The following is a 72089-nucleotide window of genomic DNA, read 5'->3' on the forward strand; positions in this document are numbered from 1 at the left end:
ATGAGATTAACAAGGCTTAAACTTGTGCAAATTACAAGCAATCAGTGCCCATGTGTAGTTGTTTATTTTTCAAATCGATGGTATAAAAATTGAAAGATTTACTCAGAAATATAGAGCAACCAGTTCTAACAATTACTCTCTAGAGTTGCAGAGCTAAATATGTTACTCAGAGTATTATTATATAATGTTTTTCAACTCCTTATTTGTCAATATAATTCTGAATTTGGATTGTCTGCATCTGACCTTTTTTAGTGAGGCCTAGCCTTTGTCACTATTGACACATGCCTACTCTTCATTGAGGTGCTGACTCTGGATCATCATCCTTTATTCATACATGACAGAAAAACAGTCAACAGTTCAATTAGTGTGCTATTTGTCACCTTCCTTTCTTCCTACTTTTAAGTAGCATTTTGTGCAATTATTTAAGTCACATGAATAGACAGGAAACTAAATAATACATAGATGTGATCACAGGCAGCCTCTAAATTATCCACAGTGATTCTGCCAAAAAACCTAGGACAATCTACAGGTTTCAGTAGAGATTTTTTTTTCCAGTTCTGCATTGTAAACGTTGATTTTTAGAAAATAAAAATGAAATCAATTGTAAAGAAGGAGCCGTGTGTTTTAAAATTAATGAAACACTTGAAGCCCATTCATTAAGTATGAGGACCAATGGTTCCACAATAAAGATGCTATCTCAGTACCTTCCTGCTGCAATAACACAATACATTGGACTGGGTAACTTATAAAACCAGAAGTAAATTTCTTACAGTTTTAGAGACTGAGAAGTCCAAGATCAAGGCATTGATGGTCTCCATGTCTGGTGAAGGCCTGGTCTCTGCTTCCAAGACGGCACCTTGTTGCTGCCTTCTCTAGAGAGGACAAATACAGTGTCTTCTAATGGTGGAAGGGCTAAAAAGCTTTGTTAGTTCCATTGAGTTCTTTTATAAGGTCGCTAATTGCTCTCTTATTTGCCTCCCAAAATCTTGAATTTTTACTTCTACCATTCTGGGGTGTTTAAATTCCAACATATAAATTCTGGAGGGACACAATTACTAAAGCCACAGGCATCAAATGCAAAGACCAGAGGCAATATTGTACTATTTCTAATGCCTAGAAAAATCTGTATTTTAGTGTTCAGGTAGAAAACAGAAATGTGCTGGGAAAAATGGCCTCTTGTTTTACAGAAGGCAGCCCAGCTCTTCAGAGGAAAGAACACAGCTTACCCTTCCCAAATATAGGCCTAGATTTGACAAATAAGATAGGTTAAACACATTTAAAAATTTGAGACCAAAATAAGAATGTTTTTTAAAAAGAACAGCTCCTTTTAGTGTAATGAATGAGACATTTTATGACTGGAAAAGGGGTTTCACTTGACTCGATTATTCTTGGTTCATACACTATAGTATCAAATGCAATTAGGAAAAAACAAATACACTGGATTACACAGTGATTTCTATCGAGAGTTTTGTCTGATGACAGAGAAACATTTACAAAGGGGTAAATGTTATGTATCTTCTCATTATATTTGCAATAGAAGCTGGAGAGCAAACCTGGTTTTCAAGAGTGATCTGGTCCTTCATGAGAAAATCCTGTTCAATTACCAAAGGGGAGACAAAAATTAAAACGTAAAAATTTTGAAAATTTGTGTCAGATTTATTTGGTATCTTTGTAATGTTCTCAATTTATTTTCTGGGGAGTTTCTGGTCTTGCTTATCAATTATATTAGGATCAATTTCACAAGTTAGAAAATCCAATCCTTTCTTTTTATAGTCAGTAATTCTGACTGATTCAATAACTTCTTACAGGCAACCTCAAATTTCTAACCATTTCTTTTGGCTGAAAAAATAAGCAATTAACCGTTCACACATAAAACACAGTGTGGGGAAACCAAGTCCATTTCAACTTTGTCACTAGATTGAAGCATGTCTATAGGGAGCCTTCCTGAATCACCTTTCTTGAGCTCTGATTACCTGGGGGAAAGGGAAGAATTTTGAAATTAGGTATGCATTAATTTTATGAAATACTTGGCTAAGAACCATTTTTGAAACATACATGTAATTTGAAAGCCTAAAAAAGCAGTGATTTATAAACACAAAATTTAGCAAGCACATCAAAATAAACCATAAGGTATGCATTTAACACCATGATGCTTCTGACATATAAAATATTAATGTCAGTACTAATGTCCTTGTTATATGATAATAGTTTTTTTTCTCTTGGTCCTAAAACAGTGAACCACCCTACCTTACAAATTTTGACAAACTAAAATCTCTTAAATATTTTATCTTAAGAATGAAATATTTTATCTTAAATGTTTATCGGAAGAGTAATACCTTTAAAAGACTCGAGGTTCCATCTGAACTTTCGATTTTTTATGCTTTTCACCTTTTTGTCTTCAATGGAGAAGAAAGATTACTTGGATGTGCATTCTTGTTTCGAGAAGTAAAAATAAACCACAGAAGCCCTGTGTGTCCCCGCCCACAGTGTGTGTGCCAGTGAACTAATTTTTCATAATGGAAGTCATTCCTATCATCAATGGAAAACAAATAGATCATCTCAATGAAGGAAGCCATTAATTTCCCTCAAGTGTCCTGCGCTTTAGATTTGAATTAACCAGGAATCCAGGGAACATTCTTATGTTACAGTAATTCAAGCAAGACTTAACAAGGTTGTTAAGTGGACAGAGTAATCCATCTGATAGGACAAGAATCAGAATACAGATGTGAAGAAGAGAACCTGAGGAAAAAGGGGTGCAGCATACGCCCCTGGAAGCAAACTTGGACTGGCAGCCATCTCCACCTTTGGGTTCTTCTAGTACCAGCTAGCTGACACTGACAGCCTCTTCCTTAAACTCTGATTTCAAAGCAACATTCTGAAGCAAAGCACAGTCTACTTTTTTACAGCCTTATTTAAGGATCAGATGAGAATGCACAAAAATTACCTTCAAAAACAACCATTTACTACCAAACTCCTAAGCTGCATATTCTACACAGCATTTCTCACTGCTTGTAAGACAAGAAGAGGACAGGGATTCCTTTTCGGGCACCTGCCACTCCTCTGAATTTGGACACTAATTGACTCCCTTCACTCACCTCAATGTAGTTACTAAAGGTGAACAATGCAGCAACTTGTACAGAGAATTAAGTCATAATTATTACCCTTTCTTGATCCAGTTTTTCTAGTTCCCTCTGTTCCCTTTCTAAAATGTAGGTTACTCTGCCTTTTTTTCTTCTCTCTGCCTTCATTCTTTCACTTGCTGTTTCCACATTTTTTTCTTCTTCCTTTTGTTCTTCAATTTCTTTCTGATCTAGATCTAATAGAACAGAAAATAAAGAATTGCTGCCTGTATCACATTGTTCAAATGAATGCAGGACCATTCTGCAGGAGTCCTTGCCAAGATCCGGAGAGACTCTGCTGGGCTTTTGGTTGACATGTGACCTGCTTCAAGTTGCTCTTCCCTGTTCATTGACTTCAGGCCCCCAATCCCACTCCTTGCCACTGCATTCCACTTCACTTGGCTGAGATGAATACAAGTCACCCTCATCATGGCCGACTCCAACTGACATATCCTCCCTCCATGTCACAGGTTCTTGTCCTTTACACAGATCTCCTTTCTCTTCTTGAAAGCAAAGCCTACATTTCAACCTCTGCCTTTCATTATAATACCTCTCCTATCTGTATGACCCTGACTGAGCCACTGATCCCTATTTCTATACAGATCAGTTTTATAATTCTTACTCCCATAAAGATGCTCAACTCTGTTCTACTCTGAAAAACAGAACAGACATCAAACCCCTGCACTCCCCCAGCCATTCTAGCCATCTCACTGTTCATTTCCCACTTCCTCCAAATGGACAGCAGCCCTTCCTGGGGTTTTCACTATTATTCAGATAAGGATCCTTTCCATATCTTTTCCTCTATTCCTGCTCTCTTCACCTACCCTTGCATCCACAGTTCTGATAGTTTTCTACTATACACATGTGAAATCCCCACAATACCAGCTTCATCATGGGTGTGATCATTCTAGTTTTTTGTTTTGTTTTGTTTTTTTGTTTTTTGTTTTTTTTTTTTTTGTCATGCTCTTTCCATACTCCATCTGCCCAGCAACCAGCGCTGGCACATTCATATTCCCTGTATTTCAGCTGCAACAGGGGTCTTCCACACCATCTCCCTGAAATACTTAAACAGCCCAGTCAGGACTCTCCTTGAAGTCAGTCTGTACCTTCTAGTAACTTGTGATCATTTCTACCAGGCATTTCCTGAGGCATTTCCTGTGTATCTGCTGTGCAGTGTCTCTGCTCTGGTAGAATTCAACACCATGGTAGTATGGGCTCCAATAATCTGCCTTTATCTTTCCATATCGATTTCCTGTAACACCACCAGCTTTGTACTAGAAATATTTCATCTCTCTCAACCCACTCACTGGGGCCTGGCCATGGCTGTGTCTTCCTTGCTTGTCATTTGCCTTTACTGTATCCTCAGCCTGTATTAATCCCATGCTGTCATAAAGCCTGATATGACCTAACTGAAATGATAAAACCTAACTGAAATGTCATCTCCTCCTTATTTCTGAAGGGACAAGTAACCAAACCAGTCCAGCACCTTACTTGCACGATATCTTGCACCTGCTTCTTGAAAACCTACAGATACTTGTTTCGTCCACTTCTATTTTATCCAGGGAATGCCCATGTTTTAATAAATTGTCTCTTCCCTTTGCATCTTGGCACAGATCTCTGCATCTCACATGTTTAATTACATCTCATGCTCAGAAACAATTTTACTGACCTTTCTCTTCAAGTTCTGACACGTAACTTATTTTTTTATAAAGCTAGCAATGCTAATAACAAGAAAAATTCATAGGCTTACAGGAGGATTCTGCACCCTTTTGCTCTTCCTTATTTTAAAGTCATCAGCAGGGAGTTAGTTAGTTTCACGAATAAGAGAGAAGCAACACAATTTTTTCTCTCATTACCACCCATCTCGTCTCAATACTTCTGATGAAATTAAAATACAAAAAGGGACAATTTCTGCAGACAGAAATGCAACTTCCTCCTTGTTTAAAGAAGAAACAAAAGTTACTCTAAAGTGAGATTGCTTTCTTATGTGGAATAGTATTCTCAAAATAGCAATGTTGTTTAAGCACATTTATATTGAGAAATAAATAGGAAGAACAAACTACTTTTCTACTCTGGTGTGTATTTTGCACCTGTATGGTGGAATACAGAAATGTCTTTGGACACAAAGGCAAAGAAATAAAGTATGTTTATTGGGTACCTCATAGCAGAGACAACAAATTTCAGCCTTTTCCATATCATCTGTGCCCATGCAGAGGTGAAATGATGAATATAAAAATTTCTCAATAACAACTATGTTACTCGCTATGCTGCTTAAAAATTTTAAGGCAAATATTATAATGTACATTCTCTCTGAGAGGTAGAACACCTTGTTACTCAGTTGATTTCGTTTATTCTATCATGTTATTTTTATTCCCTTGCTTAGGCCTGTGAAAAATGGCTGCCTGTCAGAAACTCCCTCTTGTGGCCATGTCACCTATGCATCAGCTGCAACCGGTTTCTTCTGCAGTCCTGGGTAATGGCTTGCTGACCATCTGCCTCAATGTCTAGAAATCAGGAAGACAAAGGCTTGGTTTGGTTCACTGTTGTATGTTCAGCCCCAAGGAAAGTGCCCAGCAGACAGAGGCTCTAGATCAAGTCTCACTGAGTGCTTTCCAAAGCAGATTTACTCGGGAATCAGCAAAACACAATTTCTCAAAATCCCTTGCCTATTTAAGTAATTCTATGTGTTCCTCAGTGCCATGAATACACCCAAAAAACTGCTAACCAGACGTTTTGGTAATGTTTTGAAGAAGATGTATTTTCAATATTTGTGGGGAACAAAGAGGTGGCTTAACTTGAGAAATTATCTTTCATATTTGAGGATTAAACACTTTGATCCCAAAAGAAAGGATCCTGGATGTTTGCTCAGCCCTGGAACAAAAGTGCAAAGCTCCAACATCTCTCTTCCCATCTCCCTCCATCTCCAGCAAGGAAAGTTGGTAATCTTAAAGAAGGCTGGAATAAGAAAGTGGGACAGACAAGAGAAGTCTGATGGCCAGTTTTTGTATAGTGCTAAGTTAAACCAGTGTTACAGCTTTTCCAAAAATTGAAATACGAAATCTATTTCCCCAATTCCTTATTTTTTTTTACTTTTTTTAAATATTATACTTAAATTCTACAGTACATGTGCATAATGTGCAGGTTTGTTACATATGTATACATGTGCCATGTTGGTGTGTTGCACCCATTAACTCATCATTTACATTAGGTATGTCTACTAATGCTATCCCTCCCCGCTCCCCACACCCCAAGACAGGACCTGCTGTGTGATAGTCCCCTTCCTGTGTCAAACTGTTCTCGTTGTTCAAGTCACACCTACGAGTGAGAACATGTGGTGTTTGGTTTTTTGTCCTTGTGATAGTTTGCTGAGAATGATGGTTTCCAGTTTCATCCATATCCCCACAAAGACATGAACTCATCTTTTTCTATGGTTGCATAGTATTCCGTGGTGTATATATGCCACATTTCCTTAATCCAGTCTATCATTGATGGACATCTGGGTTGGTTCTAAGTCTTTGCTATTGTGAATAGTGCCGCAATAAACATACGTGTGCATATGTCTTCATAGCAGCATGATTTATAATCCTTTGCGTATATACCCAGTAATAGGGATGGCTGGGTCAAATGATATTTCTAGTTCTAGATCCTTGAGGAATTGCCACACAGTCTTCCACAATGGTTGAACTAATTTACTGTCCCACCAACAGTGTAAAATTGTTCCTATTTCTCCACATCCTCTCTAGCACCAGTTGTTTCCTGACTTTTTAATGATCACCATTCTAACTGGTGTGAGATGGTATCTCATTGTGGTTTTGCTTTGCATTTCTCTGATGGCCAGTGATGATGAGCATTTTTTTCATATATCTGATTGTTGCATAAATGTCTTCTTTTGAGAAGTTTCTGTTCATATCCTTCACCCACTTTTGGATGGGGTTGCTTGTTTTTTTTCTTGTAAATTTGTTTGGGTTCTTTGTAAATTCTGGATATTAGCCCTTTGTCAGATGAATAGATTTCAAACATTTTCTCCCATTCTGTAGGTTGCCTGTTCACTCTGATGGTAGTTTCTTTTGCTGTGAAGAAGCTCTTTAGTTTAATTAGACACCATTTGTCAATTTTGGCTTTTGTTGCCATTGCTTTTGGTGTTTTAGGCATGAAGTCCTTGCTCATGCCTATGTCCTGAATGGTATTGCCTAGGTTTTCTTCCAGGGTTTTTATGATTTTAGGTCTAACATTTAAGTCTTTAATCCATCTTAAATTAATTTTTGTATAAGGGGTAAGGAAGGAATCCAGTTTCAGCTTTCTACATATGGCTAGCCAGTTTTCCCAGCACCATTTATTAAATAGGGAATCTTTTCCCCACTTCTTGTTTTTGTCAGATTTGTAAAAAATCAGATGGTTGTAGATGTGTGGTATCATTTCTCAGGGCTCTGTTCTGTTCCATTCATCTATATCTCTGTTTTGGTACCAGTACCATGCTGTTTTGGTTACTGTGGCCTTGTGGTATAGTTTGAAGTCAGGTAGCGTGATGCCTCCAGCTTTGTTCTTTTGGCTTAGGATTGACTTGGCAATGCGGGCTCTTTTTTGGTTCCATATGAACTTTAAAGTTTTTTTTTCCAATTCTGTGAAGAAAGTCCTTGGTAGCTCGATGGGGATGGCACTGAATCTATAAATTACCTTGGGCAGTATGGCCATTTTCACGGTATTGATTCTTCCTACCCATGAGCATGGAATGTTCTTCCATTTGTTTGTATCCTCTTTTATTTCATTGAACAGTGGTTTGTAGTTCTCCTTGAAGAGGTCCTTCACATCCCTTGTAAGTTGGATTCCCAGGTATTTTCTTCTCTTTGAAGCAATTGTGAATGGGAGTTCACTCATGATTTGGCTCTCTGTTTGTTATTGGTGTCTAATAATGCTTGTGATTTTTCCACATTGATTTTGTATCCTGAGACTTTGCTGAACTTGGTGATCAGCTTAAGGAGTGTGAGATGGTATCTCATTGTGGTTTTGATTTGCATTTCTCTGATGGCCAGTGATGATGAGCATTTTTTCATGTGTTTTTTGGCTGCATAAATGTCTTCTTTTGAGAAGTGTCTGTTCATGTCCTTCGCCCACTTTTTGATGGGGTTGTTTGCTTTTTTCTTGTAAATTTGTTTGAGTTCATTGTAGATTTTGGATATTAGCCCTTTGTCAGATGAGTAGGTTGCGAACATTTTCTCCCATTTTGTAGGTTGCCTGTTCACTCTGATGGTCGTTTCTTTTGCTGTGCAGAATCTCTTTAGTTTAATTAGATCCCATTTGTCAATTTTGGCTTTTGTTGCCGTTGCTTTTGGTGTTTTAGACATGAAGTCCTTGCCCATGCCTATGTCCTGATTGGTAATGCCTAGGTTTTCTTCTAGGGTTTCTATGGATTTAGGTCTAAGGTTTAAGTCTTTAATCCATCTTGAATTGATTTTTGTATAAGGTGTAAGGAAGGGATCCAGTTTCAGCTTTCTACATATGGCTAGCCAGTTTTCCCAGCACCATTTATTAAATAGGGAATCCTTTCCCCATTGCTTGTTTTTCTCAGGTTTGTCAAAGATCAGATAGTTGTAGATATGCAGTGCTATTTCTGAGGGCTGTTTTCTGTTCCATTGATCTATATCTCTGTTTTGGTAACAGTACCATGCTCTTTTGGTTACTGTAGCCTTGTAGTATAGTTTGAAGTCAGGTAGTGTGATGCCTCCAGCTTTGTTCTTTTGGCTTAGGATTGACTTGGCGATGCAGGCTCTTTTTTGGTTCCATATGAACTTTAAAGTAGTTTTTTCCAATTCTGTGAAGAAAAGCATTGGTAGCTTGATAGGGATGGCATTGAATCTCTAAATTACCTTGGGCAGTATGGCCATTTTCAGGATATTGATTCTTCCTACCCATGAGCATGAAATGTTCTTCCTTTTGTTTGTATCCTCTTTTATTTCATTGAGCAGTGGTTTGTAGTTCTCCTTGAAGAGGTCCTTCACATCCCTTGTAAGTTGGATTCCTAGGTATTTTCTTCTCTTTGAAGCAATTGTGAATGGGAGTTCACTCATGATTTGGCTCTCTGTTTGTCTGTTGTTGGTGTATAAGAATGCTTGTGACTTTTGTACATTGATTTTGTATCCTGAGACTTTGCTGAAGTTGCTTATCAGCTTAAGGAGATTTTGGGCTGAGACAGTGGGGTTTTCTAGATATACAATCATGTAGTCTACAGACAGGGACAATTTGACATCCTCTTTTCCTAATTGAATACCCTTTATTTCCTTTTTTTTTTTTTTTTTTTTTTTGAGATGGAATCTTACCCTGTAGCCCAGGCTGGAGTGCAGTGGTGTGATCCTGGCTCACTGCAAGCTCCACCTCACAGGTTCATGCCATTCTCCTGACTCAGCCTCCAGAGAAGCTGGGACTACAGGTGCCTGCCACCATGCCCGGCTAATATTTTGTATTTTTAGTAGAGATGGGGTTTCACTGTGTTAGCCAGGATAATCTCAATCTCCTGACTCATGATCTGCCCACCTCAGAAGAAATACATTCTCTAAAATCACTCATTTTAAATCTGATAAGTTAATGATGTATTTATGAGCTTAGCTCAAACTCTGAAATTTGTCATGCTGAGATTTTTAAAAGTAAACAGACACAACCATAAAAAGTTTCATGATAGGAAAATGAGGTGATGCAGCTGTACTTGTAGTTTTATCACAGAATAAAAATGTTCCAATTTGTAGCTGCTTTTTTTTAATACCAATAGATATGTTTCACCAAAACTAATTTTTCTACAACTTCAACTTATAAAAACTGATACTTATGTTGAAACTTACCTTTAAAAGGTGAGTCAAATTAGTCATTGTCCTTAAAATTTAGCTTGTTGACAACTGAAAATTCACTTTTGTCTTGAAGTTCCCTCTGTCTGTGGTAAAGGCTAGATTGGAAAAATAAAATTCATGAATATGAAGTTCTAATAATGGAAAACCCAAGAGCATCAGGTGGCAAAAATCCTTCTGTTACTCAAGAAAATGCTCTGAAAAATTTCTTTTCTCTTTTTTTTGTAAAGATTACTCCACCTCACCACCATCATGAGGCACTGTTCTCAGCAATTAATACCTGCTTACTCAGTTACTCACTGTAACTATGTTATACTGTGAAGTGGGTACTACAGTTGTTAAGGAAGAATAATGTTGGACTCTGAATGCTACTCCTAGGAGTTTACTTTTTCAATAATGATAAAACATTTCCAAAACAATTTCTGCATATAATCAGCATGAGCCAGATGAGGAGGCATTAGCAAAAAATTGAGTGAACAGAGTGCCCTACTTAGCATATGTGTGTGTCTTATCCTTCCTTTTCGCTTATCACAAGTACAAAAAAAAAAATAACCTGGCCATGTGTGGTGGATCATGCCTGTAATCCTAGCACTTTAGAAGGCTGAGGCTTGCAGATTACTTGGTCAGGAGCTTGAGACCATCCTGGCCAACATGGTGAAAACCCGTCTCTACTAAAAATATAAAAATTAGGTGGAGCCAAGATGGCCAAATAGGAACAGTTCCAGTCTACAGCTCCCAGCAAGAGCGATGCAGAAGATGGCTGATTTCTGCATTTCCAACTGAGGTACCGGGTTCATCTCACTGTGGAGTGTTGGAAGGTGGGTGCAGGACAGTGGATGCAGCATAGTGAGCATGACCCAAAGCAGGGTGTGGCATCACCTCACCTGGGAAGTGCAAAGGGTCAGGGAATTCCCTCCCTAGTCAAAGAAAGGGGTGACAGATGGCACCTGGAAAATCAGGTCACTCCCACCCTAATACTGCACTTTTCCAATGGTCTTAGCAAATGGCATACCAGAAGATTATATCCTGTGCCTGGCTCAGAGGGTCTTATGCCCAAGGAGCCTCACTCATTGCTAGCACAGCAGTCTGAGATTAAACTCCAAGGGGGCAGCGAGGCTGGGGAAGGGACACCCATGATTGCTGAGGCTTGAGTAGGTAAATAAAGAGGCTGGGAACCTCGAACTGGGTGGAGCCCACCGCAACTCAAGGAGGCCTGCTTGCCTGTGTAGACTCCATCTCTGTGGGCAAGGCATAACCAAACAAAAGGCAGCAGAAATCTCTGCTGACTTAAATGTCCCTATCTGACAGCTTGAAGAGAGTAGTGGTTCTCCCAGCATGCAGCTGGAGATCTGAGAATGGAAAGACTGCATCTTCAAGTGGGTCCCTGACCCCCAAGTAGCCTAACTGGGCGACATCCCCCACTGGGGGCTGACTGACACCTCATACAGCAGGGTACTCCTCTGAAACAAAACTTCCAGAGGAACGATCAGGCAGCAATATTTGCTCTTCACCAATATCCGCTGTTCTGCAGCCTCTGCTGCTGATATTCAGGCCAACAGGGTCTGGAGTGGTCATCCAGCAAATTCCAACTGACCTGCAGCTGAGGGTCCTGACTGTTAGAAGGGAAACTAACAAACAGAAAGGACATCCACACCAAAACCCCATCTGTATGTCACCATCATCAAAGACCAAAGGTAGACAAAACCACAAAGATGGGGGAAAAAACAGAGCAGAAAAACTGGAAACTCTAAAAATCAGAGCACCTCTCCTCCTCCAAAGGAATGCAGCTCCTCACCAGCAATGGAACAAAGCTGAATGGAGAATGACTTTGGCCAATTGAGACAAGAAGTCTTCAGACAATCAAACTACTCCAAGCTAAATGAGAAAGTTCAAACCCATGGCAAAGAAGTTAAAATCCTTAACAAAAAAATTAGACGAATGGCTAACTAGAATAACCAATGCAGAGAAGTCCTTCAAGGACCTGATGGAACTGAAAACCAAGGCAAGAGAACTATGTGATGAATGCACAAGCCTCAGTAGCAGATCAGTTGGAATTTGCTGGATGACCACTGCTGTATGAGATACAGCTACTACTGGATCTGCACTGAATCTGCTACTGGATCAACTGGAAGAAAGGGTCTCAGTGATGGAAGATGAAATGAATGAAGTGGAGAAGAGAAGTTTAGAGAAAAAGGAATAAAAAGAAACAAAGAAAGCCTCCAAGAAATATGGGAATATGTGAAAAGACCAAATCTACATCTGATTTGTGTACCTGAAAGTGACGGGGAGAATGGAACCAAGTTGGAAAACACTCTGCAGGATATTATCCAGGAGAACTTCCCCAATCTAGCAAGGCAGGCCAATATTCAAATTCAGGAAATACAGAGAACACCACAAAGATACTCCTCAAGAAGAGCAACTCCAAGACACATAATTGGCAGATTCACCAAAGTTGAAAACAAGGAAAAAATGTTAAGGACAGTCAGAGAGAAAGGTTGGGTTACCCACAAAGGGAAGCCCAACACACTAACAGCTGATCTCTCAGCATAAACTCTACAAGCCAGAAGAGAGTGGGGGCCAATATTCAACATTCTTAAAGAAATGAATTTTCAACCCAGAATTTCATATCCAGCCAAACGAAGCTTCATAAGTGAAGGAGAAATAAAATCCTTTACAAAGAAGCAAATGCTGAGAGATTTTGTCACCACCAGGCCTGCCCCAAAACAGCTCTTGAAGGAAGCACTAAACATGGAAAGGAACAACCAGTACCAGCCACTGCAAAAACATACCAAATTGTAAAGACCATTGAGGCTAGAAAGAAACTGCATCAACTAACAAGAAAAATAATCAGCTAATATCATAATGAAAGGATCAAATTCACACAAAACAAAACAAAAGCCAAAATGGACAAATGGGATCTAAAGAAACTAAAGAGCTTCTGCACAGCAAAAGAAACTACCATCAGAGTGAGCAGGCAACCTACAGAATGGGAGAAAATTTTTGCAATCTACTTATCTGACAAAGGGCTAATATCCAGAAGCCACAATGAACTCCAACAAATTTACAAGGAAAAAAAAAAAAAAAACCCATCAAAAAGTGGACTAAGGATATGAAGAGACACTTCTTAAAAGAAGACATTTATGCAGCCAAAAGACACATGAAAAAATGCTCATCATCACTAGCCATCAGAGAAATGTAAATCAAAACCTCAATGAGATACCATCTCACACTAGTTAGAATGGCAATCATTAAAAATCAGGAAACAACAGATGCTGGAGAGGATGTGGAGAAATAGGAACACTTTTACACTGTTGGTGGGACTGTGAACTAGTTCAACCATTGTGAATGTCAGTGTGGCAAGTCCTCAGGGATCTAGAACTAGAAATACCATTTGACCCAGCCATCCCTATTACTGGGTATATACACAAAAGATTACAAAACATGCTGCTATAAAGACACATGCACACGTATGTTTATTGTGGCACTGTTCACAATAGCAAAGACTTGGAACCAACCCAAGTGTCCAACAGTGATAGACTAGATCAAGAAAATGTAGCACATATACAACATGGAATACTATGCAGCCATAAAAAAATGTTGAATTCATGTCCTTTGTAGGGACATGCATGAAGCTGGAAACCATCATTCTCAGCAAACTATCACAAGGAGAAATACCCAAACACCACATATTCTCACTCATAGGTGGGAACTGAACGATGAGAACACAGGGACACAGGAAGAGGAAAATGACACACATTAAGAAATACACCTCCCTAGCTACAAGTTTCATTTGAATAACTTGATTTCCATAAATAATGCCAATGCACTTACACCAGTTAAAATGTACCAATATCTGGATCTCTGACTCATTGAAAAATTACTGAGCCAAGTAAAAACTCCAACAAATATATTTCTCTACATACAATTTAGCCCGGAATAACTTGAATTCTATCAATAATGCCAGCCCACATACACCACTTAAAGTCTGCTAATGTCTAGATTTCACATTGTCTGCCTGGTCCCAAGAATGTGCCTAACTAGCATAGCTTTTCCTTCATATATTAAATAACTTTTTTTTTTTTTGTATTGAGCAGCAATCTTTTAATCTCAGGGAGAAAGCAAAGTCTGTCTCTGTAGGGGTTTTGCTTTGTGGATTACTCTCTAGCATTAAGAAGAGAACCTGTACGTCAGGTGCTTATTTGTTTGGATTCTTTTAAAACAAGAAAGAGCATAAATATATTGAATCCTGGATGTCTACTTTAAAATCATCTATCAAATATCTTTCTTAAACAGTAGAGAGTACTTGACGGTTATTTCTGTTTAACAGCTTCTGCAAAAGAAGAATTATCTAGCCCCAACTATAATTCTTGAAAACCTGGTATTTGCTTGGCTTCTTTATTACAAGATTCTAGCAACTTTTGTATCATAAGACACATTCATTTTCTTAATCCAGTCTATCATTGTTGGACATTTGGGTTGGTTCCAAGTCTTTGCTATTGTGAATAATGCCGCAATAAACATACGTGTACATGTGTCTTTATAGCAGCATGATTTATAGTCCTTTGGGTATATACCCAGTAATGGGATGGCTGGGTCAAATGGTATTTCCAGTTCTAGATCCCTGAGGAATCGCCACACTGACTTCCACAATGGTTGAACTAGTTTACAGTCCCACCAACAGTGTAAAAGTGTTCCTATTTCTCCACATCCTTTCCAGCACCTGTTGTTTCCTGACTTTTTAATGATTGCCATTCTAACTGGTGTGAGATGGTATCTCATTGTGGTTTAGATTTGCATTTCTCTGATGGCCAGTGATGATGAGCATTTTTTCATGTGTTTTTTGGCTGCATATGGCACATATACACCATGGAATACTATGCAGCCATAAAAAATGATGAGTTCATGTCCTTTGTAGGGACATGGATGAAATTGGAAATCATCATTCTCAGTAAACTATCACAAGAACAAAAAACCAAACACTGCATATTCTCACTCATAGGTGGGAATTGAACAATGAGATCACATGGACACACGAAGGGGAATATCACACTCTGGGGGCTGTTGAGGGGTGGGGCGAGTGGGGAGGGATAGCATTGGGAGATATACCTAACGCTAGATGACGAGTTAGTGGGTGCAGCGCACCAGCATGGCACATGTATACGTATGTAACTAACCTGCACAATGTGCACATGTACCCTAAAACTTAAAGTATAATAATAAAAAAAGAAAAATGTTCACACACACACACACACACACAAAAAGACACATTCAGTATCTGTCTTATAAAAACGTTAGGCATAATGTGTATGCATAATGTGGTGTGCCAATATACATATGTTGATGTGTATTGTGTATGCCTTCCAGCTGTAGTGAAATTTAGCTCTTCACCAATCATCAGTGACTGAATTTTCTTTCTTGGGACCCCAGAAACTTAGACTGTCTACAGTTTCATTTGCTATATTAGCGTTGCACAGAAATTATAAAAATGTAATGAGAAAGAAAAGGGGAGAAATATAAACTCTATGGTTTAGCTTCTAATCATAAATCAACATAATTGACTTCACCCCATTTATCTCAACTTGAACAACCAAATTTTTCAAAAGCTTCTTAACATCTCTGATTTATAAAAAACACAGATTGGGTTAAGAAACCTTGAAAATATAATATCAGAAAGTTCTACATGTACGCCTTTCTTTACAATTTTCAGAAGATATAGTCCAACGCTATCAATTTTTTATAGGCACCTGAGACTCTAGATATTAAAATACTTAGATTTTAGAATATTTATCTTCATTTGTAGCATCTAACCACTAGATGCTAAAAGCAACCTTAAGAATTCCACTCCCAGTCATGAATCAGGCTTAGAGTAAAATCTATTGATCTATAGAAAACCCTAGAAAATCACAAGGAATGTGTGTCAGCTCCATGAGCTCATCAATAATTGTTCCCCTTCCACACTATGCTTCAGCCACGGTGATCTTGCCATTTTTCCTAACACGATAAGCAGGCTTATGCCAGGAGTCTTTACACTTTTTGATCCTACTGCATAATTACAGGCTTATTCTCTTGTTCTTTCATTTAGGTATTGACAGTCTCCATGTAAGCAAATTATTTTATAAGTTTTTTATATACAACCAAAACGTACTTGGTAATATAGAATCCTGCCTAATGTATTTTATATGGAATTGATAACCTCACTTAAGAACAAAGCAAAAGCAAAACAAAGCCGACTTTATACTATTACCACCTAATATTCAGGAATCCAAATTAGTAGATTGACTTATTTTACTCAACGTTAGTAACAGGTAAAATTATAAATCTTCTAAATATAAATAAACTCATGTGAAAATACAATTATCGCTTCATAAATAACAAGTAATTAAAAAAATTGTCTAGACCTTGGAAACCAATAATTATTTATATCAACCAATCAAAGAGTTAATCAAGAAAGACAAGTTGAAACCGCTGGGAAATTTTTTGCGGTCTTTGCATTCAACCATCCAGGCACAGATGACGTTTCAAAAGTTAAATTCCACATTCGCAAAGTGAGGCTGGGATTTCTGATCTAGGAAGGTGTGAAGAATAATGTCTGTGCTAATTTATTGAGTTTGTTCTACCCTTTAGGGGTTACATAAATTATTGATGAGGCACACTTATCTCTGTTTTGTCTGATGCAGAACTGATTTATAGTTAAAAATGTTAAGCACAGGTAACTAACATTTAAGTCCTGGGAGCAAAGGATACCGTTGATGTATAAAATAGACAACGTGTAAAATAAAGTAAAAGATGAATAGATCTTTATTTCAAAAAAAATCTTGACTTTCAAAAGTATTAAAATAACCTGAGGTATTTAAAAACTTAGTTACATAAACATAACAGAAGATATTTTCAAAAATGCGCAAAACTCTAAGCATTAATTCAGAAAATTAGCTATAATTTTAATGTGAGAAGAAAGTGAAGGCTAACGCAGAATTTTAAGCTATCTCCCTACATGATAAAGGGGAGTGTTAATACAGACCCAATTTTAAAAATTGATATTTTTATATTACACTCTGTCAAAACGCTGTTGGAATTCCAGCTAAGCCTTAAACAACAAAGGGCACATCTTGAATAAATAAAGAATACCTGACTATCAGAGTTAACATGTTATAATATTTTAAATATAGCATTCTAAAAAATAAAAGCACAAAAAATCCCACAAATTTATGGCTAATGTGAAGTAAAAACACAAACTGAAACTGTCCTAAACTTTTTAGACAAAAACTTTAAACCTGCAGTTTTAAGTATGAACAAATAAAAAATGACAGATGAAAGATAAAAGATCAACATGGGAATATCAGTGAGATTGGAACAGGAATTAAAAGAAATTAAAGAATGTGTAAGCAGAAACTCAGTTGTATGTAAGAAAACCAATCACCCCTTATTCAGCCTGTGACCCAGGAAATAATCAGCTATATGTATGTTATGACCCTAAGTGCTTACCCTGTGAATTCTGGTTTGAGGTACATATTAAATCAGAGGGAGAAAAAGAAGGAGAGTTTATAGGTCAACATGAAGAAGCCCCTCCCTCCTATAAAGGGCCTATTCTCTTGTACTTTGATGCCTGCCAGGCTGGGGATGATCATAATCTTAAAACAAAACAAAACAAAACAGAAACAGAAGCAGTCCGCGGTGGTTTGACACAAGAAAGGTTTAACAGCAGCAGTCTCAAATATCTAGATGGAGACCACAAATCGGATACCCAGACTGTAACATTCAGTGATCTATACTAACACAGCTCCTTAAAGCCAGAGCTACCTTTTTGGTCTAAAGGATGCACAGCACTATTACAAGTTGATAGACAAGGAGCTGGCTCTGGAATTCTGCTACTAACTGTCAAAAAGGCTAGAAGTAAGCATTTTGATCAGTCAATGCCTGAGCTTTCCCCATCAACCAAAAATGTGTTTGTTCAACTAGCTGAAAACATAGCTGGCGGCTGAGGAATTTCCTCATGCTATGTAAGTGTAGGAACTAATACGGGGGACCAGTGGCCATGGGGGGGCAAAGGAATTAATGCCACAAGATAACTTCACTTCGCCAAACCCTACCAATAAAGCCAGCAGTCTCAGCCAGTGTTTGCTTGTTGCAAATCTCCATAATTGGAAAGTCTTGTATTGCCTGATGGGAAAAGGCAGAATGCTTAAAAGGTAACTTAACTCTTTGTTCAGGGCTCAGTCCTTCAGAGGTTAATCTGAGTGGGCCGGTGCATCTACATAATAAGTATCCTCCTCAACCCCATCGGTCCCTCTGACTCCTTAAAAAAGTCCTTCCAGAAGACAAATTAAAAAAGAAAACCTGAAAAATCTAGAGATAAGAAGCACAATTACTTGGATTAAAAAAAAACTATTAAATAACTTTAACAACAGATTGAGCTTCAGTAAATCTGAAGACATAAAAATTGAAACAGCCTAAAATGAGAGCAAATATCTTTGTGTCTTGTCAATGAAAATACTTTAAAATTTCCTATTCTGGAGTGTTCTGAAGAAGAAATAAGAAACCACTTGAAAAGAAAGGTTGGTGGAAATTTTACAGAAGTGCTGATTTTTCACCAACTGTTTCCTGTTCTACTTTCCAGCCCCTTTGTATCTCCATCTTATAAATTGGGCAAATAATATTTTTCTTTCAGAATAGTGTTAAAAACTCAGGTGAAATGGCTATTGAAGAGCTAATACTGGAAGACCAGGTTAGAGTAAGAAAAGAGTTATTGGTCCTTCAAACTTCAGAGGGATATGACACATGTACTGTAAAACAGGAGCTAATCTTATTCTAAAGAGTTCTTAGCTTTGGCACTAACACTATTGCTCATGGCCTTATAAATGTTTGTTATCAAATCTATCTAATTAAACCCTGTATGTGGTGTCTTTGAGTAATCATCTTGATTTTTTTCTTGACCTATTTTCTCTTAAAAGGTTTTTTTTAACTCAGAAAGGGCAACATCATTAATCAGTAGAGAAATACAAATCAGAATCACAATGAGATACCACCTCAGGCCTGTCAGAATGGTGACTATTAAAACGTCAAGAAATAACAGATGCTGGAAAGTCTGTGGAGAGACAGGAAGACTTCTAAACTGTTGGTGGGAAAGTAAATTAGTGTCCACACTGTGGAAGACAGCGTGGTAATTTGTTCAAGGATCTAGAAACAACATTGACCGAGCAATGTCATTACTGGCTATCTACCCCCAAAATACAAATGTTTCATATTTGAAAGATACCTGCACGTGTATGTTTATTGCAGTACAATTAACAGCAGCAAACACATAGAATCAACTCAAATGCCGACTTTACTCAGAGAACATTATCAACTAGATACATAAAATGTAGTACATATACACAATGAAATACTTTGCAGCTTCAAAAAGCAATTAGATCATGTCTCTTGCAAGGACATGGATAAAGATGGAACCATCATCCTCAGCAAAGTAACACAGGAACAGAAAACCAAACACTACATTTCCTCACTCATGAGTCAGAGCTGAACACTGAGAACACCTGACACAGAAAAAGAAACCACACTGGGGGTGGAGCCAAGATTGTGAATAGGAACAGCTCCAGCCTGCAGCTCCCAGTGTGAGTGAAGCAGAAGATGGGTGATTTCTACATTTCCAACCGAGGTACTGGGTTCATCTCACTGGGGAGTGTCGGAAAGTGGGTGAAGCAAGAGTAAACACATTCAGAAGCTAGCGGAAGGCAATAAATAACTAAGATCAGAGCAGAACTGAAGGAAATAGAGACACAAAAACCCTTCAAAAAATCAATGAATCCAGGAGCTGGTTTTTTGAAAACATCAACAAAATTGATAGACATCTTGCAAGACTAATAAAGAAGAAAAGAGAAAAGAATCAAACAGATGCAATAAAAAATGAAAAAGGGGATATCACTACGATCCAACAGAAATACAAACTACCATCAGAGAATACTGTAAACACCTCTATGCAAATCAACTAGAAAATCTAGAAGAAATAGATAAATTCCTTGACACATACCCCCTCCCAAGACTAAACCAGGAAGAAGTTGAATCTCTGAAGAGACCAATAAGAGGCTCTGAAATTCAGGCAATAATTAATAGCTTACCAAACAAAAAAAGTCCAGAACAAGATGGATTCACAGCCAAATTCTACCAGAGGTACAAGGAAGAGATGGTACCTTTCCTTCCGAAAGTATTCCAATCAATGGAAAAAGAGGGAATCCTCCCTAACTCATTTTATGAGGCCAGCATCATCCTGATACCAAAGCCTGGCAGAGACACAACAAAAAAAGAGAATTTTAGACCAATAACCCTGATGAACATCGATGCAAAAATCCTCAATAAAATATTGGCAAACCAAATCCAGCAGCACATCAAAAAGTGTATCCACCATGATCAAGTGGGCTTCATCTCTGGAATGCAAGGCTGGTTCAACATACACAAATCAATAAACATAATCCAGCATATAAAGAGAACCAATAACAAAAACCATATGATTATCTCAATAGATGCAAAAAAGGCCTTTCACAAAATTCAACAATGCTTCATGCTAAAAATTCTCAATAAATTAGGTATTGATGGGAATATCTCAAAATAATAAGAGCTATCTATGACAAACCCACAGCCAATATCATACTAAATGGGCAAAAACTGGAAGCATTCCCTTTGAAAACTGGCACAAGACAGGGATACCCCCTCTCACCACTCCTATTCAATATAGTGTTGGAAGTTCTGGCCAGGGCAATCAGGCAGAAGGAAAAAATGGTATTTAATTAGGAAAAGTGGAAGTCAAATTGTCCCTGTTTGCAAATGACATGATTGCATATCTAGAAAACCCCATTGTCTCAGCCCAAAATCTCCTTAAGCTGATAGACTTCAGCAGAGTCTCAGGATTCAAAATCAATGTGCAAAAATCACAAGCATTCTTAGACACCAATAACAGACAAATAGAGAGCCAAATCATGAGTGAACTCCCATTCACAATGGCTTCCAAGAGAATAAAATACCTAGGAATCCAACTTACAAGGGACGTGAAGGACCTCTTCAAGGAGAACCACAAACCACTGCTTAATGAATTAAAAGAGGATACAAACAAATGGAAGAACATTCCATGCTCATAGGTAGGAAGAATCAATATCGTGAAAATGGCCATACTGCCCAAGGTAATTTATAGATTCAATGCCATCCCCATCAAGCTACCAATGACTTTCTTCACAGAATTGGAAAAAACTACTTTAAAGTTCATATGGGACCCAAAAAGAGCCCGCATTTCCAAGTCAATCCTAAGCCAAAAGAACAAAGCTGGAGGCATCACGCTACCTGACTTCAAACTATACTACAAGGCTACAGTAACCAAAACAACATGGTACTGGTACCAAAACAGAGATATAGACCAATGGAACAGAACAGAGCCCTCAGAAATAATGCCACATATCTACAACCATCTGATATTTGACAAACCTGACAAAAACAAGAAATGGGGAAAGGATTCCCTATTTAATAAATGGTGCTGGGAAAACTGGCTAGCCATATGCAGAAAGCTGAAACTGGATCTCTTCCTTACACCTTATACAAAAATTAATTCTAGATGGATTAAAGACTTAAATGTTAGACCTAAAACCATAAAAACCCTAGAAGAAAATGTAGGCAATACCATTCAGGACATAGGCATGGGCAAGAACTTCATGTCTAAAACACCAAAAGCAATGGCAACAAAAGCCAAAATTGACAAATGGGATCTAATTTAACTAGAGAGCATCTGCACAGCAAAAGAAACTACCGTCAGAGAGAACAGGCAACCTACAGAATGGGAGAAAATTTTTGCAATCTACTTATCTGACAAAGGGCTAATATCCAGAAGCCACAATGAAATCCAACATATTTACAAGAAAAAAAGAAACAACCTCATCAAAACGTGGACGAAGGATACGAACAGACACTTCTTAAAAGAAGACATTTATGCAGCCAAAAGACACATGAAAAAATACTCATCATCACTGGCCATCAGAGAAATGTAAATCAAAACCACAATGAGATACCATCTCACACCTGCTAGAATGGCAATCATTAAAAGTCAGGAAACAACAGGTGCTGGAGAGGATATGGAGAAATAGGAACACTTTTACACTGTTGGTGGGACTGTGAACTAGTTCAACCATTGTGAATGTCAGTGTGGCAAGTCCTCAGGGATCTAGAACTAGAAATACCATTTGACCCAGCCATCCCTATTACTGGGTATACACACAAAAGATTACAAAACATGCTGCTATAAAGACACATGTACACGTATGTTTATTGCGGCACTATTCACAATAGCAAAGACTTGGAACCAACCCAAATGTCCAACAATGATAGACTGGATCAAGAAAATGTGGCACATATACACCATGGAATACTATGCAGCCATACAACATGTTGAATTCATGTCCTTTGTAGGGCCATGCATGAAGCTGGAAACCATCATTCTCAGCAAACTATCGCAAGGACAAAAACCCAAACACCGCATGTTCTCACTCACAGGTGGGAATTGACCAATGAGAATACACAGACACAGGAAGAGGAACATCACACACTGGGGCCTGTTGTTGGGTGGGGAGAGAGGGGAGGGATAACATTAGGAGATATACCTAATGTTAAATGATGAGTTAATGAGTGCAGCACACCAACATGGCACATGTATACATATGTAACTAACCTGCACATTTTGCACATGTACCCTAAACCTTCAAGTATAATAAAAAAAGAAAAAATAAATAAATAAAAATACAAAAATTAGTCAAGCATGGTGGTGTGTGTGTAGTCCCAGCTATTCAGGAGGCTGAGGCAGGAGAATTCCTTCATCCCAGGAGGCACTGGCTGCGGTAAGGTGAGACTGCACCCCAGCCTGGGTGACAGAGCAAGACTCTGTCTCAAAAAAAGATAAAAACTTTGGAAATATGACTGGTGTTGATGGAAACAGAGTATGAGTGAGGCTGATATGGGGAAACAGGAGGATTTATTTAGGTGCACCAGCTCAGTGAGCTTATATCCAAAAAGGCTGAGTATTGAATAAAGACTGAGCAGGGTTTTTATGAGCAAACTTACAGAAGCAGACCTAAAGCAACTAATTATACAATGAACAGTTATGTAATTTACAGCATAATTGTTGACTTGCATAACTTCTTGCCTTGCATAGCTGGGTTTTGCAGCTAGGTTGAAAGAGAAACAGGAACATACAGATTTTACGAAATACAAGCATTGGTAAACATAGTCATAATTAATGCTTCAGAGAAGGAGAGACAGTAAAGTAATTTGCTTTCCTTTTGAACTTTGCTTCAGTGTAGGGTATTTGTGACCCATTCCCTTGGCCTCAACTTTTTAGACAGTGTTATTTTATAACTGTCTTGGAGTGAGATAGCTACACAGAGAAAAACATGTTTTCTTTTCATTTGAACCCTTGTCTTGCCAAATTTTTCTGTTTTTTTAAAAAATCATTTTATAGGATAAATTTAATCGAAGGCATTAGTATCATTTTATTCTTTATGGGAAAGCATGTTTTCTTCTTTTGGCACAGGTTGACATTTAGTTAGAGCTATTAACTGAGTAGCAGTGGGCCTGGCTATGTTGTTTTGGGGCTATGTAGTATGAGTAGAGGGTGGGCATCATTTTTTGGGTGCTTTTTTATATCAAGGTTATGTGGGGAAAGTGTTAGCTTTCCTGTTTCTTTTGGCTTTTGACTTCCCTGCCTTTTGGTGTTCCAGATAATGCACTATTGCCACTTTTTCTGGAGCATATACAGCTGCTAAGAGCTGTAGGATTTTTTCTGTCCACTTTATTTATTTGCCTCCAGTTGTTAAGAAATTTTCTTTTTATATATAGTTCTATGAACATGTAGTGTGGTAAAAGCATATTTAGAATGTGTTTAAATATTGACCTTTTTTTCTTTTGCAGCAAAAGGGCTCTTGTTCGGTCTATTAATTTTGCCTTTTGGTCTCATGTTCCAGTAGGCAAAGATTGAGCTTCTATCATTGAGTTTAATGTTACCACTGCATACTCGGCTTGTTGGATTTTTTTCTAGCTCAAAACTCTTTCAGTTATGAAGTATTCAACATCTGGGTTTTTGAGGGATTGATCTGTAAGATCTCCTGGTTCAGCAAATACGTGATCCACTGTTTAGACACAGTTATGGAGGGGAGCATCAAATTTGACTGGGAGCAGGGTGGTTGGGCTTAAGTTGTTTGCTGTATTTTAAGTAATGTAAGGGTTTTCATATAGAAGTCCTTGGTACTGCGTTATTCTCAGATTTGACAACTAATGATGGCTTATTTGTTCATCAAAGTTTTGACTGAGTGTGGCACATGGACTGTTAGCTGCTGTCTCAAAGTAAGTGTGTTATCCTCTTGCATTAGCAAGGCAGTGGTGGCTAATGCCTTAAGGCAAGGAGGCCATCCTAGTGCCACAGAGTCTAATTGTTTAGATTAGTATTTGACTGGACAATGCTATAATTTTATAATTTCAGTTAAGAACCACATAGCCATTTCTTTTCATTTATGCAGGTACAGAAAGAAAGGCTAAGTTACATTTGGCAGACCAAAGGCTGGGACTTGAGTTAAGGGTTTTTTTGATTTTTTTAAATGATATTTGCTGTTTAGTTTGCCAGAGGAGGGTTTCGTTTTTACCCCTTTTGTAATATTATATAATGGCTTAGCCATCAGTGAAAAATTTATGATTTAGATATGGTGGAATTTTTCTTCTTTTAAGAATTTTTTAATGTAATGCCTAGTGGTTTGTGTCAGGAGTGTACAAACGGCCTGTTTCTGCTTATGGCCAAGCTGGCATTCCACATGGCTTACTATGAAACCTACATATTTGACATTTTTAAGAATAATTGGTCCTTTTTTAAAAGATAATTTTAGCCTGTTTTTCATAGGAGATGGAGGAGGTCTTGAGTTTTTTGATAACAGTCCTCCTGGGTTGGGGCTGCTAGAGGAAGGTCATCCACATACTGCAACAAGGCACAGTTAACATTTGGCAGGTTGTAGGCTTCAAGGTCAGTGCTTCCCTAAAGACTGTAGGAGAGTCTTTGAACTTGCGGGAGCCTGGCCCAGGTGAGTTGAACAACTTATTTGTTTTATTGAAATGCAAATATAGGGTGACTAACTGGGGCTAAGCAGATATAAAAGAATACATTCTTTAAATTTAGGACTGCAAATCAGGTAGCACTTGCTGGAATGAGATTTATTAAAATACACATGTTCCAAAAGTGGAGTGTTTTAGAGCAATTGACATCGAACTAAGACTTCATGTTGGTAAGGCCAGTTTAAATATTTACAGATACCTGGAATAGCTTCTCAGGGGACTGGGTACTGATGAACCCAAGTCGGAGTTTCTTTTGGTTTTAACATGACTACCACCTGTGCATGATGTACAGCTAATCCAAGTGGGTTGCCTTTAACCCATACTCCAGAAATGTTATTAACTAAGTGAAATAATTTTTTTTTATCCCACCTGCAATTCTAATTTGCTGCTTGCACTTTCTTTGTATAAAGTTTCCATTCCTTAGCCTGCAGGATGATAAGGGTTAGCACCATGCTTTTTTGGAGAGTCAGAAAAAAAGTTGTTGTTTTTTTTTTTTTTTGCAGCTGAAATGTAATTGGTGCTTTCAGTTTTTGGAGTAATTTTTTTTTTTCTTAACAAGGGAACTGGACAATTCAGGAGGTATAGGAATTTATGTTGAACTTCCCATCCTTTGATGACACACCTCCTTACCAGAACAGCTTTTTTCTCTGAGATTCCTGTGGCTTTTATAATAGTTTTATAGCTTCAGATAGTGGCCCTATGGGTTGAGTCAGTACTGAATGTGTAGCCCTGGTGTTTACATAAAGTCCATCAGCTGGCCTTCAACTTTTAATGTGACCATGGGCCAATGGAGTTGTAATAAGAAAAAGCCTGGTCTGTCCTAGTACCCATATCCTTTAGTGCCAGCCAGCCTGTTTAGATTCGTATTTGGTTTTCCCACAGTGAGGCAGCCCTTAGCTGGACTCTTTTATACCACAGTCTTGATTATACTTTTTATTACCTTCTGGACATTTATTCTTTCAGTATTTTTCTTTTCCATCACACACATTGTTTTCTCTCTAGCCTCGGCTGGCTTTTAAATTTTTGACTAAATTGACATCTTTCACATGCACGTGCACATCCACATTCTTGTATATTGCTAGTCATTTTTTTAATGAGAGCTGCTGCTAAGAGATTGGCCTTTTTTAAACCTCTGATTTGCTTTTTTTTTTTTTCTTTGCTTCCTGGTGATGGTTAACCTACATTTTGGTGGCCATTTCTGTAAGCTGGGTTGTATTCGTGCCTGCAAAACCATGTACTTTTTGCAGCTGGTGCATTGGCTTCTAGCCCTTGATGGGATGCCTGAGTTATCCTCTGGCACTCCTCCATGTTAAACAATGTTAAGATAAGTTATCTTCAATTTAGCCAGGTTGGATTGTGTGTTAGAAAGGTGGACTGTGTTAGATTTATGAGAGCTTGGGGCTTTTCCTTGTAGGAGTTAGTGTGTTGATTTACATTTAGGAGATTAGTGGTTGAAAAGGGCTGATAGAGGAAGGTTTGCTGCCCCCCACACCAGGATGTGGCACTGGTCATTATAACAGATGAGTCCTTGCATTTCCCTGAGAGGTATTTACATAGCTTGACCATGATCAGATTTGAGGCAGCCTGGTTCACTATCCTGAATTCCATCACTGGCCTCTCAAGGCTCCAATTCTTCCCTCTGGGGTGAAACCTGGGGTGTACTGGCAATGGAACCTAGCTCCTGGGGGGCTGTTTGCCTCAGCAAAGGGAGGTAGGCTATGAAAAATGGAGGAGAATTTTTTTTTCCTTTTGTAGTTTTTTAAAACTGGGTTTCCTTTCTGTCCTTGGGACTTTCCTTTTAACTCAGTGTTTGCTGGTGAAGCTGCTTCTATTTTCACTTTTGGCTCGGCCTGCGCTACAAGTGTTTTGCAATAAGCTGTGAAGCAGGGCTGGATTCATGTTGTTCTTGTTTGTATTATATTTAATTATGAGTTAATATAAGAAAATTGGTCTGGGTACCCTGGCTATACTCAGACCCCTGTCATTACCTCAAACTCATGACCAATTCTTTCTATGTGTATAGTTTTTTGGGTCACCTATTTAATACCAAAAGGGGGCCATTTTAGTTTACAGAGAGCTTTTTACCTTTGCAGGGTTAGCTTAATTTTATAGTTTCCTGTAAACCCTTTCTTAAAGTTTTTTTTAGCATATATTTGAATGATGTATGTTGTGACAACTCTCTTCCCATTTCTTTTCAGTTATGATGCAGTGTACTCGTGCTCACTTTTTACCTTTGTTTCCAGCCAGTTAGACCATCTCCTATTATGGGGGTTTTTAGATACTACTTAGCTTTGGAGAGTTTCTTAAGCCCAACACAATTGCTGAAGTTGTGGGGTAGCTTCTTTTAGCCATATGTGGATCACCACTAGTCTTGATCAGCCCCACACTTGGCTTGGAACACATTCTTCACTAAGAGACTTGTGGTTCCTCACTTTATGGCCGATTAGCCTAGTTAGGCCTCACCACTCACACATCATCCTTCTACCAGTTCTCATGTTCCTGGTTGGGGTGGCGAGTCACTTTCACCACCTCCAGTTTCCTTCTGAGCTGATTTAGTGAGCCACTGTCACATGCTGTGTTGGTTGAGGTGTAAGTTTCTTCTGAATTGGTGAACCACTCTTGCGGCCTGCAGCACCTCTGGGTTGGATTACCGGTTATAACCTAGGAGGTGATTAGGCTCCCTTTTGGTCCTTGTGGGATGTGTCCTGCCTTGGGTCCCAATACCTTACTGTGGTTTCTGAAGTGAGCTGTTCCTGGAATCGTCCTATAACCCATTAGGTACCATTGCACTGCTTGGTAGGGGCACGAGGTCACAAAATGGCTGATCTCCCCTCCAGGCTGAAGTTCTCCCAGTGGTGCTCCTTGGGTCACAGGACTCCTGAGACCCAGGGCTTAAGCCCCAGGGGCAAAGGAGACAGGAAACCTGTCATCTCCACTCCTGGCTGACTGGCCAATAATGCTGTGGGAAGCAGAGGACCACAGAGATTCATATGGGGAAATAGGAGGATGTATTTAGGTGCCCTGGCTCAGCAGACTTATATCCAAAAATGCTGAGCATTGAACAAAGACTGAGGGGGATATTTGTAAGCCAAATTACAAAAGCAGAACTACAGAAGCTAATTTGACAATGACAGGTTACATAATTTATAGCATAACTGTTGAGTTAGCATAACTTTAGCCTTGCATAGCTTGTAGCCTTGTAGCTGCATTGAAAAGACAAAAAAAAAACAGTAAGCTTCAAATCTTACTAAATACAAGCATTGGGAAACATAGTCATAATTAATGTTTCAGAGAAGAAGAGACGTTATAGATATTTATTTTTCTTTTCTTTTCAGTGCAGACACTGAAGCTTGAGCCTGGAATTGTGGAGCCAGTTCTCTCTGCTGTGGGGCCCATGTATGGGTAGAAGTCTCCTCATGACTCAAATCACAGCCTTGGTAACCCACTAGTCCAGTTCCTAAAAACACCCACTCCTTAGTGTTTCAAGAATCATGCTCTAGAGTCCACTGCCACATTTGAATTTATTGCAATGTTATGGAAATGAGAATTTTATCTAGGCCTGGCACTGTGGCTTACACCTGTCATCTCAGCACTTTTGGAGGCAGAGCTGGGCAGATTAACTGAGGTCAGGAGCTTGAGACTAGCCTGGCCAACATAGTGTAGTACCATTTCTACTAAATATACAAAAATTAGCCGAGTGTTGTGGCCTACTCCAGTCATCCAGGCTACCTGGGAGGCTGAGGCAGGAGAAACACTTGAACTCAGGAGGCAGAGGTTGCAATGAGTGGAGATCATGTCTCTGCACTCCAGTCTGGGTGACAGAGTAAGACTCTGCCCTCACTCACCAAAAAACAAAAACATAAACAAAAACAAAAAACAAAAATGTATCTGTTTATATTTCAATGCCAAAATATTTTAAATGACTTTTTAATGATGTGTATAATTTTTCCAAGTTTAGAAATAACCTCCATTTGTTTGCTTTCACATATTTTGTACATTTGTTTTTATCTTAATAAACTGAGTCTATTGACAGAACTATGAAGATGCTTATTTATACCATATCTCATGTTCTACATGTCCAGTTTAGCAAATATGCATTATCCACTTATTTGCTAAAAGCCATCCTTTTTTCTCTTCATAATTTAGATGATTCTCAAATATCACACATCATTTTGCAATCTGATTCTAACTTCTATACTGCCAAATGGTCTGCAAAATTAACCTAAAAAAAAAAAAAAACGAACAAAATAAGTGAAGGCTGACAGAGTAAGTAACGTGATTCAGCTGAAGCTAATCAATCAGAAAGTTGTACTTACCGAAACTTTTGGTCTGGAGGGTTGGAGAGGCTGTGCCTTGACTCAGTGGGTGACTGCTGGGGCATTCTGTCAGAACAAGGACTGGGGAACCCACATGTAATCTGTCCAGACCTAAGGTTCAGAAGGAACCAAGGCAAGAATATTACCAGGTGCATGAAGATACCAAGCGGTTTCTAAAGAGCTCTATTAGTTCAAAAATAAATTGTTATCCTTGCAAATAGCAAATTATGATGCATAAGATCCACAAAACTAATGATTCAAACACCTAAGTTAATTGCACTGGCAATAATAAAATGCATGAAAGTAACAGGCAGCAAAGGAAAGACAGCTCTTAGTATCTAAACACCTCTGTGTGTAAAGGAGACACTAGACCTTGCCAGTCTGTCCTGCTGACTCTCACAGCAACCCTCTATCATGGGTGGAGAGATGGAGGGTAGCTACCCAACTCCAGAGCAGCACACAACGCTTTGTCCAGGTGGCTAACCTTCCAGATACATTTCACTTTAAGGTTCCTTTTTGCTTTCGGAAAAGGGGTAGAGAAGACTTGTCTGGAGGAAATGCCACTGTGTAGCCTCAACACTGCACTGCCCATGAGTGCTTCCAGGTGCCATTCCTTTAATCTTTAAGTTTTTTCACTTGAGGCTGCTCAGAGACAACTCTGTCCTCTGCAAATATATGGCTTTCTAGAGAACTGGAAGTAATGTTTTTGAAAGCTTTCAGCAAGTGCAGAGATGGTGAGCTCTTTGCTGGTAGTGGGCTTTTGGTATGATGTTAACGACTCTCAGATAGCAACTTCTGAAAGCCTTTTCCAAGGGTCTGTCCTCTTACTTAAGCTCTTTGCCTCTTGCTTAAGCTCTTTGACCCTTGCTTAGTATTAACTACAAACTCAAGGTCAGAATTGGAAGGACTACCCTCCACAGCTCCATTTGGAAAATTTGGGATCCTTGATGTTACCATACCTCTTTTCTGTTTAAGAGAATCGTTCAAGAAATCCTGATGTATAGCACCATTGCAAGGCACCATATTGCCACTTATTAATCCACTGACAGAATGATGGATCAGATGCTGCTTTGGATTACAGTACACTTTATTCTCTAGGGCTGCAGAGTACAAAATGCTAATTTCAAAAGTGAGTGGACACAGAAGAGAAGAAAATTCATGTAATTGAGAATATTACTGTTTTGAAAAGTTGAAGAGAGCAATAATAAGGACAAACTTCCACATTAAACAGTTTCTGATGCCATGGTAGTGATAACCACTAATATTTATTGAGGGCTTATTGTACCAGCTACAGCTTCATGTGTCTTTTGTAACACGGTACAACTTCAGAATCCATTATGCACAATTTCCACATCCCCACAGCTCTGAAAATTGAAAATTTATTCATAACTTAGGGGCATAGCCTAGCCAGACATGAACTCATTTGGTTAAATACTATGACCTGAAATGACGTGAACCCATTTATTATCTTTATTTGCCCCGGCATGAATATTCATACAGTTGACTGGAAAATAACTAATGCATTTCACTACAGCAGGTCCTACAGAATTCACATGCTGTGGATTTCGTGTGCTGTGAAATCCACAGCATACGGCATGAGTTTCAGACAAAAAGTAAGAACCTGCATTCACAAAAACACTGTGGTCAAGGAATTCTCACAGCTTCCGTTTTATAGATGGGAGACTAAAGCTTATTGACCCTGGGTCACACCGTTAGCAGGTTCAAGAGCTACTGCACTTTCCTAAGGCAAAGCCAGTGCCTGTGTCTCACTGTCCTGAAATGCCTTCCAATGAAGCTGTGAGAAAGAAGCTTGCCCTCCTCATTGCATGCAAGTGCAAAAGTTCTATTCCCATTCAACTATTTTTATTAACATGAGACTATGGTTTCAGCTGTGAGAAGTTTCACAAACAGAACTGAAAGGAAAATGAGACCAGAAAGGAGAAGAAATGTGTAAAGAGTTAAAAATAAGTCAAGTGCTGGTAGAAGAGAGCAAGGAACTTATGAGGAAAAAGTGCAAAGGGGAACGAGGAAGGCTCAGAACAAGTTTGAGAAACCAGTTAACTGGTAACACAAACACACTTTCTTTGAGCTTGAAAGCAACTGAAGAAGAAAGCATCTAAGCTTCAATATCCTTATTATGAAGTAGGAAGGGGCACAGATGTATCCACAGTGAACACACAATAATAAAATCATACCAATCATACCAATCACCACTTATTGAGTGTTTTCTTATGTCCCAGGCACTGCGTTGTAACCCATCTCCTTTCATCACTTTCATCATGGCTCAATAGGCATTATTTTCCCCATTAAAAATGAGGAAACTGAGGCCCAATGAAGTTAAGGTAACATGTCCAAGATTAAACAACTAACTTCAAAACAGGGATCCAAAAGAACAGTTGTCTGATTCTGAGAGCAATGTTCTCTTTGCTAAACCGCCTTGCTCCTCCCGTGTGTGCATATATCTATCAAGGAATCCATAAAATTACTGAACTGCTGTTAACATTGAGGTAACAAATAGAAAAGAAATTTCTAAGATAAACCTGGAGACTTCTATGTCACCACCACGCCTTTCCCATTTGAGACACAAGGCTCTCCCAAGCCATGAGGCACCTATGAAACAAGTGACTTTTGCTGATGATCCAGATGGTATTACCAAAGTGGATAGGGAGTTTTACTTCTAAGATGACACATGTTTCTGTGGCTTTTCCTCTAACATAACAATTACTTAATATTCAATAAATTAGGGTCATTACATTTTCACAAGCATCAGAAGCTTTACACACAGAAAAATATTCATAGATTTAAAATGTCTCTAACCTGTCTGAGTTTGCTTCAGTTGCAATACAAAATCGGTCACCTGAATACTTAACTTTTTACGGAAGTTTGTAATCTAGTATCTGGGCCTTCAGCCACCCAGAATGCTCATTCTGAAAAGATTCAGAATCAGAAAAGAAATTATTGCAAAACAAATCACGGCTTGCTTCACAAGGAGACGTTTTCTTATCCTGTTTGTACTCTTTTAATTGAGAATATTTATGCCAGTAAACAACAGGGTCCCTATTTTAAAAATGACAAACAGAACACAAACTAGGTGGGTTTAACAGATTTCACCATCTTTTTCAGTCATATCAAAACATTCTAGGGCATGTGGGCAGAAGACACGGTGAATGTTTGTAATCCTTAGGGTGAGAATCCAGAGATAACAGTGGAAAAAATCTGGCACTCTGAAAATTTTACATTTAGGTGTGTTTGCTTTCTTCTCCATGTTATTGCTATTATGAATATAAGATCATATTATCACTAGAGAATTTTCTCAGATGACAAAGAGAAACTTTACTATATGGGGGAGTAATGTTTGATATTAAAATAAATCTGATTTGCACAGGTGTGACTTGGGCCAAGTTTACATACTGAAGAAGTGTATTTGTATCAAAGTGGAACTGGCAAGGAGCAAGACTCACTGCATCTTGCAGTTGTACTGCAGAGCTGGCCTGTGATTTTTGAACTCCTCATGCTCAGCTATGATAGCATTTCCTGCTTTCTGCAGTTCTTTCTGAAATACCACAATTTCATGAGCCAGTGGAGCCAGATATAAGAAGGCCAAAAGAAATCCTAGTCATTATCTACCTTAAGTTTTCTTATTTCATTTAACAGAAACATTTAAACAGCTTTTACATTGTTGTTTCTTTTCTTGGTACTCATGCAATAAATATAATATTAATTCTATTTAATGATCTCAGAGTAGTCCTAACACTCAAATTTCAGAACAAAAGTATTTAGTGCATTTTATTGCAAACGTTATTACTCTTGGAGTCCTACTCCAAGTAAAAGAACTCTTTCAAATCCTCAGATTAACCTAAATAGCTGTTTCTCTCCTATACCATGAACAGAAGGAGCTCTCTGTCTGGTCTACCTGTTGATGACATCCCCAACATCCAAAATAATCTGTGCATCTGTCAGCAGCAGTTGGGATCCAGGCAGAAAGCAGATGGCTCCTACAGACAAAGTCATCTAAGAGTCCTTTAATAAAGGGTGACTTATGCAGCATGCCCACAAATGTTGGGGAAGTTCCCTTACATAGTAACAGGGCCACTCTATTAGCACTGACTACTCTAAGGAAAGTTAAAGGCTCTAGGTATTACCTCCCTCTGCTGGCAATCTGGAAGGCCATAGAGAGGTAAAAACTACATTTATTTTGTATGTATCCTGAGAAAGAGGAAATAGCAGTAGAGGAAATTGAGGTAGGGAAGTGATAAACTCTCTGCCAAAATGTTGCTCCTTATTTTTTTTTCTGTCTCTCTTGATTAACTTACTTTTTCATTATTGCCAAAAGAAGAGTAAGGTAGGCAGAGGTTAGAATCAAACAATTCAAATCTAAAGAAGGGAGAAAACAATATTAAAGAATATGGAGGCACATTTTTTAATGAACGAAGATTCCTGGCATATCTATTTTTGTCAATTAACAAAACATTCCCAGTTGAAAATAAGGCTTATTGCACAAACTACAGACAGATGAGCTTTCAGTCAATCCCAGGTAAGATCTGAAGAATGAAATATTTGTGAGCACTTAAAAAAGGTGAATAACACAAAAGAAATAATTTCACCCAATGCAAATAAAGTCAGACTACCATACTTTCTTTGTTGAGCATAGAGCTGGTAAAAGCTGCAGGTGTAGAACTCAGTTCTGGACATATGGAACTCAGTTACTGGACATAAACAAACAAAACTATCAGAACTGAAGGATTGAAATTAACTGCAAAATGTATGATCTGTTCAAGTATTGGTGGCCTCTCAAAATTTTCTGTCTGGTCTTACTGTAAGCTGGTGATAGCATCTCAGTCTCTTTTTCATCTTAATATTTAATATGTCAAAAGCAAAACCCTAGTGTTTTTTCCTCTTAATTTGTATTTTCTAATTATAGGTGATATCACCTTTATAAAGAAGAACTCTACTTGGCAATAAACATTAGAATATTGTGATTATATATATATATATATATATATCACGGTTACTGTGTATACATATATACTATATATGCATATATATAGTAATTTTTTTACTCTCATAATTCTGAGTTTCAAAAATAAACATGCATACTTAAAATTCAAAAGCTTCAACCCAGTGCTTCAGCACTACTTCTCTTCCTCTTAGCAAATCCATGGCTTTTACTTAAAGTTGCCTTTGGCCATAAATTTCTTTTATGTCAATCTACATAGAAAATTATTAATTTTTCGCAAGAAAACTGATGAAAGCCAAACTGATGTAAATGAATATACTGTTTTCTAAATTCCACAAAGCAACAATTTCACCTTCAAGAGACTCCAACTTGGCTGGTTACTGTGGCTCACAACTGTTATCTTAGCACTTTGGGAGGCCAATGTGGTAGGATCACCTGAGGTCAGGAGTTCAAGGCCAGCCTGTGTAGCATTGTAAAACCACATCTCTAACAAAATGCAAAAATTAGCCAGGCATCATGGCGGGAACCTGTAGTTTCTGCTACTCAGGAGGCTGAGGCAAGGGAATCACCTGAACCTGGGAGACAAAGGTGGTTGTGGTGACCTGATAATTACCATGGAACTCCAGCCATGGTGACAGAGTGAGACTCCATCTAAAAAAAAAAAAAAATTCCAGACTTGAGTTTGAATTTTTTCAACCTATTGGAAAGCAAAGTTTCAAACTTATACAACTAGATATTCTAGCTGCATACAAATTGACTCTCCTAATTACTATTTACCTGTATTTTCATATGTTCCTAACATCCCTTATGTAATATATGCTACTTAGTGCTTTAAAATCCCCAGTCCTTTATCTAAAAAAGATTTTTTGACAGGTTCCTGCCCTATTGCCTAGGCTGTAGTGCACTGGCGTGGTCTTGACCCACTACAACCTCTGCCTCCTGGCCTCAAGGGATCCTCCTACCTCAGCCCCCCGAGTAGCTGGGACTACAAGCACACACCACCAAGTCCGGCTAATTTTTTGTGTTTTTTATAGAGATGGGCTTTGTCAAGCTGCGCAGACTGCTCTTGAACCTCTGGGTTCAAATGACATGCCCACCTCAGCCTCTCAAAATGCTGGGACTGCAGGCATAAGCCACCACACCTGGTCCCGTTAACTAAAAATTGATGAGTTCTTCAGGAAGAACCATTGAACAAAATGTGCATTCAGCAATAAAACTGCAAAAGAATATAATCCCACAGTTTTTAGTGATGGTGCTCTCTGTATGTTTCAGTTCATGGGTCATTCTGACTCAGAGTTAGCAAGCTCTTATGAACTCCTAAATGAATGGGCCATCCTTCCATTTATGTTTTCACAGAGCAAGAATTTACTACTTAACACATATCAAGCAGCATACTGGGAACAAGTTATACAAATGTAGACAGATATAGTCACTGTCTCTAAAGACCTCACAATTTAATCAGGGAGAAATAATCACAATAAGGTATAACTTCATAACTGAGGTAAATAAAGACTGCATGCAGGAACGAGACCTAAATCATTTGCTCAGTGGGAGTCAGGGAAGATATCACCAGGGTGACAGTCCAGCTGTGTCTTGAAAGACAGTATGGTTTTATCAGGAAGAGAAAAGGATTGACATTCCAGGTGAGGAAATACAGCCATGGCGGTTTGTGTGAGGATGACAATCTTCCTCAAAGCCTTCAGAAACTCACAGTTAAATAAACAGGAATCTAGCCAGTCCCGTATCTTGCAGATGAAGTTATTAGTCTAAACACAATCCAAACATCTCAAAAAACTGTGCTTCCAACACTCATTTTTATAGCTGGAGCAAGCCCAATTCCTATCAATGCTATATAAAATTGTAAAGGGTGTGCACTTAACATTAAACAAGTAGGTCTCATTGAGAAGCCCCAAGCAAGACTTAATGCTAGGGTAAAGCCTTGCTACTTTTAACATCTGGCAGCAGCAGTTCACGATGTAGGCCAAAAATACTGCTGTAAATCCAGTGTGGTCTAAGACATACACTTAGAAACAGAATATGATTTCTTAAAAAATAGATTCAATCCCACTTGCTGAAATAGACTCCCTGCCACTCCTCATCCTCACTTTCTCTTGTCCAGTTACTTCCCAGATGACCAGATCAAATGGCCACATGGATGACCTTTGCAGCCCTGGTGACTCCTTCACCCCAGGGACCTTGAACTTTGTTCATTTCCATGACTCCATCCAATGGCAGCACAGTGCATTTGCTTTCCAGTATCCACCTGAAACCTAATCCTGCAATTCTGTACTCTTGGACAATTGTTATAATTCCACCTGCCAGTCTCTCCAGATCTAGTCCTTGATCCCTGAGACCGCTAATCCACCCTCCCTTTCCCCCTGGGTTAGCTGCCACTTGCCCCTCCTCTGCTTCCCTTCACTATGCAAGATAAGCCCAGAATCTTCAGTTAAATAGGCTGCCATTCTCACATCAAATAAGGTAGGCTCTGCAAACCTCCAATCCTTAAACATCTTCATCTTTCCACCCTCACTGAAAGGTGAAGAAGAGATGGATGCTTAGAATTCCTCCACGGACCTACCAAAAGTAAAAATAAAAATAAAAAATAAACTCCCCTCCAAGCACATGGTTTGGGCTTACTTAATTTCAGGCTCCCCCAACTACAGCTGGGCCCTCAATACAGGTGATCAGTCCTCTGTGCCTTAAAGAGCTGTTCTTCCGTTACACACTTGAGCTGCTCTGTACCTCTGAGCTGCTCCTAAAACCCATGATCTAACCCTCTAATCTGCCTGAGAAGATGGAGCTTATTTAGAGTGTGCTTCTCATTATCCCAACTTGACTGTTTACCTCTGACATTCTTCCTTTTCTACTTGTCCCAGAGGAAGCAAATGTGTTTACGTTTCAAGGCCCATTCTCCTTTTTCTTTGCAATGTTGACCCCAGTTCCTATTGCTCTTCTGGGGCCTTGTTACCTCAATTGTATCATCTCATTCCTGGATCTTGAGCCAACCTACTAATAGCTGCAGGAAATAGGTACACAGTAAAATATTTGTAAATACCACCTGTTGGGAACAGTCCCCCAAAATCTGGCCATAAACTGGCCCCAAACTGGCCATAAATAAAATCTCTGCAGCACTGTGACATGTTCATGATGGCCATAACACCCACACTGGAAGGTTGTGGGTTTACCAGAATGAGGGCAAAAAACACCTGGCCCGCCCTTGGTGGAAAACTGCTTAATGGCATTCTTAAACCACAAACAATAGCATGAGCAATCTGTGCCTTAAGGACATGCCCCTGCTGCAGATAAATAGCCAAACCCATCCCTTTATTTTGGCTCATCCCTTCATTTCCCATAAGGGATACTTTCAATTAATCGAATATCTATAGAAACAATTCTAATGACTGGCTTGCTGTTAGTAAATAAGTGGGCAAATCTCTGTTCAGGGCCGTCAGCTCTGAAGGCTGTGAGACCCCTGATTTCCCACTTTACACTTCTATATTTGTGTGTGTGTGTGTGTGTGTGTGTGTGTGTGTGTGTGGTTTAATTCCTCTAGCACTGCTGGGTTAGGGTTTCCCCAGCTGAGCTGGTCTCGGCAAGGGGCACCCATACGCAAGGGGTTGAATCCAGGTCAAAGGATCACTGGAGTGATGGTTGGAGAATGTGGAACCAGCTGGAGGACACCCAAGTACTCTTAAAGCAATCCCCTTGGTGAGTAAGAAGGGGAGTTCAGAAGCATCAGGGTAACAATGGGACAAGTGCGGGCTGTGGTTAGTTCCACCTTGGAACTTTTTCACACTGATGATGGGGAGGAAGGAGAGTATAACGAAGTAACACAGGAGGTTTCAGAGCAGGTTTATTTGCCAACTAAAGCTAAAGCGGCAAAGGAGGGAGAGGTTCATCCCTACCCTTCTGCACCCCCTCATTATTATACTGAAGAAAAAGGCCCTCCAGATCTTTCTTTTCCAGAGGACCCTGGGTGAAAACTTTTTGCCCCAGTGAGTGTTCAAGCAGTGCCTTGAGTGCTCTCAGTTCTATACAGGCAGTAATTCAGCAAGCTAGAAGAGAGGGTGATTTAGAGGCTTGGCAGTACTCTGTTAGAATACAACCCCCAGATCAGCAGGGAAATATTTGAGGCTTTTCCTTTTAAATTACTCAAGAATTTAAACAAGCTATTCATACTAAAAAAGAATGTAGAAAAAATCAGTGAGTCAGGCTGCCAGATAGCAGGAAAAAGTAACTGCTGAGTCTGAAATGTGTCCAAAATGTAAAAAAGGAAAACATTGAGCTAGTCAGTGTCACTCTAAGTTTGATAAAGATGGGAACCCAATTTCAGGAAATGCCATGAGGTGCCAGCCCATCCCGGCCCCCACTCCAGACTGGGGCATTTCCAGCTCAGGCCATTCCTTCACCTCTGTACAATATCTGTCCCCTGCCACAGCCAGTAGTGTGGCAGTAGATTTATGCTGCACAAAAGCTGTGAGCCTTCCGCCTGGGGAACACCCACATAAGGTCCCAACAGGAGTCTGTGGACCCTTGCCAGTGGGAACAATAGGATCACTTTTAGGAAGGTCTAGTTTAAGTTTAAAAGAGGTACAAATACATACAGGAGTCATTGATTCAGACTACAATGGGGAAATTCAAATTGTTATATCTACTTCTGTTCGCTGGAAAGCAGAGCCAGGAGAGTGTATAGCACAGCTCCTGATTGTGCTGTATTTGGGAATGGGAAAAAGTGAAATTAAATGAAGAGGAGGATTTGGAAGCACAAATAAACAAGGCAAAGCAGCTTATTGGGTAAATCAAATTACTGATAATTGTTCTACCTGTGAAATAAGTATTCAGGAAAATAAATTTAAAGGTTTGGTAGTTACAGGAGCAGATATTTCAAACATTTCTCTTCAGCACTGGCCGTCTGCATGGCCAATTCATTGTACATGAAACTGACTAATGAATGGACTCTTTTTAAAAGAACACAATAAGCATGTATTTTCTATTTCTCCGTTACTTTTTTTAAAATTGGAAATTAATGTGGGATTTTATTCATATCCTTCTATTTTTCTTTTCCTTTAGCTAATATTAATTTTTTGTCTCCTAGATGACAGGCAGTCATATATTGTAGGTATCACAATGAACAAAAGACAGTGAGACAATTTGTAAGCTTTAATGAAGCTTATAGTCTTTATCAGTCAGGGTCTTAGCAAATAACAGATGGCATACTGAAAAGTTACTACTACTCCTAGGCCTAAAGGGTCAAGGGGAGGAAATCCTTTCTGGAACCCACAGTGAAAGTTCTATCTGTATGAAAGTTTTGACCACAGGAGCTATTAACAGATAGACAAATCAGCCCAGACAACTTGCAGCCTATAAGGGAAGGAAACAAAGGAATTAGTACTTCATTCTCTCCTTCCACCCTCAGATATCTTGCCAGTAGTTTCCTTTGGCCAAATCTAGTTGGAATCCAGAGGGTAAAGAAACCCAAGCAGGCCAGCTTCATGGAAAACACTACAATATGGAACGAGATAGAGAATCAATCTATAGCAGATATCTAGCCAGTATTTTCCTTTGGCCAAATCTAGTTGGAAGCCAGAGGGTAAAGAAGCCCAAGCAAGCCAGATTTATGGAAAATAGTACAACATGGAAACAGATAGAGAATCAATCTGTAGCAAAAACTAAAGAATAAGCAGCACACAATATATGGAAACTGGCATTTAAGTAGGTAAGTATTATACAGAGTGATAAGTGCTATGTTAGAGGAAGTTCTGCATAGCATTACAACTTTTAGAAGGGGCATCCCTGATTTGCTACTCTGCAGTACCTCTTGGACAGGTGTTGTCCACCAATTCTGCTCTAGTCAGATCAATTCATATTCAGTAATTTTAAAAAGCATTTTATTATGCAAATTTTTGAATTCCATATGAAAGTAAAGAGAACAGTAATTAGTTGCGATGTATCCATCACGTACAGTCAACAACCATCATTACTTTGGAATATTGAGGCTTCTATCGCCCAACTACTCTTTTTAATTTTGTTTGAGAGGGGTTTATAAAATATTACAGCATTATGTTATTTTACCAGAAAATACTTAAATACACATCTCTGACAATAATATTTTAAATAGATTTTACATATCACCATGTCACTGGCATACTTAATAACATTAATCTATTATGCTAAGAAAATTAATTAAATTCTTTAACACCATCTAATATCATCTATACTCAAAAATCCCTCAGATCATGCAATTGATTGAGAGAGAAACCGGACTGTTTGTCCTATAGACCATCCCACATTCTGAATATCACAGATTGGTTCCTTATGACTTCATTTAATATACTCCTCTTTTTCTGGTATTTCCCTTAAAATTGTGTGTAGCCCCAGAGCCTTAATTGTATTTTGTTCCAATTTTAGGCAATAATATTTAGTGAGTGGTGGTGTATACTTTCCATTACACTGCCTTGGAGGCATATAATGTCTGATTGTCCTACTTCCAGTAATGGAAACTGTCACTGTGGGTTCAGATGATGTCAACCTGACCCTTCCATCATCAAATTTCTCACCAACACTTCAACTAAGGTTTTTAGAATTAATTGATTATTGTTGTCAAGGTACATTATGCTTTTAGGGGATGCAAAATGGAGATTTTCTTCTTCTATCATTCCTTTTGAATCTATCAATTCAACAAAGAATAACTTTCTCTCCATAATTATTAGCTTATCTTAAAATGCCCTTCATCTGGAAAGTGACGATGAATGCTTTAAAATTTCCCCTTCATCTGTTTTCAGAAAAATGGGTTGATGTCTTAGCAACTTCCAATGATATCTAATAAGTTTTTATCATTCTGAATTTATTTACTTTTATACTTGTGATGTGTTTTTGACGATTGAAGTTATTATTGCTCAAATTATGTCTTTTTCTGTCCAGTGGGAGTTCACTAAGTTAACATGTATGTTAATATTTTGCTTAACTTGAAATTGAGATGCCTCTTTGAATTATACTCACTCCCAACATCTCTCCCTTTTAAAATACTATATGTTGCTACAAGACTTTGTTGGAATATCACATGAATACACTTGAATCCTCTAATCACTAGCCACATATTGGATAGTGTTCAATATTCATTCTAACTTTTCAAGATATCACCAATTAACTCCAATTCAATTCTATGTCAGACATGTCACTTAACTGAAATTTGAGGTTCTATCACTCTTCATACCTATGAATTCTGTTTATACTCATTGTTATGGAATTTGGAGTTCTCCACGATTTGTCCTTAAACTTATTTCTCATTACTACTTTACCCTACCTCATTGCTGCCCTATTTGTCTTTTTCAGCTTCTGAAAGGCAGATCCTTATTGCATACTTCCTGCAAGTCTAGGTTCGTGGAAGTTTCTGAGTGAATTTGGGAAAGGGTAAAGGGAGTTGAAATCAAAACAGTAAGAGATGTATTCAAATTTTTTTGCTAATTCCCCTAACTCCCTTTGCTATGGCTCTAGGCTCACCAAAAGAATACTGTCGGTTATGGGTCTTTCTAGGTAGATCTTACTTTCAAAAAGAGACTGCTCTCACCAAAGTAATATATTGCCTATTTCTCTTTCAGTTATGTTTTTTTTTTCATTATAAATAAGTTCCTGGCCTTTTCATTACAGGTAGCTTTCCATGCTGTATCTTTTACATAAAGTCCATAGAAAAAAAGATGCCTCATCTACAGTGCCTACAGTTATTATCATAGTCCTGTTTTTCACTGCAAACTAATTATTTGTATTTCTGATCAGTCTTGTGAGCCAGCACAATGTGAATCTACCCACTCTCTGAGTGCTGATAACTTAGATAACTGAGTCAAAAAGGCTGCAGAGATCTGAGGCCTTGGCATCATGATAATGAATATACCCGTGTGAGATAGTCAACAGCCTTTCCCCTGGTGGCACAAGTCTTTGTGTTAGCCTTATCCTCATCTATCTTATTTGAACTTCTGCAGGCACAACTCACAAGGCATCACAGATTAGATTATGCTTTGATCCAATTATTTTATTTTATACATGAGAAAACTGAAGCCCTAAGAGGAAAGGACTTTTCTGAGATTACAAAGTCATGAAAAAGCCACGATTTATTCCAAGTCTCCTGATACTCAGTTGAGCATTCTTTGCCTTGCCTGATGCGTCTAGATGGATGAAAAAGCATTTTCTTATTATCATTTGGATTTCATAAATATTCATGGATTATAAAAGTCTAGTGATGCCTGAGACCTTAGAGACCGTATAACCTATTGTATCTCAACAGGGATCAATGGACTAGATATATTAGAACGATCCCTGGAAATTTTCATTCTATAGGACTGGGATGAGGATAAAAAACTGTGCTTTTTATACAAATAAAAACTTCCCAGGTGATTCTGCACAGTAAGACTTGGAAAACCCTCCTATTTTATAATTGCTTACTTTTGCTGATGAATTAACAGGCCTAGGAAAGAGAAGAAATCTTTTCTTTACACATAATTTCTTGCTTAGGGTCTCGATCATACCACAGTTGACTTTTGAGCAGTTATTTACAACTCCAGCACTATGTACTAAAAAAGATTGAAGCGGTTCAGTTTGGAAGATCTACATTAGGGAAACAACACCTAGAGTAAATCCTGGAGCAGATTGTGAAGTCAGTCCCAAATGTCATTTGGGCACAAGTGTTTTTTGCTTCTATTGCTGAAATGCACATAACTTATGCCATGGGACATATTCAAAGAGGCAGAAAGCTACAATTAGAAGGTGGCAATAACACACATTGCCATCAATGAATTTAGAGAAAAAATAATTGAACTTGTCATTAAAGTCAAAGCTGGATGCATTTTGGAAGGGTAATCAATTTCTGAAGGGCCCCAGTGCAAACTATTCACATCGTTGGAGGTTGTTCTCAGCTACATGCTACAATTAGGCAAGTAGGTTGTACTTTAATACAAATGGGTAGTTCTTGTTCTGTGATATAAACCCATTTTCGAGACTTCTATGCCTATATCAATTGTATATGCCAATACCTCCTCAGATGTGTATCTGTACATTATTTTTCTTAATGATATTGAACACTTTCATATGTGAGGCAAAACCATAAAGCATTTTATTGTCAGATAAGGGAGTAAGACAACTTGTATAGGTTTGAATTAAAAGATAAGTTTACTTAGTAGTATTGGTTCAGAGGCAAGAATTATCACATTCAATTTGTGGAAGATAATGAGAAAGATTGATGGCATACGAGGTGGGCCTTGGAGAATGGGGTGGGTGGAGACAGATGAGAGAGATGAGGGGAGAGGGAAGGAGGGAGGGAGAGAGAGAGAGGGAGAGAGAAAAGCAAGAAAGGAGAGAGAAAGAATGAACAAAAGCATTCATTCCAGGCTTCCAGGCTCAGAGAATTGTATGAATAACGCTACAGGTGAATGAGAGTACAAAATAGATCAGGCTAACCCAGAGACTTATCCTTAGCAGACATTATTTGAAAGGACAGTTCACCCTCTAAGTTTCCTTAAGAAGTTTTCACTGGAAAGCTCCTGTCTTCCGCTTTCATAGTTTGGTGGTAAACAGAGAGGTGTAGTTGAACATCACCTGTAGACCAAATAGGGTGTTAACAGAAAACTAGAACTCTGACAATGATGCTATAATTATGCGGAAGGAGGGTCAGTAGTGTTAAGGAAAAGGGAGTAAAGGATTTAGAAACCGAAGGGTAAATTTTCAGCCTCTTCCTTGCTACAAATTAAGCATATCACCTTGGGTTTTTACTCAATGTCTTTTGCACCTTGCTTTCTTTCTTTATAAAAATAGGATGAAAACGCCTCTTCTTTCTAGGTCTGTGGATTGCTGTGAGGATCAAATAAGATAAATGCAAATTTTGGTGTTATTATTAGAAGTAATAATGGTAAAATGGAGTATTTCATATCATTTAAAGATTTTTTATATATGCTAAGATATTTTTTCATACTTTTTCAAAATATCAATTCTGTAGTGCCATAAATAATTGTATTAAATGAATCGCTGGTACAAAGATCACATTCTGGTTCATAAGTCCTGTCTGGATGACTTAGAAATATTTAACTGTTAATATGAATATGGAAATCCAGCAGACTGAATCATTAAGGAGGAAAAAGGACCCGTTTTATGCATCAGACAGATTTCAGTAGCTTATATTGTCTACCTACAGGAGCTGGACACAATGATTCTTGCATATTTTGGATTCAAATGCATTTTTATTATTATTTTACCCCTGAAGCTAGGTTTGGAAAGACAACATTTGTTACTTAAGACAACTTAGAAAAAAAAAAAAACTATTTCTAAGTTATCACATTGAAAGGGTTGTTATGAGACCATCACATTATTTTATTTGCCAAATATGAATATGTTTCCTCAGTAATGTACTTTTGATTGTTATTGTTTTTAGAGAAATAAGATACTGTTCTCAATAAAATAAAGAACATGCTCAAATAACGAACTAATAAAGGGATAAAAATAGTCAATTAACATTGAGACGCTTGTTCACTGTCACTAGTAATCAAATAAATACAATGCAAATAAATCATTGAGTTATTATTTCAAACTATCGAATTTGCAAACATTTAAAAGAAAAAGAGCTGGCAAATTCATAACCTCCTTTAAAAAGGGAATACTTAAATGAATTATAGTAGAGTGATTCAAGTACATTATAAAGAATAGATGGCAGTGAGGAAATAATCATAATAAATACATAAAAATCTGATGTATAATTGGTGATCTGCAAGAAAATGTGGGGAAAAGGTAGTAGCATTTACTTCTGAATGGTTGTACAATTTTTAGAGTTTTAAAAACTCCATTTCTGAATTTTCTGCAATAATTATTACTGTTATTATCAGTAAAAATGAGAAAACAAAAATATGTGTGTGTGCACTCATACATGAATGCACACCTACTTCTTCTAGAGTTGTTTGGTTCTTAGTTACAGTAAAACTATAATCTACCACAAAATGACAGCAGCATGCTTTACTGAGCTGCAGTTGTGCATATGGCCTGTTTATTCTTTTTTTTTTTTTTTTTGGTCAACCTGTACTTCTTGTTTGGCTTTCTGTATTATAGATATTTGATATTATAAATATAAATATTATAGATGTTTGCAAGTTACATGTTTCTAATTGCCCAGCTACAAATATCAGTGGTGGTATATGCACTATCTACTACACTCATTCGGGACATAAATTTATATAACAGAAAGGCTACTGTTTTTGTAATTTAAATACACAGGGCTATTTTATTCTATGGGAGCAAGCAGAATTTAATTTAAACTGGCGTTTTTTCTGTAGACCTGGGAGTAGAATTTTTTTTTTTTCTTGAGATGGAGTCTTGCTCTTAATTTTACCCAGGGATGCACTATTTTATTATTTTATAGTGAATAATATCTGACAAGCATGCATTATATTGCTACCTGCTGAGTCATGAATACATGAATACTACCAAGTAAATAGCTCAAATTTATAAATTTTAAAGCAATTTTTATTTTTGAATTGATCTTGTGTTTTTGATAGAATATACCTAAAAGGCTTAAAGTGCATGTAACTGAGCAATTTTCTTTTATGTAATGATGCAAAGTATATGAATAGTAAGTAATCTGACTCAGCAAAGAGACAAGAGTTCATACCCAAGAGATTCGTGCTTTGAGGTTTGGAAATAGCTCTTGTTATGTATTTTTGATCTTGGGTGGGCTATTAGCTATAAGTCTTGGTGTCTTCATCCATAAAATGGTATTAATAGCACCTGCCTTTTCTGCTTTTCAGGTGTAGAGACTTGAAAAGTAAATAATAATACGTGGAAGTTCTCTACCACCTTCTGTGCCCAGCTTGACCACATATTCAGGTTTTTGATAATTAGCACAATTAAAGTGAACCAAGGGGGAACAAGTTGCTGATTTAATTTGGGGTTACATTGCCTTCACCCTGTGTCATAGGCTTACTTAGTCCAAGCATTCCTTAAGTATGCGTGTCTATTTAAGAGATTAGCTGAGGGTGGCTGATATTCAATCTCAATTTATCTCAGCTTTGGGAAAACCATCCCTGCGTGTACCCTATCTGTGCTTGTGAGTCCACAGTGGGATTTTGTATAAAGAACAGCATGTTTATATTTACAAGATTGAAACTGTAGGTGAAGTTCATAAACATCTGAAATAATTCTTTTTTCCTGAAATATTTCCTGCTCTTCTGGCATTCTTCTTTGTAATATTCAGTTTCACATATACTTTCCTAGTTACATTGCAAACTCCATGGGGTCAAAGTGTGTGCTAGTTTTGCATACTACTGAGTCTGTTGTGTCCATTACAGTGCTTGACACATAGCAGATGCTCAATAATTAAAACAGCAATTATACACACACACATATATAAATATATATATATTTATATAAAATATATAAAAACAATGGACTGACAGACTCATTAAGTCCCACCACCCACCTCCTATTTCCTAGCATAGTGTCAGGTACTTATTAGGTGAACAACAGATAGTGACTGTATCTTATTTATATTATTTAGGATGGGCCTCTAGGAGTTCAGTAACTTATTGTTTTAGAGTAAATCAAAATATTAATCCTTACATGACACTTAAATGCATGAATACAGTATTGTGCTTAAGTAGGATACTGTCCTCAATAATTTAAAAATACATGCACCCATTTTTTTTCCATGCATTGAAAATGACTAGTCCAGAGATGAATATGAAGGCAGTGATAAAAGTCTGGGAGCAATATCGTCTAACTTAGGGCTTGAGGCTCATTTGGATTCCCACTTAGGGCTTGAGGCTCATTTGGATTCCCTAATTATGCTGATCTAGATCTTCAGGCTTGTAGTTCTCCCTGAGGGTCTTGGTTATTTTTCCTAATAGACTCACCAGTCTCGTTAATCAAACAAGTCCTCAACACTAAATATAAATCTCATCATAAAATCAAAGTTGCATTTATCCTAGTAAAAGTCTAAAGCTACTTCTACTAATTAGTAAGTTTGGGGAATAATTTGCCTAGACACCAGCAATGTGCTGGGCCTACATTTGGGCTACAGTGTATTTACTTACCATAATTAGTGATTTTTTAAAAAAGGTAATTTTACCACTTGGAGTAAAAGAACATCAAAAATAAATGCTATAATTCAGTGAAGTTTGTAAAAAAAAAAGGGTCTATGTCTATATATCCATCCATACATATGTATGGTATTCATGACACCTTCTAAATTAGTGCAGCAATACATTATATTTTATCTCTGATTTAACTGTTCTTATAAAACAGCAAGATTATAAAAATTCCCACTTAACCAACATTAAAAGCAGCATTAAAATCTACAGTACTTAAAGAACATATTATCAATAACTTCCATGATATGTGCTTACAAATTTTTTCCAAATATTAGATGATTGATACTTCATTTTCTAATAGCTTTCAGACCTGACAATCTGGATGGTAAACTGTAATTCAATATCTCCAAACTTACATTTGGCCAGATTATCATCTTGTGTATGTGTGTGTATGAAGGGGTGTGTGTATGAAGGGGTGTGTGTGTGTGTGTTTGTAGCAGAGAGAAAGATAGAGAAATAAAAAATAAATAAATAAAACAAACCTGGTAAAAGAAAAATTATGCTTTGGAAGATACGGCTTATTTCCCTCTTGGTATAGTCTCTTCATAATATTATTTTTTTTAATTTTTTTTTGTGGGGACATAGTAAGTGTGTATATTTATGGGGTACATGCGATGTTTTGATGCAGGCATACAATCTGGAATAAGCCAATCATGAAGAATGGGGTATCCATTCCTTCAACACCCATCACTTGAACTACAAACAATACAATTACACTCTGTAATTATTTTAAAATGTATAATTAAGTTATTATTGATTACAGTCATCTTGGTGTGCTATCAAATTGTAGGTCACAATCATTGTTTCTATGTTTTTTTAAAACCATTAACTATCCCCATCTCCCTACCAGGCCCCCATTACCCTTCCCAGCTTCTGGTAACCATCCTTCTACTTTTTATGTCCATGAGTTCAATTATTTTTATTTCTTGTCCCACAAATAAGTGAGAACGTGCAATGTTTGTCTTTCTGTGCCTGGCTTATTTCACTTAACATAATGATCTCCGTTCCACCATGCTGTTGGAAATCACTGGATCTCATTCTTTTTGTACGGCTGAATAATACTCCATTGTGTATGTGTACCACATTTTCTTTTGTTTTTATTTTATTATACTTTAAGTTTTAGGGTACATGTGCACATTGTGCACATTAGTTACATATGTATACATGTGCCATGCTGGTGCGCTGCACCCACTAACTCGTCATCTAGCATTAGGTATATCTCCCAATGCTATCCCTCCCCCATTTTCTTTATCGCTTTATCTGCTGATGGACATTTAGGTTGCTTCCAAATCTTTTATTTTTTCCAAAAATCTGAAATTTGAGCTACCATATGATCCAGCAATCTCACTGCTGGCTATATACCAATATCAGAGTAAGCCACAAAAGTCATGTCCTCTACATCATTAATATAATTTAGAGGTGGACAATAAAAAAGAAAATTAATGGAGAAATAAAAGCAGAAATTTATAAAACATGTATAAACAAATGAGTCCATATTACTCAACTTTATATGGGTAAAAATGGAAGTAAAGTCACAATATCAGGCATTGAAATTATTCTGTATTCTGTTACTTGGTGTAAGGTGATTTGCCACAATCCAAGAGTCTATGAAGTAAGTTTGTATGAGATAGGATGGAAGGAAAGGAGAATTTGAACTATCTCAGGGATATTTTTTAATGATTGAAAGCTATGCTATAAAATCTCTTAGGAAAAACATGCTATCAATTGCCTGATGGAGTAATGCATATCTCATATCCTTCTCATCTCTATTCCTTCAGATCACAGTAGCTTTGGCAGCAATATCGAGATGTTGTCAGTTAAGCTTCTAGATCCCTCCATCTGCCACCATCAACATAGTCACATGACTAGAAATAATAATTTATGTATCTAGAATCAGCCACAAGTAGACTGCTGAGTACTTACTACATAAAGGCAAAGCTAGCATTTTTGGGTTGGGGGGGCAGGTGTAGAAACACGTTAACAGTTCTGTAAATACACATAAAGATATGCATTTTCCTTAATCACAAATAAATAAACCAGAAGAATTTTCAGTGATTTAAAAAAATTAAGAAATAGGGAACTTATTTAAAAAGCCTTTGAAGCCACAGTGGCTCTTGCCTGTTATCTCAGTATTTTGGGAAACTGAGACAGGGCCTCACTTGAGGCCAGGAATTCCAGAGGAGGCTGGCAAATAGAGTGAGATGCTGTCTCTAGAAAAAATAAATAAAATTTAAAAATTAGCTGCTTGTTTTGCAGTGTGCCTACAGCCCTAGCTACTTGGGAGGCTGAGGTGAAAGAATTGTTTGAACCAGGGAGTTTGATGTTGCTGTAACTTATGATCTTGTCACTTCACCCCAGCCTGTCCAGAGGATTATCTAATCATACTGTGGACTATTGCCAAATCTGCAGCAGTGAAACTCTGGACACATTCTGTGTCTGGTAAAGTCACACTTTGGAACCAAGAAGAATTTCCAGCCTTACTTCCCTTGACAGAGCCTATCGCTAAGACAGTCACAACATAGATCCAGGATAGAATTCCAACAATAAATCCCTGAGCAAAAACTATAGCTGAAACTGCCATACCATGGATCCTCGATGAAATGCCACCAACAAATCCCTGGAAAAAATACAGCCTGAATATTTAGCAGTAAATACCTGGCACTATCTGAATTTAACCCAGTCTCATTGTGGATCTTGGCTTATTTGTCAGTAGGAAACTACTCTACACAGTTCCATACTGAAACAATAACACTGTGAACCCACGTTGAGTCTCCAGCAATACTTTCCTGGAAACAGTTGGGAACTGATATAATCACATTAGGGACCCATGCTGAATCACTAGTGATGAATTCATGGATATATTCTTCTATATGTGATACGGTCACAACACCTATCCAGGCTGAATCAGTTATTAAATCACTGGACATACTCTGAAACTGATATACTCACAACATGGATTCTGGCTGAAACTCTAGGATTAAGTCCCTGGGCACGTGATATGTTCCTACCATGGACCCAGGCTGAAAGTCCAGCAGTATCTTGGATTCAACCATGGATTCTGGGTAGAATGCCAGCAATGAATCCCTGGAGAGAGGCTACAGCTGACATTGTCCTACCCTGGAACCAGGCTGAATTTATGTAGAAGGAAATGCCTGGACACCGTCTGAAACTTATACAATCACAAAGAGGATCCTGAGTGATTCTCCAGCACTAAATTCATGGACATGGGCAATAGCTGATGCAGACCAGCTGTGGACCAAACCTGAATTTCCAGCAGTAAATCCCTGGACAAAGTCTGTAGTTGATAGTACTATACCATGGATACAGGATGAGTCTCCAGCAATAAATCCATGGACACAGTACGTATCTTATATGATCAAACCATGAGCCCAAAATGACTCTTCAGCAGTAAATCTCTGTACACTACCTGAATCTGATACCATTATCCTGTGGACACAAGCTGAGTCTCCAACAGTAAATCCGTTCACAGAGGCTGGAACTTCCACAGTCACACCATGGGCCCAGGCTGTATCTCCAGCAGTAATTCCACGGACACAGCCTATACTTTCCACAGTCGTACCTTGGACCCAGGTTGAATGTCCATCAGTAAATACCTGGAGAACGTCCATAGCTGATGCCATCACACTGTGGATAGGGGCTGAATTAACCGCAGGATATCAATGGATACTGCCTTGGGCTGCTACTGTCACACTGTGGTCACAGTCTGAATCTCCAGCAGGAAATCTTTGGACACAGTCTGTGTATGACACAGACACACCATGGCCTCAGGCTGAATCTCCAGCAGTAGTTTGCTGGACAGAACATGTAGCTGATACACACCGTGGACTCAGTTTGAATTTTTAACAGTAAAGCCTTGGATCCAATCTGTATCTGATACGCTCATACCATGGACCCAGGCTGAGTCTTCAGCACTAAAGCATTTGACACAGGCAATAGCTTATACAATCAAGCTGTGGAACCAAGTCAAATCACCTGCCATAAATCTCTGGAAACAATATGAAACGAATATGTTCACATGGTGTACTGAGGTTGAATCTCCAAAAGTAAAGGAGGGGACACATCCTATACCTGCTACAGTTATACCACTGAACCAAGCTGAATCTGTAGGAGTAAATCCCTCCACAAAGCTTGAAACAGAAATACTCATACTGTGGACCCAGGCTCATTCTAAAATCAACAATCTCTGTACATATACTCTACTTGATAGAGTGAAACCATTGGCTAAGGATGTTTGTGTAGCAGTAAACCCATGGAGACAGTCTAAAACTGAAATAGTCACATCATGGGCCCAGGATCTGTTGCCAGCAATAAATCCCTTAACAGTGGCTGTACCTGGTATAGTCACACTGCAGTACATGGCTGTATCTCTAGTAATAATTCCCAGGAGAGAGGCTCTAGCTGATACAGTCATAATATGGACACAGACAAAATCACCAGCAATCAGTTTCTGGTTGTAACCTCTGCCTGGCACAGTCAAACTATGGACCCAAGCAAAATATACACCCGTTATCACTTGGAACCAGGCTGAATTTCCAGCTAGAAATCCCATGATACAATCTTAGCCTCCAATTGTAAAGATCTGAACAGAGTCTGAATCTCTAGCCCCAAGTCCTCTGTTATAGGTGGAGACTGATACAGTCATACCATGGACCCAGACTGAATCTTTGGCAGTAAATCCCTGGACAAAGCCTGTTGCTGATACACTCACACTGTGTACACAGCCTGTAACTCCATCATTAATCGTTTTTTCACAAACTTTTCATGATACACTGAAAGCATGGGCTCAAACTGAATGCTTACCAGTAAATACCTGGACAGAGGCTGTAGCTTCCAAAATTATACCCTGGACCCAGGCTGAATTTCCAGCAGTAAATCCTTAGACAGAGCCTTTTGCTCATACGGTAACAATTTTGGCACAGGCTGTATCTTCAACAGTAAAGATCTGGCCACAGCCTTCATTTAATACAACCAACTTATGTATTTAATACAACCAATCTGAATCTGCAGCATTAATTACATGGATACAGCCTGCATCTGATACATACATAGGATTGATCCAATCTGAATCTTCACCAGTGAATTCCTGGAGACTGCCTATATCTAATATATTATCATTGTGGACCAAGCCTGTATCTCTAGCAGTCAATCTGTGAATAGAGGCAATAGCTTCCATAGTCATACCTTGGACCAAAGCTTTACTTTTAGAAACAAAACCCTGGACACATCCTGTATCTGATATACTTATGCTGTGGACCCAGGTTGAATCTTCTGCAGCGATTACCTCCACACAGGCAGTATCTGACACAATTATACTGTGGCTGCATGCTGCAGGCCTCCAGTAGGAATTACCTGGATACAGACTGATCTGATCTTCTTATATCTTCTTATATCATGAAACAATGATGAATCTCAACAGAAAATTCAGGGGCATGGGCTGTAGTTTCCACCGTGTTACCATGCAACCAGTTATCCCTTCAGCAGGAAAAACCTGGACATCTACCTGTGTCAGAATCAATCACCCCGCAGACCCAGTCTGAGTCTCCAGTAATGAACACATGGACAGAGGCTGCAGCTTCCACACTCTCAAAGTGGACTCATGATGATTTTCCAGATGCAAATGCTTATACACAGAGCGAAATGGGCACATACTGGACAATGGGTAAAACTGAAGCTAAGAGGCTGGGCGCAGTGGCTCACACCTGTAATCCCAGCACTTTGGGAGGCAGAGGCGGGCGGATCACGAGGTCAGGAGATCGAGACCATCCTGGCTAACCCAGTGAAACCCCATCTCTACTAAAAATACAAAAAATTAGCTGGGCGTGGTGGCAGGCACCTGTAGTCCCAGCTACTCGGGAGGCTGAGGCAGGAGTATGGCCTGAACCCAGAAGGCGGAGCTTGCAGTGAACCGAGATTGTGCCACTGCACTCCAGCCTGGGTGACAGAGCGAGACTCAATCTCAAAAAAAAAAAAAAAAAAAAAACAATGAAGCTAAGAAACTCTGAACAATGCCTGAAGCTAAAATATTTAGAGTTTCATTACCACCTCAACCTGATACTCATGACCTGTGATTCATGAAGAAAATCAAGCATCTATTTTATGGACACATCATGAAATTGAAAATATCAATGAATGGACGTTGTCTGAATTTGGAACACTTATATCTTGGACAGTGCTTGTACCACAAGCAGCAGAACCATGGCCCCAGCCTGAAGCTCTGCTTAGCACACCTTTGTTTAAAACTGGATCAGAAGAAAATGAAACCTTGGGCTCAACCAGAATTTCAAACACTGAGCACATTTACTCCATTTGGACCTGGTAAACTAGAATCCTGGGCCAAACATAATACTACTACATTGAAAACAAGGATCTAATCCGAAACTGATGTCTTCTACCCGTGCACCCAATCTGAAGTAGGTACAATGAGATCCCAGACCATTTCTGAAGAAGATACAGTAAAACTATGGAACTGGACTGAAGCAGGCACAATCCACCCCTGGACTCAACCTAAAACTAATACAATCAGACTTTTGACTCATGTGAATTTCAAGCAGTCAGACCCTGGACCCTGTCCTTGTCTGATACACTGTTGTATCAGGCTGAAATGCAAGCTGCAAAATGCTTGACCATGCCTGACATTAATACTGTGAGTTCTTGGTTTCAGACTCAAAACAATGTAAGAATAAATGTTACTCAACCTCATTCTCGAGCAGGTACTACCTGGATGCAGCCAGAATGGCAAATAATCCACCCATGGAACCAATCTGAAAAGAATGCAGTCAGACCCTGGACCCAGTCTGAAGGTGATGTTCTGCAACCTTGGATCTATGCTGAAAGCAATACAGTCAGACTCTGGGCCCATTCTGAAACTGATAAAATAAAACAATATACTGAGCCTGAATCTCAAGCAATTAGGATGTGGCCTGAAGAGGATATGTTCGCACTTTGGTCCCCAACACAAAACGATGCAGTTTGGCCATGGACCCAAGTGGAATCACAAATGACCCACTCCTGGACCCAGAATCAACTTAGTATAAATTACCCTTGGACTCAGCATGTACCTGCTGCAATCAGACCATGGACTTACTCTGAAATTCAACCCTGCACCCACCCTGAAGCCAATACAGTGATAAGATACTGGTTCCAGACTCAAATGAGTTCATTAAATCCTGGGACCAACCTGAAACTGAAGTATTCCAAATTTGGACTGTAAGCCAAGTAATAAAACCCCAAAACTTCATTGAAATTGATACAGTCACATCTTGCTTACAGACTCAGTGTGATACAATTAGACCCTAGGTTCATCCTGAAAGTCAGCCACTCTCTCCTTGGCCCCACACTGAAGCTGGTGTCAGGCCTCTGAGCCCAAGCTAAGCCATCATATCCCTTGTGACCTGCACGTGTACATCCAGATGGCCTGTAGCAACTGAAGATCTACAAAAGAAGTGAAAATAGCCTTAACTGATGACATTCCACCATTGTGAGTTGTTTCTGCCCTACTCTAACTGATCAATGTAATTTGTAATCTCCCCCACCCTTAAGAAGGTTCTTTATAATCTCCCTCACCCTTAAGAAGGTTCTTTGTTATTCTCCCCACCCTTGAGAATGTACTTTGTGAGATCCACCCCCTGTCCCCAAAACATTGCTCTTAATTCCACTGCCTATCCCAAAACATATAAGAACCAATGATAATCCCACCACCCTTTGCTGACTCTCTTTTTGGACTCAGCCTGCCTGCCACCAGCTGAAATAAACAGCCATGTTGCTCACACAAAGCCTGTTTGGGGGTCTCTTCACACGGACACGTGAGACAGTTTGTATATTTCAGCCCTGGACTCAGCAAAGAGTTACTACAAATCGTTCGTGGACCCACCCTGAAACCCAAGCAGAGAGACTCTGGATCAAGCAGGAAACTGAAGATAGAGACAGATCTTCGTTTTACATTCAAATGAATAAAGGCAGACCATGGGTTTATTTGAAATATCAAATAGTCGGCGCCTGGATCCAGCCTGAACTTGATGTAATTCACTCTTTTATCCAGTCTGAAACCTTCCTATTAAGATTCTGGCCCAAGGTTCTATCTCCAGTAGTCAAACCATGGATCTTGCTTAAAGGAAGAACACTCATATCTTGGATACTGCCTGTAACCCGAGCAGACACTGGATCCAGTCTGAAGTTCATCTTATTGAATCCTTCGGTGTTTTTAAAGCCGGCAAAGTGAGAACCTGGATCCAGCCTGAAACAGAAATACTAAGACCCAGAACCCTATAAAGCTGTTATAATTGATCATTTTCTCCTCCTGAAATTGAGCCGAACAGAGAAACACTATTAACGAGTCATTTTGGCTGCTTGTCCAAACGTGTACCCTTTTTGCCAGTAAAAACTGTTTATTCCCCAGATCGGTATTTTATAGCTTTGTCAACTGAGATAACTGCCACACAAAGCCAATATAAAATCAATTCTATCCAACCAAGCCAGTTTACAAGCATTTGGCTTCCTGGAAGAGTTGTTTACCAGCTCTATGGCAGGAAATTAAAAATTATCAAGACAAAAGAAAGCCCTCATGTCCCAAGTACCTCTCTTATCTCTCTTTATGCTTTTTCTTTATTCATTCTTGTTCTCTTCCATCTGTATGTACACTGACCCCTTCTTGTTCAGTCTTTTCTTCTTGTACTTTCCTTTCATTCTGTATTTTCCCATCTTGCTCAGGTATTTCTCCTCTGGTCTCCTCTCCTATTCTGCTATCCATAGGCTCTTTTGCTAATCCTCCTCAGAATATATTTCCCTCAGCATTTACTAAAGAGTCAATTCTTTCTCATTCTTTTTCATCCTTGCATACTGCTCCAGCCGCATTTTTAACAAAACAACCTCTCCTGATGCCTGGATCTCAGTCTGGACCCAAGCCTGAACAACAACCTCTTAGGTATTCAGAACTCAGTGTTTCCCTGGGTGAGTGTCAACTAGCTGTGATTTGGAAAGAAAGTTTCCAGGCTTTCTGGCTCTTCAGGACAGCTGTTATTTCCCATGAAACCACAGGCAGCTTTAGTCGAGTCAGATATTTGAGTTAATGTACTTGGTATGAAGACTCCTGTTGAACCCTAAAACCAGAGTTTGTAGCAACAGAGGTTATGTTCTCAGACCGTTGCAAAACCAAAATTTAGGTTATTGTGTGAATCAGCAGAGATGTGTAAATATTGAGAGAATATTTTTTTTTTTTTTTTGCCAAACAGGATGTTTGAGCTATGTGTTATGAACACAATTCTATTCAGACAGCAGTATTTTAAAGATAGCCTTACTCCTTAGAAAGGTTTTATTATTTTCACTTGAGGTATATACATATATACACACACTATTGGATAATAGTATAACATCTTGGATACTAGTATCAGATATAAATAATAATATACTACATATATAAACTATATATACATATATTTATATATAGCATCTATATAGTATATATGTGTATATATATAGTATATATGTAATAGTGTGTGTGTATATATATATACGCTTTATTGTTAGAAGGGGAAGTATGAAGATAACCTCTGTACTATATCTAAAATTGTGGGATGAATAATGTATATTTCTATGTATTTTCTCAGAATTGAAGATAATGAATTTCCAAGCATTTTTCTAAAAGTCTAAATTTAGATTTTAGAAAAGGAAGGGTAGTAACACTAATCACTCTATACCATGTGTGGGTTCCTCTGCAGAGTGTGGATTATGCCCTGGCATTATCCCTGTCTGTCCCAACTGCTGAGAGGCAGAAATTGGTGAATTCTGTTGGGTGATTTCTGCACAAATGTTTTTCTCCCATTTTTGTGCTGGCTCCATACTACATGAACAGTGGATCATTAGCACAGCTAGATGTGTCAATTTTATGTAAGTCTGAGCAATTCATTTCAAGATTATGATATCATTATAAAGCAAGTAAAACATTGAGACTGTTACTGAATATGTTTCTTTTCTATTTATTTATTTATTTTTGTTTGTGTGTGTGAGACAGAGATAGGGAAAGAGAGAGAGATAGAGACAGAGACAGAGAGAGAGAGAGAGAGAGAGAGAGAGAGAGAGTGAGAGAGAGAGAGACTCTCCCTCTATTGTCCAGGCTAAAATGCAGTGGTGTGACTCACATTAGCCTCAAACTCCCAATATTAAGGGATGCTCCCACCTCAGCCATCTGAGTACCTGGGACCGCAGGCACACGCTACTGCATCTGGATAATTTTGTTGTTGTTGTTCTTGCTGTTGGTAAGGAAAAATTCTCATCATGTTGACCAATTGGTCTCAAATGATCCTTGAAAATAGTTTCTAAAGTACTATTTGCAACTGAGTGCTTACCTGGACTTCATGTGATTCACGTGAACTCCAGGGTTTTTTCACACTGAAATGTGGAAATAATAAGATTTTTTCCTTGATTTTTTTTTCCCCCAAAAAAATGCAGAAGCCCTGGCTGTGGTCCGAGTGGGGCTTATTGACCTCCAGGATCCTGCCCAAGCTGAGATTGTAACCTTTGAGCATGCCATGCCCTATTTAGGTCCCAAGGGACCTCTAGGACCTGGGTTGATCTTCCTGAAGCAACCACTACATTTTCAACCCAGGTTCCTTCCTATACGCCTGGAGCAATGTCTGGAACAAGAGAAAATATACAACTATATGACTGTTGGCTACGTAGTTGGTCCCTTATGAGGGGGTGACTAAAGAAGAAGACACTGGAATGAAAGAGAAGCATGTTTAGGAAGAGAATAGTATCCTCTCATGAATAATAAAAGATTTGTCTTTCCCTTCACCATACTTCTCCCTCTAATGTGGGCTAAAATTTGAAGACAAACACAAACACCTCTTCTCTGTTTTCTATCAGAAAGTCCTGGAATTGTGCAAAAACGGCACCTGAGCATCCTACAAGTCAGCACTTGTGCCCAATTTTGGCTCAAGCTGAATGAACTCACTTTCTGGGTGGAGGCCAAGAAAGCCATGTGGATGGCTGACTATCAGGTGACAAATTCATGGGGTATAAATATCAGGGAGAAAGAGGAATATCTTGAAAACCAAAAGTTACTTCTGGCCCTCCTTTAAAATATTGTTTGATATCTTGCCTCTTGTTTCTTGCAAGGTGACTTGGGAGCACCTTTCGTATGCCATCTACAGCAAGAGGACACTTGGGTGCAAGTGGGAATCTTGAGTCACTTTGAGGACCATTGCACAAAGCCCTAGGTCTTCAGCCAAGTGCACCCTTTCCTTTTCTGACTCCAGGGAGTGACACAGTCTAGCTATGCTCCCTGGTACAAGCAAGGGCCCATGACTACCTCTGCTTCTATGTCCCATTCAGTCTCTACCTCTACAAATGCTTCAGCTTTTACCTCCACCCCTGCTTCTCTTTGGCCACACTTCTCTCTGCCACAGCCTCAGAGTAAGGCTCAAAAACTTGGTAGAGGTAATAAAGGAAGAAGAGAATGGAATTAGAAAAGAAGAGAGGGAAGCAGAGAGGAAAGAAAGCTCTTCCTGTAAAATATATGAGTTTTTTATCTACCAAATCACAGAAATTATTTTTATTGTGGTTTACAAAGGTATTTCACACTTGATCTATGATTCAATTTCCATTGTATCCCTGTATGATATAGATTACTGTATAATATAGGTCATGAAACATGATTACTATAGTTATGTTAATTGCTTACTCTTATACTAGATAAGTAGAATGGATTGTTCAAGTTCTTATGGCAAAAGATGAATAGGACTAACATTAAGACACACTCTCCTAACACAAAGTCATTTCTACCACACAGTATCTTACATGTGTAATAGAATTATTTTGAATTGAATATATTTTAAGTTAAAGACATTATGATGTTTGGAAACAGCATAGCAGTTGGTAAGTAATGTGTTTTAGGTGCTGGTGTACTAGACTGTATTACATTGTGATTATCAGTTTCCTCCTTCCCTTGGCTATCAGAAAACCTATCACAATATTAGCAATGGCTATTTCACATTACTGTACTTCCACTTATTTCCTTAGAAACTGAGGGATCTCTTTTGGTGTCATGTACTAAATGTGCACTTAACCACAGCTATATTATAGCTAACACCTATTGTCATAGCTACAGTGAATAACACATTAAAACACAAAGGAGGCCACAATTATTTGCTCACATTCTGCAAAGTCTGATTCAAAGACAACTACACTTAAGATCATAGTTATGCTTCTAATTTCATCTATATTTCCTCACCTCTTCTAGAGAGAGCCTATCTTCATCGTTTTTATATCTGTAATATGTGCATTAACTGGCATTGCTTCAACTCAGTTTTCTGAGAAACTCTCAAATGTTTTTTAAAATATGAGCTATTTCCTTAACCCCAAACTTGAATGTTCTATTTAAACTGTCATTCTGATATCACACTAAGATTGTAAGTTCAGGAAGATAAGCTCCCTCCAATTTAGAGACAGGAGCCTTATCTCCAAATTTTTCCTTGTTTATCTAATATCTCCAAATCAAATAATTTTTTGTTGCCCATCTACTTTGATAACTTTTAAGTAGCTAAAATCATAGCTATGTAAAGGTTGCAATGGGGAGAAAGCTGGAATGACTCCCAGTACTTTGACTGAAGAAATTTAAGTTAGGACATAAAGAAACTGTGAACTTAGAAAAATAGTAAAAGGAAAACTTTTTTTTTTTTTTCAGAAAAATGTAAAAACAAAAACAAAGGAAAAACAGAAAAGAGGTAGAAGTTTGTGTTTGCTAGTCATATTTAACAATGCTGACCTGGTTAGCAGAAATAGGAGGGATCTAAATTTTTTTTTAAATGGTCTACATGTGGCAATTCTATTCAAATTAATTGTGTGAATTTTCCCCTTGGCTTTGGCAGATCAGATTTATCTGCGATATGCCATGCCTTGGAAGGCTGTCATCATCATCTGTGGGAGTCAGATCTGCAGTGGTTCCATAGTTGGCAGCTCTTGGATTCTCACAGCTGCCCACTGTGTCAGGAACATGTAAGTTTGTGCCTGCCTCTTCCCATGTCCTATAATTCATTATCCCATAATTACATTGCTGGAAGTTTATCTGTCCAAATTCACTTCTATAATGCATGACCATCTCACTTATACAATAACTTTTTTGTTTTAGGCTAAAAAGAAATTGCCTCACTGTGTTTGGCTTATTAGTACCTCTGTTAGTTATCTCCTCTGCAACCCCATTGTCTGTGGACTCTTTATTCATAGATTTCTGATTTCAATGAAGATGAGCTAGGAACCTTGTGTATCATGACAAAAGCGATATTCCGGAAAGCCTGATGTAGGTTTAAGGTTCAGGTTTTCTAATGATTGTACTGTAATAAATCTTTGCCTATGCACTCAGGGATCCTGAAGACACTGCTGTGATACTGGGCCTGAGGCACCCTGAGGCACCACTGAGAGTTGTGAAGGTGTCTACCATTCTACTGCATGACAGATTCTGGTTGGTGACTGAGGCAGCAAGAAATATTCTGGAATTGCTACTCCTCCACGATGTCCAGACTCCCATTTGGCTCTTATCACTCTTGGGCTATCTGAGGAACCTGAATAGTTCAGAATGCTGGCTCTCTAGGCCACATATTGTTACACCAGGTCAGTGGTTATTTTTCTTATTAGCGTAGTTGTTCTAAAAAAATGAGGTTCATATTTTTAATATTATGATTCAAGGCATAAGTGTAATCACATTTGTATACATTATTAATTATAAGATATTTAATCCACATCAGAGACCCACTAGGAGATTTGTTTTTGTTTTATAAGATGATGGTTCTGATGATGACTTCACAGGATTTTAGATCTAACAAAAATTATATGAGGAACTTTCTCTGTACAGTCCAGATTTGTAAAGCAAGGTAGAGATGACTTCCTTCCCAACTCTTTTCTCACTTCGGTACAAAGGAAAAAGAAGGGTTTTGTATTGTTTTGTTCATTTTTACTTCTTTATGAAAATGTAGCTTAACTTGACTTGGAATTTTGAATTTCAAAGGTAAAAATTGACTTGTTAATTTTGCAGAGTAGAATTTAAAATGTTATTAAAAAGTGACAAGTCTGTCTTCATTGACTCACCCCGGTAATTCCAGCAATGTGGGAGCTTAAACTAAGAGGACACTTTGAGTCCAGGAATTTGATACCAGCTTCAGCAATATAGCAGGACTTCATCACTAAACACGTAAACAAAAACAAAGCCTGGTTGATGTTGCACACAGGTAGTCCCAGCTATGTGGGAGGCTGAGGCAGGACGATGGCTTGAGCCCGGAGGTCGAGGCTGCAGTAAGTGAAGATTGTGCCAATGCACTCCAGCCTGGGTGACCAAAGAAGAACTTGTCTCAAACAAACAAACAAACAAAAAAAGGCCAGACATGGTGGCTCACGCATGTAATCCCAGCACTTTGAGAGGCTGAGGTGGTGGATCACCTGAGGTCAGGTGTTCAAGACCAATCTGACCATCATGGGGAAACACCATCTCTATTAAAAATACAAAATTAGCCAGGAGTTGTGGTGTGTGCCTGTAATCCCAGCTACTCAAGAGACTGATGCAGGAGAACTGCTTGAATCCTGGAGGCAGAGGTTGCAGTGAGCTGAGATCAGGCCGCTGTACTCCAGCCTGGGTGACAGAGTGAAACTCTACCTTAAAAAAGAAAAGAAAAGTGACCAAAAAGATAATGAAATAGAAAAATTGTGTGATGTAAAATGTTAATGGTGATGAAATGAACTGAATTTCTGTGTAAAAGTTATAGATACAAGTTTAAAGTAATGACGAGACAGAAGTGATGAGACAAATCGTAGTCTTATCTTAATACTTAGGGTTTAAATTTAACATATATTCTTAAGGATATAGTCCATTTGTCTTTCTAGGAGGGACCAATGACAATCCAGAAATGTTAGGCACAAGTGATGAAAGCTTCCAGCTGTGCCCACCTGTACCCTGACATAGGCAGTTCCATTGTTTGCTTCATTACTCAGGACAAAAACTCTGATGAAATTGTGGTACATCATCAATTTTTTTCTTACTACATGATAGAAACTATAACTTTGTTCCTATACAAAGGGGTGTATACTGCATATGCCTAAATGATAAATATAAGTGAATTATTGATCAGTAGGAAACCATTTTAAAATTCTTTAATTACAGAACAAAGTCTCTAAAAAAAATCTGTTTTTAATCTCTGAGTTTTCTTACATACGATTTCAATCTCTAGCCATACTGTATAGCTATTATGCTGCTGTACACACAAATCAGACATTCTATATTATTCTCTTATTCTAATAATAGTATCTTTACACCTCAGAGTTTAAAACGAGTCTCACCTTTTTCTATTTCCCCAATTAAAATAACTTTTTAACATTTAATCTTCAGTGATTTTTTGTAGTAATATTTTTGAAGGTATTTCATCAGGATGATTTATTATGCACTTATCTGATGTCTCCTTTTCTTCTGAATACATGTTTTAATATCTACTTATTAAATCTATGATTAATAATTTGGAATAGGGATTTAAATCCAAATTCTATGTTGGAATTTACAGGAGTCAGTGAGCCTACGAAAAGCATTTATGTGCAGACCAGTATCTGACAATGGCAGTTGGAGACAAATAGGCTTCACCAGTCTCAAAGCCCTAGCTACTACAGTGAGTCCACATTTTTCCTGGATATTATCTACTTCAGCAAAAGAAGGTCACTCAATAAACCAGGCCCTTGTGCCTTGGGTAGAAACTCCGAACTCCTCTAGTCTCCTTAAACAACCAACCACACTGCCACTTTCCTCAATAATAATTACGGCAGCCCAGGGACTTTGGTAGCCTAGTGACTATAACTACTGATGCCACAGTCTGGTCACAGTATGATAAAACGCCAGAGCATCAACAAGGAAAATTTTGACTTAGCCTTCCAAAATCTATCTAAATATACCTTCAATAAATATGGCTTTTCTTCGTAATAACTGCTTTCTACTACTTCCTGAACTAATGCATGGCCTTGGATTGTTTTCATTCTTGAAAATGATTCAAAAGTTCATATTTAACATGAACGTGAATGCAGGATTTTATTTATCAGCAAAAAAAATTTTCAAAATGATGCGAAATACAAATGTGGAATTGTATTTGTGAATATTAGTCTTTCAAATTATATTTTTATCCCAACTAACTCACACAATGTTTTGTAACTATCTGCATATTCTCCTCAGGTGGGGGAAAAACAGTATCAGAGTTCTTGAAGAATTTATGAAAAAGAAAATGACAATACTATACAAGGTTTAACCTATTCACAATACTGTATTTAGTGAATGAAAACATTACTTTTAAAATCCTACTTAAGTATTGAGTAAATAAATAAAGCATATTATTTCAATAACTCTAAAATACGTGTTCACGAAGACAATACAACAAGGGTTAAAATACATAAACAAACAAATGAGGCCGGGCATCATGGCTTGCACCTGTAAGCCCAGCATTTTAAGAGGCCAAGGCGGGCAGATCGCTTGAGGTCAGGAGTTTGAGACCAGCATGGCAAATATGGTGAAACCTCATGTCAACTAAAAATACAAAAATCAGCTGGACATGGTGGCATGCGCCTGTAATCACACCTCCTTGGGAAGGCTGAGGCAGCGGAATCGCTTGAAGCTGGGAGGCTAAAGTTGAGGTGAGCTGAGATCATGACACTTCCCTCCTGCCTGGGTTACAGAGCCAGACTCTGTCTCAACACACACACACACACATACACACACACACAAATCTAAAAAAATGGAAAAAAAAATCTGTACTAGAAAAAGAGCTCACAGGCAAACTCACATATCTAACAGGAAAAAAATGTCCTTTAAACAAAGGTGGCACAAGAGGCAAATTTAAAAAAAACAAATGTATCAGCTTGCATATAAAGTACAAATAATATACTGAAGAGAACCACAAGGGGAAAAAAATCAAAATTTATAAGTATGTACTCTAAAAGAAGCTGAAAGTCACTTAAAAATTTTCTGGATTCTATGTCTCTATATTGCAAAAATGATCATAAAATTTGCAGGAGCAGAACAATCAAAATCTATCTTAAAACTCAGTAAGCACTTCAAGTCTCACATAAGAATTGTAACAGAAAATGGATGTGTCTGCAGTATTTCCACACAAATCTGAACAAACACTATTTCTTCATACTCTTTGTTTCACTATTCTAAGAAAATAACCTCCATATTAATATTAGGTGATGCGACAAAGCAGGTCTTCATCATGATAAGCAACACTGGGTGTCCACACCAGTACCCAAGTGGGTCTTAATTCCCGGCCAGTTTCCCTCCCTGGGCACATACCAGAGGAGTCAGCCATTTTGCAGTCTCTTCACATTTCCTCCTCTGAGCCCAATGTGGTCCTCCAGATTCTCTGTGTAGTGGCCTCTTTTGTCTGGGTAGCAGGGAAGTGTGAGTGAAGACGGCAGAAAGGAGAAATCACGTCAGGGGAGCCTGGGTTCATCGTAACCGAAAATGATGGGCCTGGGAGAGCCATTCTGGGAGGACGCAGACCTAGACAGGCCTTGGGGGGACATCTGCATGGAGGGTGAGAGGGCCCTGGTTGAGCCCAAACTGAGCCCCAAGTGTTAGTCAGCCTCAGGGTGGGGAAGGGAGCCAACTAGAGATGTTGAGCAAGTTATCCCTTAAGACTTGCTTCTCACCCACTGACCTTAGACACTTATGCCTCTCAGGTGACTTAAGGTGCCCTAATCCTGAAATGTGAGTGTTACAGTTCCCTGAAGTCCGTTTCTCCTTCAGCCCATGGATGGCCTGGGATTGCTCACTGCAGTCTCTTCCCTGAAGCTTGGGTTCTCCTAACCTGACCTCCTCTCTGTTCCCTCTCTAATGGCCTCCCTCCCTCGGGAAGTACTGAAGGGGATTGAGCCACAGGCCCTGGCTGATGATCTGGGGGACTGAAGAAGGGGGTACAGGACAGGTCAGGTCATGGCTCAAAGCCAGTTCCCCAGAGGCCAAGGAATGACCAGCAAGGTTTTTCCCATGATGCCCCACCGTGGCACCCATCTCAGCAATCCTGCCGGGACCTGGGTAGCCAGGGGCAACCAACCAGCTGAAGAAGGTCAGATGTAGGTGTACTGCCTGCAGCTGGAGGCTTGACCTTCATGATCCCACAACCACTGGACTGCAGTGGAATGAGACACCCTGTTTCTTGGAGGGATAGGAATCAGGAAGGTTCATGCCAGACATACCCTCCCACACACAACCTCCCCTACCTTGCTGGGAGGCACTCCTTACCAAGGATGCCAACGCAGTACTCCTGAATGATCACTTCATTGTGGAAGTAAAGGCTGTTACAAAAGGAAACCTTCATCCTGATGCCAGTACCTGGGGTGGCTGAGTTCCTCCATCTACCTGGTCAAGAAGGAGAAACAGGATGGACTCAAAGGACCATTTCATGTAGCTGGACTGAAGTGGCCTGCTAGCTGGAGTGAAGCATGTGTTTCCCCTTCTCAGCTGTCCTGCTTAGACACCCCTGGGCCCCAGGGGGACCGCAACCTCACCCAGGCACTGGACCACTCCCACAGATTCAGGCTCAGCAGCCTAACCTGCAAATCCATCATGTAGCTCAGCAGGACTTCATCATTTGTGACCCTGGTCCATATCTGGGCCCAAGTCTTGAGCACCATGTGTTTCTGGGGTAAGCCTGCTGGTCACAGGCACAGGGAATAGGGGTAGTTCCATGGCTGGCATGGGCATAGAGACTCCCCTTCCTCCAGGGACTTTCCCAGGGAAATGTGCCCTTCGACTTTCTGCAGTGCATAAAGGGTCCTTTGCGCTCCTATTCTCTCTTGTGAGTGCTGTGCTTTGCTTCCTGTCCCTACTCTACGTGCTCTCAGGGCAACTGCAAGCAAGCTGCCCTCCTATCTGCAGAAGTCTGGCCTCTGCTCCCTTCATTGTTCCTCATCCCCTGACTCCTGGATGACCTCCAGTGCCTACCAGCTGGCTCCCCGCAACCCTGCTCCTGGGACCTAGGCGCCCACCCCCTGCTGCCAGCCATCCCGAATTAGCAGCTGCGAAGACATGGCTCTGGCCCGGAAACCGGGGATGCCCTGTGGCTTGAGGCATTTACAAAGCCCAGCTGCAAATGATGGACCTCCAGCGAGTCCGTTGCGGGCCGGGGCATACTGGGGCCAGGGCCCGGCTCTGCCCAGTGGTCCTCCTGCTGCTGCTCCACGTCGGCCTCTTCCTTGGCCACCACTTCCACTTCTGTCGTGATGTCATTTACCAGGAGCACGCCTCTTCCCCCCAGGCCGCCCTCTCCCGCAGAGCCTCCAGACTTAACACGGTGCCCTCCTAGGGCTCCCACAGACCAAGGTCTGAGCCGCCCACCCCACGCCCCTGGCACCCCTAGACTCTGGGGGCCGCTCCTCGAGAGGCCCGGGGGCCTCGCCTAGCTGAGAATCACGGTCTCACACCTACGTGGACCCAGGATTCCTGGGGAGTCCCGCAGGGCCCACAGTCCGCCGCAGTCACCATGAGGTCCAGATTCCCTGCATGGTTAGCTGCATACAGGAGCCATAGGCAGAGGCCCTGGACTTCCAGAGCCCCGCTAGCAGGCACCGCGGCCGGTGGGTGCTGCACTCACAGCAGCCTCTGCGCCACCAAGGCAGTGAACACAGGTCATTGGATGGGCGACCACGGCAGCTTGTCTCTGGTGTGCCCAGGGCATAGGACAAGAGATCCTTTGGAATACCCCTGGGAGTGCAACATCCTAGGGAGGATGCATGGAACTTGGAGTCTGTATTTCCCTAGATCTGAAAGAGTCCTTGCGGGGTTTTGAATTCCGGTGCTGACGAATTCCACCCCAGGAAGGTGCCAGATGACTTTCCTCCCAGATGCCCCCTCGGCCCCACTCCCCGAAAACCACCGCCGCTGCCCTTGCCCCAGCAGGCAGGACTAGACCCTCTCTCTTGCCTCTGGATCTCCAATATTCAGTACCATCAGCCTAGCCTGCCTAATGAAGTGAGATGTTTCATGTGTTCCCTGTGAGTCAATGGCTTGCGGCACTCAGGATGCCAGTTAGGGTATAGGTCTTCCATGTCACAATTCCAAAGGGCTCACAGTCTGCGTGTGCCTGAACCCACCACCACCTTGCACAAGCATCTTCTCAGAGGAGGACTACCGCGGGAGGATGGAGCTGCAGGCCACCCAGGGGAGGGGCTCCTCAGGAGACGCCTACCGCTCTTGCAATAATTGGCAGATGCCCACTGCCTTCCCAATGATTGGCTGGAGGTAGGCGTGATTTCCGGGCATGGCTTCCCACTCAGGCCAGCTGCAGCGGTCTTTCCTGCAGTTGGCCCTGTGGTGTCCCGAAGCCGGATGCATACGACCTGAGTGACGGGAGACCCTGAGGCTGTTTGTCCTCCTGAAAAGCACCTGTATTTTCTGTTTCTCTGGACAGGTTGGTCTCTCGGCAAGACTAGAAAGCAAAGGTTTGGGATTTTGTCTATAAAAGCGAATGGGCTTTCTATATGTGGGCTTGAATTAAGGGAGGAGACAGTGGGGAGAGAACTCCTTAGTGCTCTAAAGAAACTCATTTTTGTTAAACTCTTTGATTTTTCTTGAAGATTCTACCTTTAACTGTCGGACATATCTGACATGTGGGCAAGTTCTGGGAGATGGTGCTAAGGCGCCATTGTTTTCATGGGCACTTTTTATTAAAGCAGTTTTTCTCTGTGAATGTCGTCATAATTCAAAATACAGGCAACATACTTAACCACTGCGATTAAAAACCCGTACTTTAGTCAGCACATGTCACATATGTGATTTGCTTGGCGGGAATTATCAAATTTTGACGTATTTTAGTGTATGTAGAAGTCTGGGGCCATAAATAACCTCGGTTTAAATTTGCCTCTGTAAAGCCTGTAATTGTCTCCTTCCTTGTATGACAGTATTTGAAACATGTTTCATGTATCTGTGGCACCTAAGTAATTTAAACCGAATAAGTGGGTGTAATGGAGTTAAATGGAGTTGGATAGACTTAAACGAAAACAAAATAAATCTGCTTGTTATTCTACTATCTTCACACACTGACTTACTTTTGTAATCCTAGCATTTTGGGAAGTGCAGGTAGGAGGATGGCTTGAGGTCAGGAGTTGGAGACCAGCCTGAATAACATAATGGGCTCCTTTACTCTATTGCCATTTTCGCACCAGGGACCGGTTGGTGGAAGACAATGTTTCCTCAGACAAGTGTTGCCCAGCGGAAGAAGGCAGTGAGATGGACACGTTTAGGGGTACGGGCTGGCGGCAGGGCCCCGAGGGGCACGTGGTGGGGCGGGGCTTCTGGTGGAAGAGGTGTGAGAGGGGGCAGGTGGGGCAGTGGGGCTGTCACCGGGACAGGGTGGGGCAGGAGGGGTGGGAGGCGGCTAGGGAGGTTTCCGGATGAAACTGTGCCACCTCAGGTCATCCTCAGGCGTTACATTCTCCACAGACAGGTATTACAGGTTATCCTCAGGCATTACATTCAGGCCACAGACAGGTATGGCGTGAAGGCCAGTGTTTGGGGATCCTTGATCTATTATATATTTCAAATCACTAAAAGATGCTAAAATACTTAAAATGATCTCCCCCTAGAACATTTTAATTAGCTTGATTTAATCTTTCATACAAATATCACGCTGGGTGTGGCGGTTCACACTTGAAATCCCATCACTTTGGTAGTCCCAGGCCAGTGGACTGCTTGAGCCCAGGAGTTGGAGACCAGTTTGGGCAATATAAGGAAAACCATGTCTATTTAAAAACAAACAAACAAACAAAAAAAACACACACACACAAAAATTGCCCAGCCAGCTACTTGGGAAGCTGAAGCGTGGGAGGATCAGTTGAGTCTGGGTGGAGGAGGCTGTAGTGAGCAGTGCACTTTAGCAACAGGAGATATACATCTCAAGAAAAAAAAATACACAAAACATCACACCATACCTCATAAATATATAGTTTTCAAATAAAATTATTTAACTGGGAGCATCCTTCATATTGCAACTTAGGAAAATTACAGTAGCTTTTCTTATCTAATTTTTATAAATTAGATTTTGTCACCTACATAATAAAATGCAGCATTTGTCCATGAAGTCAGTGCCCCTTTTGCTCTGTATGTTATGAATTTTACATATTTAAACTAAGAAATACTAAAAAGATGTTAGCCTCTGGAAGGGACTTTTACTTGAATTTCCAACACAGTATGTAATAAAATTTTATCTTTTTAGTTTGTCTATTTTTATCTAATATAGATTTTTTTTAACCATTTACAGCACAATGGTAGAAGCAGATTGTCATGGCAAGCTTTTCATTGGTGGCCTCAATAGAGAAGCCAATGAAAAGGTGCTTAAAGAAGTATTTGCAAAACATGGTCCCCTTTTGGAAGGTAACTCTTAAAGCCATGTGTTTTGTGTGTGTGCGTGTCTCTGTTTGTGTGTATTTTCGTATGTATATTTCAATATGTTATTTAAAATATGTAGGTTATGTATGTATTTTAAAGTATGTATTTTTCAAAGTTCATTGTATACATACATTAAAACGCCTTGTGATTTGTAAACTCTTATTTTGAAGTATCTATCTGATATTTGGAAAATTCTCATAGCAGCAGGTGAAGGGTAAGAATCACTTACTGCTTAGAAAGGAAAATGAGGAAAAGTAAATGTGTTATGGAGTTAGGGAACAAACTGGAATAAAATAGGCTGACTATAGGGGTGACTTAGTATTAAGAATCATAGTAGTGATGTGAAATGCAGTTATTTTTTGGTTTGATGTAACTTTCAGATGGTTAGTACCTTGGTGAGTCCATTCTATAAATATAAAATGTTTTTATGTATCTTAGTTCTTTTGATAAAAGGTCGAACCAGTAAGTCCAGAGATTTTGTGGTCATTATTTTTGAGAATGCTGCAGATGCTAAGAATGCTGCCAGAGATATGAATGGAAAGGTAAGAGTCCCTTATTAATAATACACTAATTCTGGTTTTCAGTTAACAGTATTTCTAGGTCTTTTTAGTATAACTAAAGTGTTGAAGATAGTAGAATGCCATATGGACTGAAATGCTTTAGCCATCGTCTTCTTTGTGCCATACACATGCAAGTGTATTTGGAAGGGTACTGCAATTAACATTACATAAATTAATATATGGTAACTTTTTTTCTATTTTTGTATTTCAATATGGGTGTAAATAGATTTTCAAAGGTTTCCAAGAGCATTAAAACCTAGAAGGAACCCTCCTCTAAATGAAAGGACTAAGTTAACATTTTTTAAATGCTATCAGTGGAATTACTTCCAATTCATGGAAATACTTCTATAGCATATACAAACTGTGGATAGACATCTAGACAGACTCACAGGAAGGAAAGATTCTCTCCCATTTTCTGCAAATATATTCTTGAGAAAGTACATTTAAATAAGACCTTCACATTTAAGGATGTGTTAAGTACTTGAAAATAGAAAACAATATCAGAACATTGAAGTTGGACAACAGAAGAAGTAACTGGCATTTTTTGCCCCATCCTTGCTCTTTTCTCCTAAGGATGTTTTTTTTCCTGTCACCAGAGTGATTTATGTAACATGAATACCTAATTGCTCATTTTCCCAATGTGTTTGAGAACGTGTTTTGATCAAACCAATGGTCTCTTGTCCAATTGAGTCTTAAATCTAGGGATTGTGTGTTTACTAAAGCTTTAAAATTTTATGTAATTCTATTAACTATTGAATTCCTTTACATTCTAGTCAAGATCATTCCATTCTGGGCCCTTTAGAGCTTTTCTGCTTTCTAACATTATCCAAATCTGTTTTTCTGCTTTATAACATTATCCAAATCTGTTTTTAGCTCCTGTCACTCTTTATGGTACCCCTAAAATGATTTTTTGGACTTTTTGACAATTATTCTTTCCTATGTATGTCTCAGAAATAACAATTCATCCTTCAAAAACAACTTCAATTTTCTATTTTCTTCCTCGTTGCAAATCGTAGATATTTTATACTCACTGTACCATGTATTAATCTATTGATGGTTAAATTGTCTACAGTGCATATTTAAGGCTTCCTAGTTGCTTTTATTTTTGTTGCATCTAGTAGAGTTGCTGACACATAGCAGAAAGTACATTTTTATTCACTCTTATAAATTAGTATTTTAAGCTGTGGTAGAAACCCAGAGTAAATTTGTGGTAGTTGTGGAGATAATTTTTACTTACGTATAGTAATCTATGATAATTTCCTTTTCCCCCCTAGTTTTCAAGCACAAGAGCAGGCAATTTGCATAGATTTTTTGCTTGTTTGGTTTTTTTGTTTTTTAAGACGGAGTCTCACAGTGTTGCCAGGCTGGATTGCAGTGGGACGATCTCGGCTCACTGCTACCTCCCCCTCCCGGGTTCAAGCAATTCTCTGCCTCAGCCTCCCAAGTAGCAGGGACTACAGGCACATGCCACCACGCCCAGCTAATTTTTGCAGTTTTAGTAGAGACTGGGTTTCACCCAGTTGGCCAGGATGATCCCTATCTCTTCACCTCATGATCCACCCGCCTTGGCCTCCCAAAGTGTTAGGATTACAGGCATGAGCCTCTGCGCCCAGCCAATGTTATTTCTGAATTACTTCATCTCA

General features: G+C 39.2%; 2 pseudogenes; one reads left to right on the plus strand and one right to left on the minus strand.

The window, feature by feature from the left end:
- OFD1P9Y (OFD1 pseudogene 9 Y-linked) lies at positions 1225 to 34701 on the minus strand (annotated as a pseudogene).
- The window catches only part of RBMY2BP (RNA binding motif protein Y-linked family 2 member B, pseudogene), a 9635-nt pseudogene continuing 7308 nt past the window's right edge, over positions 69763 to 72089 (plus strand).

The sequence above is a fragment of the Homo sapiens genome, chromosome Y, assembly GCF_000001405.40.
Source record: "Homo sapiens chromosome Y, GRCh38.p14 Primary Assembly".
Lineage (NCBI taxonomy): Eukaryota > Metazoa > Chordata > Mammalia > Primates > Hominidae > Homo > Homo sapiens.